Consider the following 60948-nt stretch of genomic DNA (forward strand, 5'->3'; position numbering starts at 1 on the left):
AAATCCCAGTGACCATTGATGACGAAATTGTGGAAAGTCAAATTTGGGATAACTTGTGCTTGTAGGAACAACGCACCACTTCCCAACCAGTTGTCGTACCAAAAGTGACACGACCTGTCCCATAACATTGAGAGCTCCACTTGTCGACTGACGTTGACCATCCTCCGCCAGATTGCCGAGTCCGTTAATTTGAGTTCTACCTGACAAGGATGAAGGCTTTTGCAATACTTTGCTTTCAAGAATATTGCCCACAACGATGATCCTGTTCGGAAATTCCACCAAAGCTTGCATGAAAAAGCTTTGTATACGTCCCATAGTCTCCGAAATCCGACTCCTCCCTCGTCAACCAGATAACACAAATGAGACCATCGTATCCAATGGTACTTCGAGTCCGCGGGTGAGGACCCCCACAGGAAGGCTGAGCAGGCATTTTCTATAGTTTTGAACAACTTACCCGGGAGCACTGCAGCTGATAGCAGATGCATTGGCATTGATGCCAACACATGTTTGATTAGAACTATTTTGCCTCCAAAGGAAAGTAATCTTGATTTCCATGACAAAATCCTCCCTAGAATAGACTGACAAACTCCTCCATAGTATGATGATTTACATCTTCCAAAGTATAGCGGGAACCCTAAATAACGTATCGGAAATGAGTGCCAGGCAAACCTGGTGATACGTTCAATTTGCCTTCTTCTCGCCAATGGCATCGATGGATGTACCAAGTAGTAGCTTTTTTGCACATTTATTAGCTGTCTCGAACACCTTTGATATGCCTTTAACACCTGCATGATAGCCTTCAGAGAAAAGGAAGAGCCATTTGCAAATATGAGAACATCATCCGCGAACGCCAAATGAGTTATAGAAGGACACCCATATGGAACTTTGAATCCCACGAAGCCCGACTGCATGATGAGATTATTTAATCCTCTAGACAACACCTCGGCCCCAATAATGAATAATGCAGGTGATAATGGGTCACCCTGACGAAACCCTCTCGAAGATTTAAAGAAACCGTAGGAGGAGCCATTTATAATGATTGAGAACCAGACATTAGAAAGCAATCGCCATACTAGGTCAATAAATATTTCCCCAAATCCAAACTTCCTCAGAACATTAATAATATGACCCCATGACACCCAGTCATACGCCTTGAACATGTCGAGTTTCATTAAAACATTCCCACCTCTATTCTTTTTTCCCATACTCGATACCACCTCTTGAGCTAGGAGAAAATTTTCCGTTATATTGCGGCCCTTCACAAAACCTGTCTGCTGGGGGGAAATAATTTTTGGCAATAAAACAGCCACTCTGTCCGCCAAAATCCGGGATAATAATTTATTGAAAAAATTACATAGACTGATGGGCCTAAAATGAGAAAATTCCTGAGGATTTGGCTTCTTTGGAATTAGAACAATTGAAGTAGAGGTGATGAAACGGAGCAAATCCGCCCCACAGAAAAAACTGAGTACTGCATTGTAGACATCTTGGCCGATCACCTCCCAAGCAAATGTAAAAAATTTTCCTGTGAAACCATCTGGACCAGCAGCACTTTTTCCATCCATTAACTTGACGACTTCGTATACTTCCTTGATCGTAGGCACTGCTTCCAGCCTCTTATTATCCTCTCCCGAAACCATCGGCGGAATTAGGTGTAGCATATCGGAAGATGACTCCAAAGAACCCGTGAAGAGATTATTGAAATATTCTGTTGCCTCAGTTGATATATCATCATCCGTGTCTACCCAAACGGCGTTGGACTTTTTTATACGGTGTATCATTCCTTGAACGCGTCTCTACCTTACTACCGCATGAAAGTACCTTGAATTTCTATCTCCATGACGAAGCCATTTAACCCTTGCCTTTTGCCTCCAAAATTGCTCTTTAATTGACATTGCATGCCGCAACTCTGCCTGTGCCTTATTGAGCTCAATCTGACACTCTTCTGAATAATCTTGATCCGCAACCTCCTCTGCTCTATGGACCGCCATTTCCGCATAACGAACAGCATAAATATTTAATTACTACACAAATTTTTTAAATTTATAATCATAACTTATACCTTCTTTTATTCTTACTAGGTTAAATATTTTCGAAAACTTGCTTAAATTCAGAGCATTAACATAGAAAACATGTTCTATAAGTTATGCAAAAATTGTGGACAACTATGTGAAGGTCATTTTTCAAAAATAGTGTGTATGCACTGTAATGACGTAGTTGATACTGTTGTTAGGTAATTAATTTCATGTACCTTTAATTTCAACAAATTTTTCTGTATTATATATAACATTTTATTTATCAAACAGGTACAATATTAACATACAAATCAAAGATTCCAGTGGCAACATGCATCTTAATCTACAGAATACACATGGACGATTCGTATTTGGTTGTGATGCTTCTTATCTCAGAGACTTACAAAGAAAGGTAGAATTTCTTGATATATATTTATTTTTTATAATGCTATTTATAAACTATGTAAAAAAAATACACTAATTTTAAATTTCGTACATACTTAATTCTCAGGACAATGGTGATAGGTTGTTCAACCAACGAATCAATTCATGCAAAGATCGTGCATTTTCATTTGTAGTAAGCATTCCACAAAATTCAACAGAATTAATTAAATCACCAATTTTGGTTTTCGTACTAAATGTTGATTGGTGTGAAGAGTGTTCGCACCTTCATGCAAGATTATCAAATTGAATGCATAATATTTGTAAGTATTTTATTTTAACAATATTTAATTACATTCATTTTTATTCATATATCATTCATTTTCTAATATAAATTTTTATTATTTTTTCAGGATCTATCTTCCAAAAAAAGGTAATTTTTGAATAATATATACATTCTGTTATATTTCAAACTATTGGTAGACAGATATTATATTTTAATTGTATTAGCACAATTTTTTAACCTTTTTTAATTCACCCTTTTATTTTCATTTTTTCAATAATGTCAGCACCTGCGTAGCACGGGTATTCACACTAGTATGCTTTGTATGCTAAAGGGGAGCTGACTAATAATGCTCGGCCTTTCATAACTATACTTACAGGGGGATTACTATACTGAGCTCTATTTAAGAACAGTGACGAAAGCAAGGCCAAAACAACCAATTTAAAAGTGCTAAGAACCAAATATCAAACTATTGATTATCTACTTCATTTGCATCAATTTTGTTCAAACTCTTTACAAATGAAATTAACATTCTTTGACCAATACAAAAGCAAGAATTAATATGTTTAATTAAAATGAGTGAACGAAGACTAATAGACAATACTGTAACAAACTAAATATCCTTAATGTTAGGACCGGACCAGGAAATAGACAAACTCAAGTTAGCACAAATTAGGCGGTATAACCGACCATATAATAGATAGGCGGTAGATACCAGCCATATAATAATTAGGCGGTAAAACCGACCATATAAAGACGGATAACAAAGCAAATAAAAGACACAAAAGATTTACGTAGTTCGGTCAAATTGACCTACGTCCACAGGTGAGGGAGGAGCAATATTTCTACTATGAAGAAGAAATACAAAAGCCGTAGGAACGTGGTTCCTAGGCCAATAGGCACTTACAAAAGAGTTTAGAAAATATTCCTAAACTCAAAACAAGAGAGGCTAAAATATTTAACTGAATGGGCTAGATGACTCAAGAAACTAATAGCCCATATAACTCTCTTGAGTGGTGCGAGTTTAAACCTTCATAAGGCTCCTTTATTTATAGGAAACCAAAGAAGACTTTCCTCAAGCCTTTGTCGATGTGGAATGCAAAATTTTGCCACCAATTCAACCGTGGTGGGCGTTGAAAAGTCAACAAATCTCCACCTTGGCATAATTTTGGATTCCACCCAAAAACTACTCCACCTTCTTCACATAAGCCCCAATGGGCTTAAATCACCAACAATGAACACCAACCAAATCCAAGCACTGCTTGAACTTGTAAACTGGAAGAGGTTTCGTAAACATATCGGCTGGATTGTCCTTAGTATTGATTTTCTGAATAAGGACTTTTCCCTCAGCAATGATATCCCGAATGAAGTGATACTTCACATCAATGTGTTTCGTCCTCTCATGATACATCTGATCTTTAGTCAAGTGTATGGCACTTTGACTATCACAGTGAATATCAGTAACACCTTGATATAGACTTAACTCGCTAAATAAACTCTTTAACCACAAGGCTTCTTTGATTGCCTCGGTCACAGCCATATATTCTGCTTCTGTAGTAGACAAAGTTACGACAGATTGTAGAGTAACTTTCCAACTAACAGCACAACCGCCAATGCAAAATACATAGCCTGAAAGTGATCTTCTCCTGTCAAGATCCCCAGCGTAGTCTGAGTCTACAACACCAACCAAAGTATTATTATTTCTTCCAAACTTCAAACATGCATTTGAAGTACCTCGCAAGTATCTGAGAATCCACTTCACAGCTTGCCAATGTGTTTTACCAGGGCAAGACATATATCTGCTAACAACACTGACTGCTTGTGAGATATCTGGACGAGTACAAACCATTGCATACATAATACTGCCGACTGCACTGGAATAAGGAACCCGTGCCATATAATCTTCCTTTTCATCTGATTTTGGTGATTGAGCAGCAGATAGCCGAAAATGGCTAGCAAGAGGAGTAGATACTGGTTTAGCATCTTTCATGCCAAAACGTTCCAAAACTTTTTTCAAGGTAATTTTTCTGGGTCAGAAATAACTTCCCTACTCCTCGATCTCGATTGATATCCATGCCAAGAATTTTCTTAGCTGCTCCCAAATCTTTCATTTCAAATTCACTATTTAACTGCAGTTTCAAGGTGTGAATTTCTGACAAATTCTTGGCAGCAATGAGCATGTCATCAACATAAAGCAGCAAATAAATGAAAGAACCATCATTTAACTTCCGGAAATAAACACAGCTATCATACATGCTCCTCAAATAACCATGACCCAACATAAAGGAATCAAACCTCTTATACCATTGTCTTGGAGACTGTTTCAATCCATATAAGGATTTCTTCAACAAGCAAACATGGTCTTCTTTACCTTCAATCTCAAAGCCCTGGGGTTGTCTCATATAAATTTGTTCTTCAAGTTCGCCATGTAAGAAAGCTGTTTTAACGTTGAGCTGTTCTAACTCCAAATTATACATGGCAACTAAAGCAAGCAAAATAGAGCTATGTTTAACAACAGGTGAGAATATATCATTAAAGTCAACACCTTGTACCTGACTATAGCCCTTTGCAACCAATCGTGCTTTATACCTTGCATCTTCAACCCCTGGAATACCTTCCTTTTTCTTGAAGACCCACTTGCAACCAATAATTTTCTTAGCTGACGGCGGCTTTACAAGAACCCAAGTTTCATTCTGATGAAGAGATTCAATTTCTTCATTCATTGCAATCAACCACTTTGCAGAATCATCACAAGAAACTGCTTCTGAATAGGTGGAAGGCTCACCAGCTGCATCAGTTTCTTCTGCAACAGACAAAGCATATGCAACTAAATTTGCATATCTTTGTGGTGGTCGAATGTCTCTCCTTGCTCTATCTCTGGCTATGGAATACTCTTCTTCTTCTGAACTATCTTCATCAGTAGATTCAAGTGCATCTACTGGCACTTGCTGAATAGAAGATTTTGATTGAGAAGGACCAGAACTGCCAATATCAAGCTCCACCTGCTTCTGTGTACTATCAGTAGTACAAGGACTAGAAGACTTTTTCTTGGAAGATAACATAGACAATTCATCAAAAGTAACATCTCTACTGATTACAAATTTTGGGGATTTGGGATCAGGACACCATAATCTGTATCCTTTCACCCCAGAAGCATACCCAAGAAAAATGCACTTTTTAGCCCTAGGCTCCAATTTTCCATCATTCACGTGCATGTATGCTGGACACCCAAAAACTTTTAAATTTGAGTAATCAGCAGGAGTACCTGACCAAACTTTCTCAGGAGTTTTGAAATCAAGAGATGCAGAAGGAGAACGGTTGACAATATAACAGGCCATATTGATCGCCTCTGCCCAAAAGTCGTTTGTCAACCCTGCATTGGAGATCATACATCTTGCTCTCTCCAAAAGCGTTCTGTTCATACGTTCGACCACACCATTTTGTTGAGGCGCCATCCTGACGGTGTGATGCCGAACAATTCCTTCATTTTTGCAAAATTCATTAAATTCACCTCCACAAAATTTCATGCCATTATCTGTTCTCAACCGCTTAACATGTTTTCCTGTTTGTTTCTCAATCAAAACTTTCCATTGCTTGAAAGTTAGGAAAACATCATTTTTGTGCTTAAGAAAATAGACCCAAACTTTTCTTGAATAATCATCAATGAAAGTCAACATGTACCTGGCACCACCTTTAGAAGGAGCACGAGAAGGACCCCATAGATTTGAATGAATGTAATCAAGAGTACCTTTTGTCTTGTGAATTGCTGGTGAACTGAAACTGACTCTTTTCTGCTTCCCAAAAATACAATGTTCACAGAATTCCAATAGACCGGTACTTTGTCCACAAAGAAGTCCTCTTTTGCTCAGTATGCCTAAGGCTTTTTCGCTCATGTGCCCCAAACGCATATGCCATAATTTGGTGATGTCTGTATTTGACAAAGATGATGTTGAAACAGCAGCAGCACCTGTCACAGTAGATCCCTGCAAAATATACAAAGTACCAGATCTGTGTGCCTTCATAACAACAAGAGCTCCTCGAGTGATTTTGAGAACTCCATCTCCACCTGAATACCTGCACCCGATAGACTCAAGAGTGCCCAAAGAGATGAGATTTTTCTTCAAATCTGGAACATGTCTAACATTTGTGAGCGTCCTCACAATACCATCGTACATTTTAATTCGGATTGTACCTTTGCCAACAACTTTACAAACGGCGTTGTTGCCCATTAAGACAACTCCACCTTCAGTTGATTCATATGTTAAAAACCAGTCCCTATTAGGACACATATGATATGAACAATCCGAATCTAAAATCCACTCATTGTTAGACCTAAAATTATTTTCCGTTGCACAGAAAATGGTTCCATCATTCTCATCAGCTGCTATACTAGTTTCAGCGGATTCAGTATTTCTCTCAACAAATTTCCCCTTTTGCTTTTCTTTATTTTTCAATTTAAAGCAATCAGAGATAACATGGCCCTTCTTTTTACAATAATTGCACACCACATTTTTATGTCTGGACTTGGATCTACTTCTATTTTCTGTGTTTCTCTTTTCAGATCTACCCCGAACAAACAAGCCATCGGCTTGACTCCCACTAGTTTCCCCAGTAATATCCCTATCTATCTGCTCTTTAAATTTTAATGCAGATTTAATTTTCCGATACGAAATTGTTTCCTTTCCATATATCATAGTATCACGGAAATGTTTAAAGGACTGGGGAAGGGAGCATAAAAGTAATAGGGCCTGATCTTCATCATCAATTTTCGAATCTATATTCTCCAAATCCATAATAATGGAATCAAATTTATCAAGATGGGAGAGTATAGATGTACCTTCAAACATCCGAAGCATGTACAAACTCTGCTTCAAATATAGTCGATTCTCGACTGTCTTCTTCATATACAAGGCTTTTAATTTATCCCACATAGCCTTGGCCGAAGTTTCCGTTGCTACCTCACGCAATACCTCATCGGAGAGATTTAGGATAATACTGGATCTTGCCTTCTTATCCATCTCAGCAAAATTTGCATCTGTCACATCTTCTGGCTTTTTCTCAATTCCTTGAATTGCCAAATCAACTCCGTCTTGAACAAGAATGGCCTTCATCTTGAGCTGCCACATGCCGAAGTTGACATTCCTGTCGAATTTCTCGACAACCGTCTTTGTTATCGTCATTGTTGCCACAAAATCTGTAACCTGAAGTTTGTCTCAAAAACTGGTCAAACAAATATGCAAGTCTCGTGAGCGGGCCCCACAGGGTGAGCGGGCCCCACGAGATAAGCGGCCCCCACAGGGATGAACGGACCCCACAAGGTGAGTGGGCCCCACAAATAAACGGACCCCACAGGATGAATGGGCCCCACAGGATGGACGGGCCCCACCAGATGAACCTGTCTTGCAAAATATAACAACCAACTCTGATACCAGTTTGTTAGGACCGGGCCAGGAAATAGACAAACTCAAGTTAGCACAAATTAGGCGGTATAACCGACCATATAATAGATAGGCGGTAGATACCAGCCATATAATAATTAGGCGGTAAAATCGACCATATAAAGACGGATAACAAAGCAAATAAAAGACACAAAAGATTTACGTGGTTCGGTCAAATTGACCTACGTCCACAGGTGAGGGAGGAGCAATATTTCTACTATGAAAAAGAAATATAAAAGCCGTAGGAAAGTGGTTCCTAGGCCAATAGGCACTTACAAAAGAGTTTAGAAAATATTTCTAAACTCAAAACAAGAGAGCCTAAAATATTTAACTGAATGGGCTAGATGACTCAAGAAGCTAATAGCCCATATAACTCTCTTGAGTGGTGCGAGTTTAAACCTTCATAAGGCTCCTTTATTTATAGGAAACCAAAGAAGACTTTCCTCAAGCCTTTGTCGATGTGGGATGCAAAATTTTGCCACCAATTCAACCGTGGTGGGCGTTGAAAAGTCAACACTTAATTCACAAGACTCTAATGAACAATTAACCTAAGTGCAAATTTAGAAATAAACAAATCTTAATCAAACTAAATTAAGGCAAATCCAAGCTGTAAATCCCACCTAAATGCCCACAGGTGCACTGCCATTCCTTGTCTACGTTCATTCTTCTGCACAACCTTAGTCCATTGAGTGATCAATGCAAAGTTGTAACTTGTATTACCATTTTTTTTGTACACATCTCCCAATGTCCCAGGATCATTCTGCCTTCATCAAGGAATGGATCAACAAAATGGCATCACTTTCAAGCTTTAGGATCGTGAAAACAAGCCTGCTCTTCGTCAGTCAGAAACCCATTCATGATCTGCTCAAATGGCACCAGCAGCCTGCTGAAATGCGTGTTCACATCAGTCTGTGTTAACACCTTCTGAAACACAAATTCAATGCTTTCCTCTGACCTCCCAACTTCCAAAATTCTGTTCTTCAGTTTCTCTGGAATAGTATTGATAATTGATGTTGATGGTCCATCAGGATATCTAGGCTTTCTTTTTGCTTTCTTGGAACGTGGCATCTCTTTTTCTTGATGATCAGTGCAATTTTCTTCAATCAAACCTTGGGGGAGGGGGGCGGGGGAGGCCGCATTGCTGAAGGAAGTTCCTTGGACAATAATGTGTGGTTCGAGCCAGTCTTCTTTCTCAATGATATTTTCCCTTTTGTGAAATTGACATCAATTTTTGTTAAAATTTTTTCAAAATTTGATCATTTGCATGATGGGGCCGATCTTAAAATCTGACATAAGATCCATCATTGACTGATACTTATAATGATCAGAAGTTGTTCAAGTTTATTTAGCATCTTTTCATATTTGACAATTAATTGTTAACCAAATGGAGTCTAAACATTCAAAAATTGTTTGCACACTTGCATTGATGTTGAGGAGCATTTTTATCCAACATAATTCAAGGAAAGTCAGACATTAGTGGAGAAAGGTTGCAACTCTTGATCATTCTCAATATCAACTCTATAAAGGTCGAATGGGGATGAATTGCTGCAGAAGATTATTTTCTTACTATTAGAATTTTCTCAAAAACACAACATAGTTCAAGTTGATTTGTCTAACTTTGTGCAAGAGTTAAAGGCCAATACCCTTCAAATGATCCTAAAGGATATTTGTCCAAAATCTTTGAGCACTAAATTCTAGATAAATAAATGCCAAATGAAAGTGATATTGATTCACAATTTGAAGTCTTTTCACGTCATTTGCTTTGTAATTTTTTAGCCATTTTCTTTTATATTATCCCCAACAATTTTATCAGAAAGAAGCTGCAATCCAATGACCCCAGTTGAATCATTCTCGATCAATGATGCCTTTCTTTTCTTTTCACAAAGAAGCTTCAAGAAAGCAGAAATATATCACCTGAGTTTCCTTTCTTTTTCCTCCTCCTCCAGCCTCATCCTCTCTACTTCTGCAACTGCAACTTAGATAACAAATTTATCCCAGTTGGTATTGTCAAAAGTCATTACTGACTTCGTTGGCAAAGAGCCATACTAGGCCATAGGCATTTATTATTGATAGGGTGCGTAATTGTTAATAATTTGTAAATATTGTTCTTGATATTTGCCAAACATTACATTATTAGGTAGATTCTACTTATATTTGGTTATTAATGTTAATTGTAGAAAAGTGAAGCAAAAAGTAGTTGAAGGGGCAATTTCCAGCAGATCATGAACCAATTTGATGTGGGCGCATTTAGAACCTACTATCAAATACAAAAGGCTCGGGAATTTTTTCTTTTTCTAATTAGAAAATATGCTTTATTATTAGTAGTAGCTATAAAGTAGGAGAAAATAGAGGAATTGGAGTCGGCTGGCTTCCTGCTTGATTAGTTCTTCCGGAGCAAGAAACAATTCCTGGAGGGTCGTGACTCTTTACTTGGAAAAGGAGAAAAACCACGGATTTTTGTTTTTTGCTTTTCTCGGTAGTGGCGTGACTATTGAAATTGTTCAAACTTTTGCATGGGATTTTCTCAACGATGAGCAACTAATTTTCTATTCTAGTCAAGAGATAACGGGGGTTTGATTCAGTTATAACTATGAGATCTAATAGTTTTTATTTAAATCTTTTATTCATTATTATTTGTACGTTTTCTGATTTAAATTTTTATGGTTGTTTTCTTATTTGAATATCAAGAATCTAATGCTAGTTAGGACAGTTAAATCCGTAATTATTTAATTGTCTTAAATTAATGGTGACCAACATGATTGATATCATATTAGAGAAATATATTATCTAAATTCAATAAATCTCAGTAGCGTGTTTGTTGATCAGAATAAAACTTTTGTAGTTTCTAATTCAAGAAATTAAATTTTATGGACATACTTAGGGTTATTTCTTGATTAGGGAAGTAGTTAACGGACGTACCTAAACTATTGACACAGTAAGGAAAAGCAGATTGCCAACGCTTATTTGGTAATTATAACCTATTTATTAGCGAATAGAAGAAATTATTATTGTATCAATGAACAGTTTTATGAACCACTTTCCAAGTTTTTCCTTGGCTAGAGTTTGCACATTATTGAATTAATTTAAATTTCTTTCATTTAACTGATTTTCTTAAATTGGTATTTTGTTTATGTTGATTTTCCAAAACCCCTACTTAATTCTCACTTAAAAAAAATGAATATCCCCTAATCCCTATGAAGACGACTCTACTTACAATTATACTCTATCATATATTTTGTGGATAGGAATTTATTATTACACAAGATCCAAACCTATCAATTATGCCTACTAGAAGCTTGTGAAATGCAAAGTCCAATTTTGTAGTAGGATGTCGAAATTGAGTGCGGCAAATCATGCTTGTTTTTTAAGCCAGATTTGGTCCTGTACTTCACTGGATTTTCTGGCAATTGGACATTAAATGAGAAGAGGAAATTTGCATCTTCTTGTTGGATGTTCACAAGTATAAATAGGGAGTTCTGATAAGTGAATAATTTACGTAATAATTGTATGACATTTTATATTATTTTTAGTCACTTTGGTTATATTATTGGAAGAAAAAGAATGATTTTGGCTATAAATGGTGAAAAATACTTATAAGTGATTAAATGAGGTTTTTACCACTTTTTATTTGGATTTTGTGTATTTTGACAGTTTTGACACATTTTCGTATTTCGACTATAACTTGAGCTACAGTGATCGGATTAAGATGATTCTTGAACCAATTTGAAGATAAGAGATAGATCTACAACTTTGGTGAAAACATCTGAATCCAGTTTGAAGGTTTTCCAGGTCAAAAAGCCGAATTACAGTAGCTAATTTCCATTGGTCGAAGCTGAAACAGGGCAATGAGCAGTCAAGGGTATTTCGGCCATTTATCAACCTACACAGATCCAAATGAGGTGATTCTTGATGCATTGGAAAGCTAACTCAAAGGGCTACAAGTTTCATGTTTTGGTCAAGAGCTAAATCAGCTTGTATCATCAAGAAAAGTTCAGTTGAAATTGATGCAAAATCGGAGCAGAGCTGGAAATTGAACAAAAGTGCACCAAAATGTCACTGTAGCAATCCGGCCGGAACTTAGCCGGATTTCTGGCTGGATTGTGGTCAGTAAAGGCTGCTCTTTACGCGGAAAACTCAATTTCACCTTCACTAAATCATATGTAATGCTAGACATGTGAGAAACATCACCAGCTGTAAAAGGGAAGTGAAAGGCCTCATTTCTTGACTTCTTTCATCTTTATATAGCCAAAACTTGCAAGATTGAAGAAGAATAGAGGAACATACGGGAGAGAACTTGGACTGCAAAATGTAGCTCTTCCATTTTTCTTAGTGTAGGATAGTTTTAGTTTTAGACAGTTTATCCTTTCTTGTATGTTAGCTACATGAAGAGGAAGATAAAGGATGAAGAAGGCAAGGAAATGAACTCATGTGACAAGGGTTACATTCCTTCCAAACTCTTTATCTTTTGTACTTGATTCTATTGTTTGGTTAATATACAAGTCTAGATTTTATGTTATTTATGTGTCTCTAAAGTTTATGCCTTAGGTTTGGTTGAACTTTCTACGATTGTTAGTGTTTATTATTTGGTTATTTGATTGCTATGATTTGAGCAAGTTATTTAGCACTTTGGCTCTTTAAATCATGATTAATCTGATACCATTGATTGTGATTATCTAAGGTATTGTTTCTGCAATGAAAATTGAGATTTAACACTAGTTCAAGAAGTGCTAAACATAGGGAGTACACTCACGAAAGTAGAGGTGCACCTATGTGGTTTTTAGTGATTCATTTCATGTAATTTCACTGAAGAAATGAACTTGTAGTTAATTTTATAACCATGAGAATAGGTATGGATTAGTTATAAGTATAATTGATTCACTACGAAAGTAGGATTCAAATGCATAAGGAAATTACACCATAACTAGCCTAGATAGTAGTACTCAATGATCCAAATATAACACTTGCATGAGTAGTTAGGGATACCACAACCTAAGGAGCTTTCATTTGTTATTTTCTTGCATAAGTTCAGTAGGTTTTACTTGTTATAATTCATTGATAATCTAAATAATAGAGAAGCTTTAGTAGTGCTGGTAATTGCAATCTTCCTTGTGGGATCGACCCTTAATACCCTATACTCGCTCACGATTCGTATACTTGTGATAAATCGCGTGGGGGGTATTTAGGAGTTTATAAATGTAAAACTTGATTAGGATGAGCTTAATGTTATATGTATACCCCGCGCTCGTCAAAATCAATCAAGTATGGGAATATTTTAGAAAACAAAAAAAAAATGTGTTAATAGTGAAAAATGTGGAAGTGTTTGAATGAATTGTTAGCCCGATGATCCATGAATTTTAATGTTGAGATTTTGCTTAATAGTTGAACCATTTGCTGATATGCTGACTGAATATTTTATATTCTTAGATTAGCTAGTCATAAATTGAAAGAGTCTTTGATGTTGAAAGCTAATTAGAGAGATATTTTTTGAAAATTGCCACTAATACTCGGCAATATGTTTTAATTGTATCTTGGCAATAGATGATTCGAGTAATAGCCATTGTTTGAATTTGATTGCTTGATTTGTGTTCTCATGCTTGAGGACAAGCATGGTTTAGGTGTGGGGAAAATTGATAGGTCATAATTTGTTGCAAAATTTATAATTATTTTCTCCTTGATTTTAGCCAAATATTATTTTAATTGTCGGATTCTACTTATATTTGGTGTTTTATGTTAATTGTAGGGCATTGGAGTAAAAAGTATTAAAAATGAGTGATTTTCTTGGAGTTGATTGTCAAGCGCAAGTTTTCCAAATCAAGATGGAGTCTACGGAGAGTATTGGTTGAAGATTAGGAAACTATCACTTTTTATTAGATGTCTTATTAGGAAACAATTGGCATTATTCTTAGAGTTACCTTAGTCAATTAAAATTCTGGTCTCGATTGACCAAGGAAGAAACCAAATTGGTAGTACTTATAGTAGGGGAAGCCGGCATCCCGCATGATTGATACCTAGAAGGGAGCCGCAGGGCTCTTTCTTTTAATCTTTTGTTTCTCTAGTATTTCTCTTATGAAAGACTTATGTGGCTGGCTTTGGAAAACTGCTGTGAATTGTTTCAATTGTCCATGCGCAACTAAGTTTCTTTTCTAGTCCAGGAACACCGAGAATTTGGTTCAGCTATCACTGTGAGATCTAATTGATTTTATTTATCTCCTCTATTCTTTGATATTTGTACGTTTTCTGCTTTATAGAGTATGATTAGTGTGTGTGATTGAATAGGTGTGCAATATTTAATTATACACGTAATCTATTTGCTAATTGAAATAGTTGAATCCGTAATTGTTTGACTGTTCTAATCCTGGTAGCAACTAGCATAGTTGGGTTTGTATTGGGGAAACGTACAATCTAATTTAAATAAATTCTCGTAGCGTGTTTATTGATTAGAACAAGGTTTCTCTAGTTTCTAATGCAATTGAGGAATTAAAATCCTATGGTCGTACCTAGAATTATTCCTAAATTAGGAAAATAGTCAATGGTCGTACCTTGATTATCGAAACAGTAAGGAGAAACTGACTGTCAAATCGTATCGACAGTTAAAAACCTGTTTATTAATGAATATTGGAATTATAATTGCATCAAGGATCAATTACTTGAACCATCTCTGAAGTGTAACCTTGGCTAGAGTTTTCCCCATTAATTGTCTTTCTCAATCTCTTTTGCATGTTTTATTATCTCTGTGATTTTTTACTAGTCGTTAAATCTTGAAAATCCCCCCACTCCGCTTTAACTTGAAAAAGAGCAAATTTTCCTCAGTCCCTGTGTAATTGACCCTGCTTACTGCAGTATGTAAATCTATATTTTCATTGAGTAGGCCTTTATTATTGCACAGGCTCGACACCTATCAAAATACATGAAAAATAGAAATAAAACATGATCAATAGTCAATATACCTTCAAATGCTCTCAATTTGCTTGTACTAAGATTTATCCACTCCCTTTATTCATAGTGACTAGGATTTGAACAGAAAAATATTTTTCAAATCCAAATAGAAGGAAACAAATTGATTTGTCTTATAAGTAACATAAGAAGTTATAAGAAAGAAGAAAATAGAGCAAGAAATGATGGTAGTCAGTTCAAGTAGAGTTTCAACTAGTGGGGTGTACAGAATGCATGCATTGTCATTGAAATTATCCATGTATGCTTAATAAAAAAAAAAACAATGAGTCAGTATTTAGGTGTCAATGTTTCGCCCCCTCAACTTAAAATTGCAGGTTGCGTCCCTGCACATTTCCTCAAATTTCTCCAGGCATCACCAGGGGAATTGGTACCATAGATTAAACTATAATGTACTATAAAGATCCGCTAAAAAAAAAAAAAAAATCACTAGTAGACTGTGGCTTACAATTTCACAAGAAGTTTTTAACTAAAACAAGAAGTAAATTAAGTATTAAAAAGGATGGTTGAAATATAGAAAAGAGTAGCTTGTTCAAAGCTAACTCTTAGACTTAATCAAGGGCGGGATGGCTTCGGTGATATGGGAGACGAAGTGTAAGTGAGAGATTACGAATTTGAGACCTCTCACTTACACTAAAAAAAAGTCTAAGAAAAAACTCTTAGTCTTGATCGGAATAGAAGTATTTATACTAGTGCTTAGAGCACACCCAATGTGTGTGCAGATTAGAAATAATTATTAATTTTTATGAATATATTAATATTATTTTTTACAAAATTAAATTTTATATAAATTCTTCATTGAAAAATTTACAATTTATTAGTAATTTTTTCTTTAATCCAATTATAGCTAATTTGATAGTTGCAATATTTAAGGGAGTTATGGGAGATTATATTAGCAATGTGATTAGGTGGTTAGGATAAAAATCAAATTTTTAAGAAAAAAATTGGAAGTTAAAAAAATGACACAACATATGTATTCCAATTGCTACCTCCCTCCCTTTATTATTGTATAGATATCAAAAAACAGAATACATGATTTTGGTGGGCAATGTTCGGGAGCACAAGAAGGTTAATATACAAAGGTAAAAAAAAAAAGGATCAAAGGATAAAAGAAGTACTCCCTCCATCCTATTGATAGTGTCATACTTTTTTTTTATCTGTCCAAAAATGATTGTCACTTACTAAAATTGGCAATGAAAACTTTCGCACATTTCCGCTCCATACCCTTCAATGTGACAGCCTTTTCTTATCTTTTAGTGGGTCCAATGTGACACATTTCTTCTCACCTACCAAGTACCAACATGCACTTAATAGTTCGTGACTCCCACGTGAAATACAAATAACACTCGTGCATGACACTTTCCTCTAAAGTAGTGTGGAAACATTTCATTCTTTTGGGTCCCACATGTTTTATCCCAACTTGTGGCCCTTTTATCATTTAACCACATATGAATACATTGAAAGTCAAGCGGATATTGCGGGAACTTAAATGCAAATCATTTAAAAGTCTTGCACTGTTGATAATAATTGCAAGTTCTGAAAGCGACACACTTTCTAGGATGGAGGGAGTATTTGCTAGAAGGTTGCTGATGTATTTGTGTCTTAGAGTAATTCCCTATTAACTTGCCGTGACAAAAAATAGACAGAATAACCGTTTTAAAAGAAATAATAACTTAGTTTGAGCTGGTCCTGTCAAATTGAGTAGAGAACAAGAAAAAACTAGATTTTAGCAAAAACCTAAAATTATGCGAGGATGTTTAGCCAAATCTCAAGATGAACAAATATAACCAACCTCTACTACAGGAAAACAAAAATAATCATTTAATGGAACATAAAATATTATGGTGGTGAGTCCAGTCGGTTAAACCTTCAAGGAAATACACCTAAATTTCCTCAAATATGACAGATGTCCACAAAAGCCAATGCATCAGCATGTAACATGTCACCACAAAATCCTCTCTAAATTGACACATGTCCAACTCCAATCTCATCACCCCAAAAACCCATCAATATTCAAAAGAAGGTGGCAGAACCGCCCTCCCTCTTTCCCCAATTACACAAAGTCACACACTACAAGTTATAGACCATATAATCAAATCCCAACTTCAGATTTTACAAAGTTCCCAACTTTGTGTTTGTGAAAAACAAGAAGAATAAAGAATGAGGTTCAAAAATGGCAGGAGATGAAGATTGGAGGAACAATGCAGACACCCAGAAAATGAGCTCAGAAGATGTGAGAAAAGCAGGAGCAGACAACTCAAAAAGGCCACCAGGCCATAACCCTGGTGGTGTTTTGCATCAAAGGAGAAATTTGCCGTATAGTCCTACTACTATGGCTCTGATTGGCTTTACTATTGCTGGTTCGATCTTTTACTTCACTTTGTATGCTAAGAAAAAGCCTGAAGCAAGTGCTAGGGATGTTGCTAGGGTCAGTACTAATACTGCTGACCCTCATGATACTGGTCCACGGAAATAGAGACAATTTCTCTGTTGTTGTTGTTATGGGTTTGTAGAATCTTTTGTAGTACTACATATGTTTTGTTTGAATCGTATATAGTTGTTTGTTTTTGTTTTGAATTGAGTCTTAGTTCGTTATAGGATCTAACAATGAGAGAAGTGATTCATAACTGAATTAAATTTGTTGCCCACTTCTGTCCAAGTTGATCATTGTTGGAGAATGCATGGTAATCAACAAGCATTCGACCACTAGACCTATAAAAAGTCAATCAAGAATTTGGCACGGCTATGGAGATGAAAATTTTGGACCAAAATCTGCTGTTAGTGTTATAGGTTTGTATAATCTTTTGCAATACTAGCTACGTGTTTTGTTTGAATTATATATAGTTGTTTGCTTTTTGTTTTTTAAGTGAATCTTGATTCGCAATGGGAAAACATTGAGAGAAGCAATTTAATAACTGAATTAAATTTGTTGCACACCTCTATCCAAATTGGTTTTTGGGCAGAATGGTAATTAACAAACACATACAAGTTAGTTTGTTTGGACTTATTTACTAGCTCAACTTTCAATAATCACCAACTATTATTTCTTTAAACCAAAATTTCACTTGATCATCAAGTGATTTTCCTTTTTCTTGTTCTAGTTTTTCCATATCAGACCATTTTCGACCTTTGGAAGATCCCAAGCGTCCGAAGCTCAAATTTGTTATCTAGTTTTGCAAGAATTGGTTTGTTGGAACTTCTTTTCTTTCTAAGTGTCACTAAATTGTAGTATTTTATAAAGATTTTTATTTTTATTTTTTGTTGAACATTTAAAGCTCTTTGTGAGATATATTTCGTTAATTCAAGAATTTTCTAATTTCATGAGCTTGGTTGATGTGGCATGACGATATAATATGGCGTAAATATGTTATGTTAGTGGCATGGCAATGTGGTGGCCTGCTATTTGGGAGTGGAAATGTTGAAGTTGTGGTTTTTAATTCCTGATTTATGTGAAAAAATGGTTCCATGATAACAGCAAATTGAGTTGCAATGGGACGTGTGTACGTAAATTGGCTAGACATCTTTACAGACAAAAAAAGAAAAAAAAGAAAGAATGAAATTACCCAGTTATAGAAGATTCACTACTAGAAAAAGTTGAGAAAAAGTTGTTTTTGTGATCCATCAATGATAGTCATAAAAAGGTTTAGATAGTCACAAAAACTTTTTGTGACCACATTGTGACATGTATACGAGAGTCACGTAGTCACAAACTTTTTTGTGACTTGTACATGAAGGTCATTCTAAAATTCTGACTTGTAAGAATACTTGTTATGACTTGTATTTGGAATGTAATAAAAAGTCAAAAAACTAGAATTTACTTGTGACATGCAAACAATAGTCACAAAAATCTTTCATATCATGTTTTATTGATCACAAGTTTTATTGGAACTCACTAATTAACCATTAAAAATGACACCCAAAAGTCTTGTGACTAACGAGATTGCAAGTCACAAAAACATCTTCTTTTGTTTTTTTTTTGTTTTTCTCTTTTCAACCTATTTTTATTTTTTTTAAGCCCAAAACTAGAAAGAATAAAGAATAAAGGCAGCGAAATTCAGGATTCTTGTATTCTGTTTATTGGAGCCACAGGCAAAATTTAGTAAATCACTATAGCCATCAAAAGCTCTTAATCTTTCCGTTTAAAAAAGAAAAGCACTTTAAGCTAAACATCTATGGTGTATAATATGAATCATTTGCACACAAACCATCAATTACTACACAAATGTTTCTAGTCCATGGAAGATTTACTTAATAAATAAATATTAACAGAGCTTTTCCACTTGCCAATCTACAAATGAAAAAGGAAACACAGTTTCCCATCACATTAAACTAGATAGTAAAAGCTCATTTACCATTTTATAACAAAAATTGAACTCCTTTCTTCCTAACTATTATACAAGAGAGATGAAAGATGCAGGGAAATATGCAGCTGAAAGGGGAAAAAAAATCAAAGCTAAAGGAAAGAGAGTGAAGGACAGAGAGATGAAAGAAATTATTGATTAGAAGAGTAAACAGGTACTACTGATTAAAACCAAAAACAGAATTCTACTCAATTTTTCCAAATTAATTTTATAATTCTGATTACAGAAATCATGAACAACCCCAGAACAAAGGCAGAACTAGCCGATGAGACCCTCCTAATAACACTTGACTTACCAGAATACAAGTAATATGTCTAAATACTTCCTATCACACTTTATTTCCCTGCATATTGGATAAAGGAAGACTTTAGCTTTTCAGTCAAAGTTGTCATAAAAAAAGGACAGTGCAAAACTAGTGAACTCAAATGCTAATTGATAACCAAACATATTTCTCCTATCAAAAACTCCAGAACAATACCGCCGCATGGAAAACCTGAATATCTCATTCCTTCTAAAGCAGTCTAGAAACCTGATTCTAAAGACTAACAAGTCAGTTAACTATAACAATTACTTCCTTAGAACTTATAGATAACTATAATGGTTATCTGCTTAAACATCAGATTGTCTTTGTTTGACGATTCTCGTGATATTAGATATATACTGCAATTCAACATGTAATCCAAAAATCAGCAACAAGAACATTTTCAAAATTTCCAAGCAAGTTCGCAGCAGCATTCATTGCAACAGTGCGGATTCGATCAGAGTAAAGAAATCATTGTTTGTGCACATATATATGGATAACAAACATAAAAGTTTGAGATTTTTTCGTCTAAAGACCAAGAAAAATTGAATCTTGAAGATTGCTATCAGATTATGACATGAAGCCCTTAAAACCAAAGATCATAATCAAGATTTTCTTTTTTGTATTCACCTTAATAAACACAACATCTGTGCACATTTTCTATGGATTAAAAGCAGAAAATTCTTCTTTATATTCACTATAAAGAAATCAACATCTATTGACTGATAAAAATGGATTCTTGAAAAATCTCAGAGCTCCTTGTCGATTAATCACCCCAAGCGTAACGAGCAAAGGTTGCAATCAGACGCGCCTGAATGGAGTTATCCTTTAAGTGTAACGTAGCAGCAACTTTGTCCTTGGCTTCTCCCAAGAATATTACCCATCCCCTTCCCCTCATATGATTGATCAATTTTCTCACAGGGGATGGATCAGAGAAAGCGTTACTGATCAGGTGGGCCAGGCCTTCTGTGCAGTTGAAATGCGGCCTGGGTTTTGAAGACGTTCTAGCAAGTACCGCACTCATTCTTCAGGTACTTGGTGTGACAGCGTTTATTGTGTTCTTTGAGGCCATTTTCAGTATGATTCTTTAAAGGACAGAGAAGGCAGTAGCCAACCTCAAAATCAGGGTGTTTCTTGGGAACCGTTTTCTTGGGTATCGGTGCCGGTAGTTCTTGATTGGGCGGTGGTGCATGCTCTTCATTGATTTCTTCATGGTCCATAAGGCGGTGTAAGGTGATTGTGGTTCAGGGTGGAAGCAATGAAGATCAGGCAGTACAGAAGTGGAAGGGGAGGGAAAAGGAGCTCTCGGTTAGAGGTTTTGTTCGGTAGAATAATATATGAGAAATGGTTTATAAAGAGGGCATAAGCTCTAAAACGTGTTCTTGTTGCAGAAGGTAATTGTGCAGAATTTTCTTCCGGGGCAGCATTTCTACACTTGGGTTAAATTTCTTCTTATGTCGTCACGTACATCACTTAAATGATCATCCATGTCCAGATTGCCAAGCTTATCAAAACGGCCTATTACATCCTATTTTCCAAGAATATTATTGCTTATTAAAATTTTCATAAAAATTTGGTAAAATCAATTTTTAGCCATTGTGGCTTCCCATTATATTACTCAATTCCATTACGGTTCAAAAGTGTCCCCTAATAATTAACATATCTAGTCTATTGGGGAATGCCCTTGTTTTCAATTGGGCTTCAATTGCTGACGTGGCTCGCTTTCATTGGTTGATTGGTGGTCGTCCGGCCCGTGGAAATTCTCAATTGATGGTCGTCCAGCCCGTTTGCCAATTGGATGTCTGCCTTTTTGTTTGCTTGGACTAGTAAACCGACGGCAGCTTCTCTTCTTTCTTCTTTCTCTGTCTTTCAAAACATAGCAGCATCAATCGATGTCAAGAGCTTTTCTTTGCTTTTGTCCTCTGGACAAAACTCCATTTTTTTTATGAGACCCAGAGGTCTCCCCTCAATTTCTGGCATTTGATTGTACTTGGAAGAGATTGTAATCTCAATTGAAGGGTCCGGATTTTTCCTTCTGCAGAGTGGTTGCTTAGGATTTGATGGACGATGGGCTCGAGACAGAAAAGGGCTGGTAATCTTCTTCCCCTTCCACTCCCGGTTTCTCCCAGTTCTCCCTCTTGTTCTTCTTCATCTTCCTCCCTCCCTCGAGTAGTTAGGGCTAATTTTTTCTGTTTTCCTATCATTTTCCTGATATTTCTATTTCATTGGCTAAAAGCAGCAAATCTTTTTTTTTCTCATCTCTGTCGTGTCCTTTTGTGAAACAGTAAGGACGGGGAAGGTCAATATTTCATCTCCACTATCTGATGTCAATTTCTAGAATGCAGATATATGGTACTTTTCTTCCCCTTTCTTTCCATGATTAATGTCTCTGTTTCATTTCTGTTTTATCATTGATTTTTTATTTTTAATCAGAAAAAAACTTTTAATATGGTCTGAGATGATGAATAATTGATGATTAGCTAGCTTTTAGATATTTATTAACTTTCTTTTTTGTATCTATTTGGTGATTTATTGTTCCATTTTTCGTTTTTATCTTGGATTTCTTCTGGAGTTCGGAGGAAAAATGGCCACTTGTGAAAAACAACTGGTGAGTGAAAATGTAAGTTTGCTGCATCAATCTGATTTAATTTTTCCCTCTTCCACGCCTGGTTTAGGATTTGATGGATGATTTTTTTTCCTTTTTTTTTTTGTTCTTTTGGTGCTACTTTTCCAAGTATATTAGTGGTTGTTGTTACAGGAAGGAATATGAAAACTTGAAGTTGACTTCTCTAAGAAGTAGTTAAAGCTGGTAATATTTATTTGTGTTCTACTATTTATACTATAAACCATAGTCTTTTTCTATAAATGGTTTCTCTCACCTAATTTAGCCTATTTTTGTTTATTGAAGTTGTTGTCAGAGAAAGGATAAAGGTAAAAGTGATTGGAAGAATGAGCAAATTTCTTCCAGTGTTTTGTGTTTTGGGTTTTATTGTGTCTGTCAAAGTAAATTAGATACAAGTATCTTTTTCTTCTGTATCTTCTTTTTTTCCCTTGGCTGGGAAACATAATGAATCTGTTATATAAACTACTTGGTATTCTTCATAATGTCAAGATTTGGGAAGCTGTATGATGAAATCTTTATTTCATAGTCGATTTTTCTGGTTTTGTGGTTTTAACGTGCAAAATGAAATCATTATTATGACTAACTTCCTCGAAGATGTTTTGATCAGTTCATGATTCATGAGATACATAGTTATACGAATTACATAAATGGAGTTTCAAAAGCAAAATCCATTTAATCTACTATGAAGATACCATCTTTCCTCTTTTAAATTACTAAAAAAACTTGGCTCGATCTTTGACTGGAAAAATTATGTTCAGAAAATAGTATTCCTGTGCGTCATACAATTGACATTTGATGTTGGACCCAATATTGCATTTTTTTTTAAAAAAAGAAAAATTAGAAAATAATGCATAGGAACTTCTCTAGAATTTGCTTCCACGTGTATGTACAATGTTTTGTTCCCTTTGGGGAAATTTCATCAGTGACATTATTTTTATTGATTAATTTCTGTTGGTAAAACTAGCTTTTATACTCTCTCAATAGATTTCTTCTCTTGTTTCTGTTATCGCCTTTTTTTTTTGTGGATTCTTCTTTCTTCTAAGCAACTTTAAAGGTTCTTTTTTTTTATATGAATATGTTATTATTGGGGTACATCTAATCCTAATCCTACTTCTGTAGCAGGAAATGACCATACATTGGGTTTTGTTACTGGTGGGTCTGCTCATGTGCAAATGCAACTTAGCACCAAAGAGTGTGAGAGTCTGGGATTAACTGATCTGGCTCTCTGCTTAGACTGCAACACCTTTGCTGAGTATGTCAAGGACCAAGGTTGTACCTTTATTATATGAATTTTGTTGATCCTCAGATATTTATGGTTTTTGGTGGATTTTACTTCTGGGATTTTGATGGGTTTTTTGAATTGATTACTTGCTGGTAAGTACATGGGTTGTAAAATGGTAATATTTGGGATTCTTGTTTCTGTACTATAGCTGATTGGTTGTCAAAATTAACGAATAGTGGGAGATTGATGCAATTCTTATAGCTTTTAGTTGATTTAGGTCTGGGTTTTTTTTTGTTTGGATTTATAAATTGCTTATTTATATGTGAGATGTCAATGGTGATAATTTGGAAGGAGAACTTGAAAAAGGTTATGTTTTTATACAAATCAGATCGAGAGACTATGCTTATAACAGTAAATAAGTGTATTTTTATTTTTGTTGTTTTCGCTATAATCTTTTGTGATTAAGTTTTGTCAAAATATGGATGGGTAAATAGTATTTTGGAAGATTTCTCTTTTTTCTTTTTGTGCCTCAGATAGCTTAAGGATAATCGCAGAAATCGAAATAAGATCCTCATTGGGATTCTTAAATTATCTCATGCAATTAGTGGCGTTAAATTGTAATCTGTAGAATTCTAAGTAACTAGCCTGGATTATGGTAATGGTTCAGTTTTGTTGCTCTTGAGGATGTTTTGCACCTGAGCTGATGATGATCAAGACATGCAAGATCAATAGTTCTATGATCATGATTTCCTAAGTTACGACTTGTAGTTCATTATATTTGATGATTAGGACCATACGCATTAAATTGGAATATTCTATTGGCATCCTTTATTGTACCAAATGAAGTACTATCAAGACAAATTCTGAATGGAAATATGCCATTTTTTGAAACCTATACCAAAGAACCCTTATTCTTCAACCCTTTTACATCCATTCTGGTGAATTTGAGAAATTTAAATAGCTGAAACTTGTGTAACAGAATTCATCAATTATATAATGACTTAGATTTGTTAAAGAATTTTGGATTGTAAGATTACAATAAACTTTTTGAACATTCTGCAATAATTTACTTAAGAGGAAGAAAATTGCTCATGTCGTCAAGAAATCCTGGATGTTTGACAAGATCTGCATTTAACATATCCAGTTTAGATGGCAACTTATATAGATTTCTGTATAATATTGGAATGATCTTTTTGAGCATTCCGCAAATAATATTCTCAAGTAGAATATGATAATCTAGAAAACCCGATGTTTGAAAAGACTCCGGATGCAGTTTAGATTTGTCAGTGCCTCTCAGAAATCTGCCCCTTGGCTTTACCTTAGGCTTAGAGATGGCTTGCTGGATTGGTCTTTTTTTATCTATTGATTTTCATTGTGAATTTTTGTGTCCAAAGCTTGGTTTTGACTTTCTTGGTTTTGCATCTGCATTACCGCATGAAGCTGCAGCCGGGGAAAACTTCATTGACAGAGTTTTCATTATGGGTCTATAGAGACTGCATTTTGGAGATCTCTTTTGTATGTGTATAGGATTATATGTTATTTTAAAGTTTCTTTTATGTAAAAAAAAAAAAGAAAAAGAAAAAGGAAAAAGGATGTTAAATTTGTTGTATGTTGTTGACGTAAAACATATCTTGCATCTGAAATATTTTCATTGTGTAATTATTTGATTTGGTTTTTCAAAACTTATTCATTGTCGTAATAAGATTTTAGACACGAGATAATCGCTTGTTTCTCTTATCAGTTATATATAGATCTTTAGTCTATATTGTGTTGAATCTTGTATCTCTTGCTATTATGTAGTCATCTTTATCGTGTTGAATCCTATTTCTCTTGCTATTATGTGGTCATTTCTATATTTTACAATTAAATAGGCTTCTTATCCGACATATTTGAGTATTGCTCTCAAAACGTTGAGCTTCCTCTTGAATTTGTTCATGAATGACACATTTTTTATGCACATCAAATCATGGCAAATACAGTTAGTCGATGCAAGATGACGTTACATGGTATATATTACTTTGAAATTTATGACATTGCCAATCCTATTCAATTAGTAGGTAAAGCAAAAAATGACTTTTCGTAACTTAGTCACTAAGTTAAAATTGTGGCTTATTTTCGCTGCTTAATAAATTTACAAAAACCTAATCCTAAAGATTTTGGTGCACCTTTATATAACTTTTCATGCTTATTATCTAAATTTGAATAATTGGATATTTCTGGGCAAGTCTAAAAGTTACACCGCGCATCGCGCTGTGTTATCCTCCTAGTTTTATGTAATGTGATTAGAGTCTTGTAGTGTCTAATTCATGGATGAGACTTCAAGAATTAAAGGATCTGAAATCAAATCAGCTCCTTTCCCCCATTTTTTAAATTCCACTCCTCCTTTATTAATTTTTTTTTTAAGATTGGAACCTCATAGTGATCAGTATTAGACAACGATATAATTGAAATTTTTAACTAAAGCTGCTACTAGAGGGCTTTCCATCAATTTCAATTTTATGTACAAAATCGTAGGGTGTTAAGTTAATATTTTTTAAATTATAAGAGGATTATGTGATAGATAAAATCAAGGGGATGATCTAATTAGCAATTCATGCCTAAATTTCCCTCTCGAATTTGTCACTTTATTTCATCCGTGGATAAAGGCAGTGGAAAAGAAGTGGAAATGCAATTTAATTATAATCATAAAAAAAATTCAGGAAAATAAGCAAATTTTGTCGATACTTCATTGGCTATAATTTCAGTGAAAAATTAGTGTTTCATCCCTCTTTATTTTTGCGTATTACCAAATAGTCTCTATTATTCAAGAATATCTATTTAACCACTTGTGGATTTACACAAAGTGGAAAATAGACTAAAATCACCTCCAGTGACAAGGTTAATTAAAAAATTTTTCACATACTAGACACAAGAAGTGCCTAACCACTTTATATAAAGCTACAGGGAAATTATATGGTCAATTCAAAAACCATAGTAGGGATAAAGTGATATTATAATCTTACCACGGAGCTATGAACAAGCCAATCCGAGCCACATATCTGGCTTTTAAGCTCAGACTCATTTAATTAATAAACCAATATCAAGCCTGACTGATTTCTTAACCAAGCTTAAATCATTTCTCTTAAAATAAAAAAGAAAAAAGACGTGTTGGAATGAGCTCAAGCTTGGTTCCTATGTCATATTGCAACCCAACAAATTAACATACTTGATCCATAAATGCATAAAATGAATTCAAACAAGCTTTTCATGACCTGAGCTCGAATCAGTTGGTTCAAATAAATGAGTTTAATTTTGTGGTCAGGCCCGACTAATCTAGTTAAACAAATGAGGCGACCTTGAACTTATATAAGCAGAGCTTGCAAATAGCTCAGTTCATTTAATAGCCCTACTTGTTATATTCCATATTTCATGCGGTCAATTACTGTAAATGGACGTGCTTTCTTCTGCGTTCATTGTCATAAAAATATAGATGGCTTATGCGAATAAATTGACTAATATGGAAAGAGCATGGTAAAAACAGGGAGGTAACTAATATTTTACTCTTGCTTTAGGAAGTTTAAAACGAGCATGATTGATTTCGAATTCTCACATTTCACTTGGATTGGCCTTGAACTTGTGCAACTAATGACAAGTTTTGAAAGATACTAGAACTAAAGTTAGATTAGAACCTAGACATAGGAGGTATTTGGTAAGTGGATTTGAAGACAAGGAATGGATTTCAATTTTAACCATACCCATACACGATACTCCCTCCGTCCCGAAATAATTGTCGCACTTCGGGTGTTGTGCTTATTTTCAACAGTGTCAAGATTTCAAATGATTTTGATGTAACTTTCAGTAATACCCCTGTTCGGTTTCTATGGAGTACTCACTTTTTGACTAGCAGAAAGATATTCCCGTGCCTCAAGAAAGTCTCAGCCGTTTTTTGGGAAAGTTCCTTGCACGATTATTGTTTGCATTTGCTGTGGAACTCATGCATATCAAGTGCAATTCTTGTAATTTTTTGGGGCCCATCAAAAGCTTAAAAGAATCTGGTATATTTAAGGGCATGAGATGGAAATGGGAGAAAGTTTTTATTGCCAATTATGGTAAGTGACATTAATTTTGGGACAAACCAAAAAGGAAAGTATGACACTTTCAATGGGACGAAGGGAGTATTTGTTTTATATCAAACATACTAGAGGATGAAAATCTGTGCAACGCGCAGGTGTTGGGTGCCTCTATTTAAAATTTTTTACATAATTCTTAAGAAAAATACAATAAAATTGAGAAAATAGAAAGTATTGCAGATATAAGTTATTAAAAAAAGCATGTATATAAAGTAAGTCTCATATCAGTTGAAGTAGAATTACCCATCAACAAATCCTTTCACATCCTACACAAAAATAAAGTTAATTTTTAAATGCACATAGTATTTCTTCTACATTTGTTGATCAAGAGCATAGAAGGAAATGTCAAAAAAGGCTAATTGAATAACATAAAAAGAAAACATCCAAAGTTGAATTTATAATATATTACTTTTTATTATTGAACATCAACATAACAAATGAGAGCAAAAAATTTTGTTTAAATGTCAAATAGATAATTCTCATCCTTATACTACAGCTCATTACAAGATTAGAAAAGTTTAACACTTAGCTTTATTCTTAGTTAGTTTTATCTCATCCACACCAATTTTGACAAACCTGACACTCGAAAAAAAAGAGTCAACCTTATAAATATATTATGGAAAGCTTAAAAGCATCACACAAATAATTTGGAAGTATCAGACAATCCATCTTAACTATGATTGAGGAAGTCCCTAAGTTTTTGTGCACATAGAATCCAAAATCCAAACAAGTTGATGCCTAATATATTTTTGGTCTCATCAAGCAATCCGTCAAGCAGGATGTGGCTTGGAGCATAGAATTTATAATTGTTCTAATCAATAGGAAAACAAAACATAACATGATCCAAAAGCAGGATTTTTAGAAGAAAATAAATTTATAGGTTCATATTGATGGAAATCTATTGAGAACTAATAAATTGAAGTTAAGAATTGGCTTGTAGAACTTATTGAGGATAATTTTTGCTCTTTTGCGTCTCCTAAAGCAATCAATAATGTGGGCACCAAATTTGTTGCATTGGACAAACAAACATGAGTAATACTTCTTTGGGAGCTCAAGGTGTCTATTTCATAAAGCATTCTTGAAAGGAATAAGTGACCCATTGTCACAATTTAACCATAAAGAGAATGCCCTTCACACTCCCTTGAAAGATACACACTATAGGACAAGTGAAAATTTGTTTCTTCTTTGATAGTACATCTCAATCATAATGGTGAAATATAATAGAAAAACACCCTCATGTGAAAAGAGTTTGTTTGGGAGAACAAACCCATCATGAAGCCAAAATGAGAAGAAATTGCACACATGAATTGGAGTTGGAAGCCATAAGTAGAAAGTGGTTAATGATATTTCTCAATATTTGCTTGCAAATGTGGTATTTTCACTACTAACCCTGCAATGATGATCAAACATTCACTATATGTTTCAAAAATTCCATATGAATATAAAAAATTCCACTACTAACTTCTCCTCAGAGGATTTTTTCTTACTCTCCTAGTGGTACTTTTGGATCTTTGATCTTTCTCTTGATCATTAAAAATCCTCCATTTCGCGTGATCATCCACTGTGACTTTGAGGCAGCTCACCAGCTTGTCACGTATAGCTTTGATGTCCATAGTTGCGGAATAAGACATCAAATCAATAACCCATTTCCAGTTCTTTTTCCTATTAGAACAACAACAGACTCTGCCATTCCCTCGTGACATCCACTTGATTTTTCTTCAAAATTTTGAAGCTTGTCTTCCCTTCATCTTTCTTTATTTATCTTAAAGATTTTCTAATTGGTTGTTGGTACAATTTGGGAGTTCTTACCTGTCCAAACTCATTGAACCGTATAGACTTAAGTTTTGACTTGTTTATGTTTGTTAATATGCCTCAATAAGAAAAATAATGTGCTTTTGGTCCTATAACCTTTTGGCTTTTCCACGTATGTTAAGGACAACACCCAAACCTTTTCTCCTACTTCATTCATCACTTGCTTTTCCTTTCTTTACCTCCAACCCATCAAAGGCATAGAAGATCAGTACAGAAGCTTCATCTTCAACTTATGGACTGATCACTTTGTGAACCCGATCGTTGCAACCTCTATGGCTGCCATGGTTGCCCAGCCACCTCCGGATGGTGGGCAACCTCCTTCTACGTCACCTGGGTTTCGCAAGAAAACATTCTCTAAGCTATTCTCCTCCGTTTCAGCGCCTTTCCCCAACCTTCAGGTTAAGGCAACCTCTATGACCCATCGTGGAGAGCCGGCCATATCTTTTTCTACAGCAGCTATGGAGTCCATAGCGACTCCCTTTCGATTTTCACTGGTCGGAAAGTTTTCCAGACAGCGGCCAGCAATGGAGGCTGTGCGCAAATTCTTTACGTCACTCGACTTGCATGACTCGTTTTCCATTGGGCTGCTTGACGCTTGGCATGTCCTGATCAGGTTGATCGAACAACGAGGTAGATTTCTTACGAGTTTGGACAAGGAGTATTTGGTATGTGGCTAGGTGTCTTCAAATGGTCTAAAAGTTTTCATGTTGGTAGGGAATCTTCACTCGCTCCAGTTTGGTTCAATCTGGCCAAGCTTCCAGTCCACCTATTTGATAAACAATGTTTGTTTCAGATTGTTTCATGTTTGGGGCGACCTCTTTTCGTCGATTCTGCAACGGCTAATCTCACCCGTCCTAGTGTAGCGAGAGTATGTGTTGAGGTTGACTTGTTAAAGGAATTACCATCCCGTATATGGCTACAACTAGGTGAGGGCTTGGGTTTTTGGCAGCCATTGTTACACGAGCACATGCCAAGCTATTGCTCCCACTGCTATCGCCAGGGGCATGAAGAGGCCGAATGCCACATTAAAAAGCCAGAGCTCCGGTCCAAGGGGTTATCAAAATCTGACCCACACATACAATGGAAGGAGATGGCTAAGCAAACCGGCTCGGCTCTTGCTGCTAAGGATATTGCACCTTCTTCAGTAAAACCCGTGGTGACCTCTTCTATAGAGGATCAGTGTAGAGTGGTCTCGTTGCCTCCTGTGATGACGACGGAGCCTACTGGGCAGCTACAAGAAGACGAGGAGATGTTAGTAGAATCGTCATCCGCTACTGCTTCAGCGGCTGTGGAGCTGCCTGTTGCGAAAAGCCCCGATCAGACGCATGACTTGGTACTCCCTCACTTAGGCACGGTTCAGGTGCGAACTGGGGATGCTACGTCTCCTACCCCAACTATAGGTGACATCCTCTTACATAAAGAGGTAGAGCTGCCGCTGCCATCAGAACCTGTAGGCTCTGCTGCAGCTCCCGTTCTTGCTGCTGAACAGGTCGCTAGTTGGGAGGCTGTCCTTCTGTTTCCATTTTCCCTACCCTCTATGGTTGATGATGTGTTGAAGGCGGCGGCTACTACTATCATCTATGACATGGTTGATCGAGTAGTGGAGAAGACTCTCAAGCAACGGAGGATAGCGATGACGACTCCGAAGGAACAGACGATTCTTCGCCTGAAGAACCCATTAGCACGGGCTGTTTGTCTCCTCGATTGCCAAGGCCACAAGGTACTGTACCAGAGTGTTCTCATTCTGTGACCGATCACCTGAATGTAGACCAGTTATCGGCACTAGAGCAGGGGCGTCAAATAGCTCGAGGTCATGGCATACGGGCCAATTTTCCTTCTGATAGAGAGCTCAGGTCGGTGAAACACAACTCTCAAAATTCTTTTCATGCTTTATCTAATGATTAGTGCACTTTTTTGGAATATTCGGGGGATTTCTGGATCTCCAAATTTACGAAGACTCAAAAAATTAATTTTGTTACACAAGTTGTCGGTGATTGGGATCTATGAGCCTAAACTATCGACAAGAGACATGGAATCAATTCATGTGCGTTTGAATTTTGATCATGTGATCTCTAACCCATCAGGGGATTTTTGGGTTTTCTTTAAATTTCCTTTTACCTACATGGTTGTTGGGGAGTCTGACCAACACTTGTCCATCTCATTTTGTCATCCCCATCAATCCTGTCCTTTTATTGTTTTCTTTGTTCATGCTAAATGTACTGCTGCGGAAAGGAGGAGGCTATGGCCTGCTTTGCTTCGCGACAAGCCTTGTCACGAGCCATGGTATATTGTGGGGGATTTTAACCTTATTTTATCTCCGAATGAGAAGAAGAGAGGTCGGCCGTTTCAGCCATCTCAGGGCTTGGAGCTTTTCCAATTCATGGGAGAAGCTAGTGTGCTTGATGCAGGGTTCTCCGGGTTCAGCTTCACTTGGTGTAATAATAGACATGGGCGAGCAAGAATCTAGAAGTGCCTAGATCGGGTATTACTTAACAATGCGTGTTTAAATGATTCGACCTCGATGGTTGTCTCCCACTGGGTGCGAGAGCCCTCTGACCATGGCCCACTTCTCCTTTCCTTCTCTACCAGGTTGGACAATAAGTCTCGCACTTTTAGATTCCTTAACGTGTGGACATCTAAGGATAGTCTGTTGGATGTAGTGAAGATGGCTTGGCAAGGTGATGTCAGTGGCTCTCCGTTTTATCGCGTATGGGCCAAACTGAAGAGAGTCTCTCATGCTATTCAGCAATGGAATAAGGAGACGTTTGGAGATGTTTTTCTCAACGTGAAGAGGGCCGAGGCAGCGGTGGCCCGGGCTGAGCTTCAAATCGAGGTGGATAGCTCGGAGGAGAATTTTGTTGAGTTGAAACGGGTACAAGCTAAGTTACGGAGGGTCCTGACTATAGAGGAACAATTCTGGAAACAAAAAGCCAGGGTTAAATGGCTCCAGCATGGGGATAATAATTCTAGATTTTTTCGTTCAGTGGTGAAACAGCGAAGATATCGGGCAGCAATTCACAGCATTCAAGACTCCCAGGGCACTTGGATTACTGATGATGGCACAATGGGATGGAAGCCGTGAAGTTTTTTGATGATTTATTATCTGCGGAGTCTTCTTCAGACATTAGACTGGTCCATGTTATTCCCAACTAGAGTTCCGAAATTGATAATAGCTGTCTGGAAGAGGCCCCTTCTTTCGACGAGATTACGAGGGTGGTCTTCTCTATGGATGGTGATAGTGCAGCAGGCCCAGATGGCTTCACTGGAAAGTTCTTTACCTTTGCTTGGGAGGTGGTCGGTCCTGATATCTTTTAAGCGATTCTCTGTTTCTTTTGTGGAGTTGAACTTCCTCGATTTGTCACAGCTACCTCAATTATTCTCATTCCAAAGGTCCTAAATCCGCATTCCTTCTTTCAATTTCATCCTATCAGTGTATGTAACTTTTTGAATAAAGTTATCTCTCGAGTTTTGGTCAGCCGATTAACTCCGATTTTGCCTCGAATTATTTCTCCTCAGCAAAGTGGTTTTGTTCAGGGTCGGACTCTGTTGGACAACTTTCTCCTGACTCAAGAGTTGATTATAGATATTGGAAAAAAAATTTAGGGGACGGAATGTAGTGCTTAAACTAGACATGGCGAAGGCGTATGATAGGATGTCATGGGTGTTTATTATTAGAGTGTTGCGCTGCTTTGGATTTGGGGAAAGGTTCATCGATATGGTGTGGCGGTTGCTGTCAAATGTCTTGTTCTCAATGCTTGTTAATGGAGTTCCGTATGGCTTATTCAAGTCTAGCCGGGGCCTTCGACAGGGCGATCCCCTGTCGCCGGTCTTATTTATTATTGGAGCTGAGGTTTTGTCCAGAGGGTTGAATTTATTATATTCCCAATCGAATTTTGTGGGTTATAAAGTGCCAAGATACTGTCCTACTATCTCTCATTTGGCCTTTGCGGATGACATAATAATCTTTGCCAATGGGTCGACCTCTTCGTTAAAGAAAATTATGCGAGTGTTAGAGCTATATCAAAAGGCATCAGGTCAATTGGTGAACACTAGTAAGAGTGGGTTCCTACTTCATCCAAGTGTCCTAATGGCTCGTTAGGGTATCATCGAACGAGTTACTAAATTTTTGAGAAGAGGTTCCCCATTCGGTATTTGGGACTTCCATTGTATACCGGCAGGTGCAAGGGATCTTATTTTGCGGATCTGAGCCAGCAAATGGTTGATAAAGTCCTCTCCTAGAAGACTCGGCTCTTGTCATCGGGTGGGAAGATCATTTTGATTAAGCACGTGCTTTCGAGTGTCCCCATCCACCTCTTGGCTGCAGGGGTCATGCCAAAAAGTATATTTCATATGATTGAGCGGGTATGTGCAAATTTCTTGTGGGGGACGACTGAAGAGTCTAGGAGGTTTCATTGGGTGCGGTGGAGAGACTTATGCTTCCCACCAGAGGAGGGTGGCGTTGGATTTTGGTCGATTGATGACACTTATAGAGTTTTTTCCTGCAAGTTGTGGAAGACCTTTAGGCAGAATCTCTCACTGTGGGCTATGTTCATGCGAGCCAAAGATAGTCATGATACTCACCCTTGTCAGGTTGCCCTGAGATCTCCTAGTTCAGCAACATGGCGTCGCATGTTGGACGTTAGAGGATTTGCGGAGTTATTTATACTTTGGAGACCTTATAGTGGTTTTTGCCACTTCTGGTATGACAACTGGACGGGGTCAGGTGAATTATATCTTCGAGCGGATGTGCAGGATCATTTGTCCTTCCATGACTTTATTGTGTGCGAGACATGGGATAGCCGCTTGTTGTCTCATGTCTTTCCGCCTAATTTAGTCCAGGCTATGGTGGGCATGCCGATCCCCTGTATTTCTTCGGTGCATAGGATGGTATGGACGGCGTCATCTTCTGGGAGTTTCTCATTATCCTCGGCCCTCCAAGAGGTGCGACAGGCTAAACCCTCATCCTTCATGTTCAGTCAGGTTTGGCATCCGCACATCCCTCTAAAAATTTTCTTCTTCATGATGCATTTGTTGCGGGGACGGTTGCCTTTGAATGATATTTTAACCCGGTATTGTGTTCACTTACCGTCTAAATACTTTTGCTGTTTGGAGCCTAGTGTTAAAACGCTACAGCACGTATTCATGTCGGGTGATGTCGCAAAGGCAGTTTGGAAGTTTTTTGAGCCTATCGATCTCTCTCTGGTCTTAACTTGGCACAGGAGCATTTAACCGTACAATTGGTGAATTGGTGGTACAAGCCTACTAAGTCCGCAAGGACAAAATTTGTCTTTCGGCTCCTACCCATATTTGTGTGTTGGAATTTGTGGAAGACGAGGAATTCAGCAGTGTTTGAAGGGGTTATCAAGGATGTCCGATCTATTTGTCGAGCTATTTTTCAAAAATTGAAAGACGTATACTGGATGAAATTTGGGGAATTACAACAGGTCGCATCTTAGCCCCAATTCTTGGGTTTGGTGGAGCAATGCCCTGATATGGTTAAGTTTCGTCTGGTTCATTGGCAGGCTTCACGGCTATTAATGTTTAAACTTAATATAGATGGGTGCTCCAAAGGAAACCCAGGGTTGAGTGGTGGTGGGGGGATTCTTAGGGATGGCTCAGGGAAGTTCATCTTTGCTTTCGCTAGTTGCTTTGATGTTACTACTAGCTTGCAAGGCGAGGCCAAAGCGTTAGCTCTTGGGCTGAGTTTTTGTGCCCAGAGGAATTTTTTACAGCAGTTGGTGGTTGAGTCGGATTCGCTAGTGCTACTAAAGATTCTGAGGAACGATTACCAATGCCTATGGACGATTAGTTATGAGATCGAGTAGTGTTCTCTCAGGGGAGTATACAGTTCAAGCATTGCTATTGTGAGGCCAATAAGGTTGCGGATGTTCTAGCCAATGTGGGGTGTGCCTTGGTTGAATCGGTATGTATTTATGAACATTTCAGGGACTTACTAGGTGTAGCTAGGGGCGAATATCGGTTGGATAAACTATCCTACCCGTCTATTCGGCGACATCGAGTTAAGTAAGTAGATGTCTTGTATCGTTGAGGTCAGGCTTCTGTCCCCCTCAAGAACTATTCTGAGGCAATAAAATCCAAGCATCTTGGTTTTAAAAAAAAAAAAAAACCTAGTAAATCATCTCCATAGTTATCTTTCCTTGAGTATCATGTATGATAAAAACTATTACATCCTTTTCTAATGAATAATTTCTAAATTTTTCCATTTTCTTTAAAAAAATAATAAATTATGCTAGTGGAAAACAATCATACATAGAGTTTTGTGAAAGCAAGCAAATGAAATTTTGGCGGAACAGAAATACCTCTTTGTAAGATTATACTAAACTAAAGTGAATAGTTAGATTCGCAAAATTCTAATTTATAAGCTTCACAACTTTGATACAATTAAATCAAAAATAAAGAGGAAGAATTGGAACAAGTTGGCCGTGATTGTGATGATGATGATCCAACATAAGTTTCATAATAATTTGCATTCATTTTACCTTTACATCTCTCTTCCCAATTGGCTTTTTCACCCTTGTAAGAAACACAAAGAAATATATGACTTTAGAACAAAATTGGAAAGGCAGGAAACTAATCTTAGTTTTATAAAGTAATAGAAATAAAAAAAAGTTTTATAGAGTGGTATACATAACTGGCACAATTTAATATTAGGAAGAAGAAAGATCTTATATTCGTAAATGTTGGGGAAAAATGGAAGAGCAAGATGCAAATGGATGAATGTGTGAATATTTAGAAATAGTTGTTACTTAGACAATAATTAATTCAATTGATTGTAGGTTATAGGAGACCAAAAGAAAGAATTTTGATTAGTTGAGGTTTATTGATTAGGTCCGAGGTAGTGGAGGTTATATTATAAGGAATTAATTGCACAACAAAAACCATAATTCAATTAAATGTGTTTATAACACCATTGCAGTAATTATACCAACACATAAACTTATATGAGCTATACTCGAGGCAAAAAGATTGTAAATAATTCCATATTTCAGACATACCTAAATATCTCCATAAATAAAAGTTTTAAATGTACAAAAATGAGAACATTTCCGTAAACATACCCAAAAATATGCTGCCATCAGTTGTACCAAAAGTTTTTTTAAAAAAAAACTACACATCATTTCACATTCCCAAAATGCCCCTATTCATGCGGTTGAAATTTAAAACCACAACTCATTTTTATATAGTATAAGGAAAGGAATCAGTTGACGGGTTTCATAAGCCCTTTTTATGAGCTTCATGATTAATTATTAATGAGTGGCATTTTTACTTATCTATTGTTTTCTATTACTAAAATCCATTGCTATAAAGTTACCAAACACTCCATAGATCTTTATCAAGTCGATTGTTATTCTCATATTTATCATACCATAGTGATAGTGATTATGAAAATTGAACCAAATGGTCTTTAATATTCAAATGCTCTCTCAATCATGCAGTGGAAAGATTTCTCATTTTTCACTTCAATTTTCAAAACTCCAACCTCTCTCAAACTCCCAATTGGATCATTTTCTCTATCCACAAGTAAAAGCTTAACCCTAGCCCCATTGCTTGCATTTCTATCTTGATTACTCTTGTCTCTCTACCGCTCTTCTTCGCCGTCACTCCAAGTTTTTTGAGTCTCTATCAGGTTCTCAAATAAAAAATGATGTGGTAGCCTAGTGTGATGCAGCGAACAGTGAATGTCTCGCACTCGAGGTTCAGGAATCGTGATGAATGAAGAACACAATTCGAGAATCAGAAGGAATTGTATTGATGAAGAATGAAGAGTTACAGAAGATGAATGAATCAAGATACAGAATTCACAACTGACCCTTTCTCTACTCCTTTTCTGCTAACTCCAGCCAGATTAGCAGACTAATTCCCTGCTGACATCACTCCAATTAATCCAGCAACTAACTCTTCCTATACTGAACTGAAATTCAATTTGGAATCCGGATATTACAAGAGTTTTTCCGAGAAACTAATACGCAAAATGATGAATTCCCATTGTATCAACTGCCCCTCCCTTACAAAGTCCTTGTCCTCAAGGACTAAAAGATGAATATCTCTGCTGCGGACCATTCCAATATTCCCGGATAGCAATGTTTAAGGGACTACAACCAATGATCGACATAACTGCAACCAAAGACCCAAAGTAGTAATGAAGTAGAAAACTCCAAATTCAAGGTCCAATGTTAAATTCTGGACTATTAATGGCAATGATTATTACAAGGTAATTCATAAAGTGTAGAATTAACATGCGCTGAATAATATTAATTCCCAACAAGAGCAATAAAAAGCTTTTTTATATTAGAAAAACAAACAGTTATCAGTAGAACTTCTGCACAAGGTCCTGAACTAGGAAAGATATGGAGAGCAGTAAATCTACGAGGGAGAAAATACATCCTTCGAGATTCACATGAACAGATCACAGGGTAATGATACAAATGTTAAAAATTTGGTGTAATCCAAAGAGATGGGCAGGTTCAGCTAAGCCGCAAGGGGGCATCATACAAGGGCGCAGTTACTCCTTTTTCCAAGTTGTAGACTCCCATGTCCTTGCCGCCGCCTTCAGGAATTGCAACATATGCTGCCCATGCATCGTCCGTGAAATATATATGACCGGGTTTGATTCCGGGGGCCAATTTGTTGTTTTGCAGGCACATTGAAGAACTATGGCCAAGAAAAATTGATCTGCTTCCCAAATTCTTGATTTCTTCCCAACGGGAAGTAATCTCTTTTTCTCGTCCTGCTGTAGAAACCAATTCAAACACCTGGAACTCGGTTGTGCCATAGATCGGTTTATCCAATTCAAAGCCTTGTTCGTCCTCATAATTGGGGATGTTGTCTCGTGTGACAACCAGAAAAGGTTCATCATCTGTAGATGAAGATTTTACTAAGTATAACTCTTTTTTGTCCCATAATTCGGGGCTAAACCGAGCAATTATTCTAGCCTGATCATTAGGGTTTGCCTCGAAAACGTCACAAACCACTACATTGCCCATATGATCAATTGCGTAGAACTGGCCATTGGTATATATGACATCCGCATAGGGAGAGTTTCTGGTCTCGATCCTATTCCACCTAAGATCCTTTGGCCTCCAGAAAGCCAAGGATCCAACCCCTCCACAGATGATCATCACCACAAAGTCATCGTCCTCTGGGGACTCGCGACTTGGTCTCGATGACAAAACCATCCTACGTACAAAGATATCAGGATCCATCTCATATAAATCATATTCAGGAAAAGTATTTTGATTTGGTAACTCAATTTCAACACCAGAGAAGGGATTCAACAGGCTCATCTCCCATTGTTGTCCTATAGTCAACAACCATCCTTGAGATTCATAACACTTCTTGCCTTTAAGTTGAGGCAAGCTCACCTTAGCAACGACTTGATTCTTCATCAAACTATAAAACTCCCGATTGAAATCATCCTTCGCAGAAAGCATAAGGCAGGGAATCTGTTGCCATAGTCGCAGGCCCTTGAAATTTTTCTCAGTGGCGGCTGCTCGCCATGACTTGCAAACTGCTCCAAAAGCCACATAATCTTCAATCTTGTCGAGGTGTTGGGCTATCAATCCCAACATATCATGTTGGAGATCGGACCAGTTTGCCATTGGATGAGTTTGACTTAGTTTGCAGAGGTTCGGCAGCTGGGATGATGAGTTAAGTTGTAGGGCAATTTTAAGGTTAAAGGCTTGGCAATATGCCTAAATATCAACTATATATACACATGGCTATTGGTATTGGATTGGCGAATTTCCATATCCTAATCGGATCTGAAAGTTGGGTGGATGTGTTGTCGAATGTCGGGAAATCCTGTCCGATTACGAATAGAACTTGGAGAAAAGTTGGATGTATACACGTTTCTTCAACCCACTTTTAGTGCCACTTAGCCATCCGGCTATTAAAGTTTCATTTGGTTCATTGAAGGATTGGATCCATGATTGATGGTATTAGTCAGGGATGACTAAAAAATGTGATGATAAAATTTTAGACCAATTTATCTTAAAAATGATACAAATTTATACTCTCATTATTATTTAATCCAATACTAAAAAGATAATATAATATGAATGGACTCATTTGTCCTTGCAAATGATATAAATTTATATCCACTATTATACAACCATACTCTCACATAGTAATACGATAAAAATATGGATTAATTTGCCACTATTAATCATGTACATGTACATGTGTCATGTGGAGGTATACATATTGTTGTTCTGTGTGTACGAATTTGCCACTATAATTGGTCACGCGGAATGTAGTAATTTGCACTATTGATTAAAAGAAAGAATTGCACGATTGGGAGGAAAAATGGACTCACAGTTTGACATTTTAGCCGATTCAAAAATTTTTGCATCCTCAGTATTTTGCGAATAATTACTTTGCCAACCAAATTTTCAATTTCATCATACATTAAAACAAAATTACAAATGAAACTGCTCATAGAAGTGGATATTAAAAGAAAAAAGAAAAATAAAAAAGGTCTAACACAACAGTTAAAAAATTGAAGTTCATTAATGCGATTAACTCTTGGAAGAAGATTCTTACAGTCAGGAAGCTGTGTCTACATGAACAGAGCATGAATACAACCTGAGAAACCCTGAAACGCCTAAGGATTGAAAGCTGTGTCTACAAGAATGCCTAAAATTTTCAGATACTGATTTTTTTTTTATCAGAATGATTACTGAATACAGTCAAGAAATCCCACCAACAATACCAAATTTGAAAGATGAAAACAGCAATCTTGAGGCCTAAAACAACATGGATATACGAATTCGTGTTGCTTCCTCTCATTGAAATGTAACCCATGCAAATCCAGGCTCTGAACGATAGTTTCCAATGTCTAAACCAGCCCTTTCATTTGCAGGCCTAAACGTCCACAAGCGCACTTTCTTTCCCACTTTGAGCCTGTGTTTCTTCACAAATTTGCTCCAGTCACCACCATGTAGGGAATACATAAGGCCCCGATGCTTCAAATTGACCCTAAATTCTTCATCGGCTGATGATCCAATCAAAACCGCCTCAATCGTTGCTCTGCTGTACAGGACTCTGAAAGGTGCCTGTTCTTCTTCCTTCAAGAGTTCGTTCTTCCTTCCTCTCAACGGTATTGAAAATAGATGCTCCGTATCAGTCTTGAACAATTTCTTTTCCACCACAAAAAGTGGTTCTGAACCTCCAATGGAACTGATGCGATGCTTGATGCCATCGGGAAGAACTTCTTGAGCCTTCGTCTGATATTGAATCTGTTGGAAAAAAAAATAGTGCAAAAATTAGGAATACTAATCAACAAGAAGTAGCTAGCTAGGATTCCATTAATTAGTGCAAAATGATACCAAGATCAAGACTAGCGATTCACATATTCAATCCAACCTCTTGACTGTCATCTTCAAGTAGCATTATAAATCCAAGCTGTATCTTCTTGAAAGACCATAATTGCATCTTGGTTGCTGTAGTCAGAATCAGCCTGTGAGTCTCGACAAGGTCTTTCCAACCACTCAATGCGTAGTTGAAATTGTCATGTTTTGAGATGCTTATCTCGGATTAGCCATTGCTGGTTGGATACAAATTGCACCCACTTCCGCATCTCCGTTTTCAAGAGAATTCCTCTGGGCTTCTATAAAGATTGGGTGCTTATTGATTTGATGAATTGATATCAAGAAATAGTCATCATTCATTCTGTCCGCAATGTCCGATGAAGTCAATTCCGCCAATAACACTGGCTCTGAACCTCCCAAGTTTGTGATGGCCGTTTTGAAGTTCGGAGGGATTTGTACCGGTGCGGGTGGTGCACTGGTGCTGGTGCATTGGGATCAAGATTCAAGAATTCTGTCGCCAGCTCCAGGATCATTCACTTTTCTCTTTCTACCCCTTGCATCCATCTCTATCTCTGTTGTTCCTCTCTTTTTTCTGCTCAAATTCTTCAAGGTCTTCTTGAAGATCAATCACCAATTCTACTGACTACAGGGGATTCCTGAACTGTTGATATCCAAAGAAAAAATGAAAAGACTAGAACATCTTGGAAGTGAAAAAAAAATGGTTCAGCAATTGTACTATAAAGTCTCTATGATGAATTATTGCGACGGTATGTATATAATTTTTGATAGTGAAAGGAAAAAAATGAACAAACAAAAGCTAATGGAATCGAAAGGGAACGAAGAGGTGGATTTTATACTAGTATGGGTTGTGTGAGGCGGTTAATATTGGGCAAAACGTAATTTGGATAATAGAAATCATTTGCAGTCTCGAGTGTTTTATGCTAGCATCTTACGGGGAAAAAGTGGATTCTACCTAACTTTACTGCAAAATAAAGACAGTTAAAATAATGTTGAGAAATAATCCTAAACTCGTATAACTCTGTTATGGCCATACTCCGCAGGGTGTTCAATATTCCATGCAACACGGTCTCCTTTGATGCCCATAAAATTGTTCTTTTAATTTGAATTTTATAAATAAGATCTTTCGGGTAATTCTTTCATGTTATCTTTGAAAATTCCAAAAGAAACCATTTTCAATGGTGTTATCATGTGTATTGAATAAGGATCAAACGGGACTTTTATTAGGTATTTTTGTTGGTAAATTTTACTTTATCTCCTTGATTAATCTAGCACTTTTTCAAATAGGCCTCATATAGTTTCAAAAGTTATCTGGAGAAAAAAAAAAGACCGTAGTATGGATTAAAGTGTTAAAATGATGTAGATCACTTTTCGTAACGAAGCCAGATGAAATGTTTTAGTGTGCTCCAATGTCTTGATGAAAATAATATTTAGTAAGCTAAATTAATGTGTTTCCCTTATGGTTTTTTTTTTATTGCCGCACTACCCCGGTATAGTTTTGTTTTTATGGGGTAATTTTACTTGTAAATTCTACTTTTTCCAAACAAGTCTATCACTCTTTCATATAAAGATCATAAAGTTTTAAAGGTGAAAAGTAATCATGTACACCTCACTAAAGTTAAGAGGTCTAGAGTACCCAAGTTAGGATGGAAATGAATAAACTTGCAAAAGTGTCAGGAGGAGCCAGAGTGAATATAAGATGCAACACTTTTGCATCTTATGCCTGCATACATTGTAGCCACAAACAAATCTCATGCTACTCAGCAATTAAGTGCAGATGGCAAAAAAAAAAAACCCAAAATATGTTTGAACTTCATTCTAGCATCAAAATTAGTCCATGCAGTGCATATGTTGTACGTTCACTAAATGTAAATTGTGTTATATCCAAGATTTAAAAAATTATAGAATTACTAATCGTATGTCAAAGCAAGTCCTCGACATGTTATTAGTGAACTAATTGTGATTTGTGGCGACACTATAAGCTGACACAGTGTAGTTATTAGTAGATCACTCAATATAATGGTGGCTGCTTTTTCAACTACATATTTTTTGTGCAATTTCTAGAATTAACTTTACCCTTCTATTGTATTCTTTTTAATCCATGTCACCCCTTTCGTACTTTTCCTACCCCCAACTATCACGTCCAAGATTCAAATTTGCATTTAGCAATGAATGAGGACTCTAAGGGGCCCTTCCTTCTTTTTTGTATTTTATTTTGTCTTCCTATTTGGAAATGGTTTATTTGATTTGGATGGAGTTGGATACTGGTTTTGTTTAAGTTCCTCATTTCATAGCCAAGCAATTTAATTTTCAAGCGGAAAATGCTCGCAGTTTTGCAGTTTCACATGAGTGGAACAAAGTACGCATAATTATTGTTGAGGCAATTGTACAAGGGGTTGAGGAAGGACCAATAGGTAGTTGAAATGTAGTTGGGATGTTCTGTGCTATTATCCGATGCCAAATTCTATTTATCATGTGAGGATAAAGAAAACTTAAATAAGCAGTTCATGACAACTTAAATAATAAAACACTTGGTATAAATATAGAAATTGGTATTGAATTGCGACTGGAAAGTAGCACTGAGGATCTCATGTGAGTTGAAATGAGAATTAATCCCATGTTTTAGGTAAACATTTGAACTTCATAACCACTAGGCGGTTTATAATTTGAACGCAACGGATCTTCTGTCCCACACTCTATGCCATTCTCTGTCCCACTTTTTATTATATTGCGATTTCTTTTTCATAAACATCATGTTTTAGTTCTTTTTTGTTTCCTTATGATTTAATAACTATTAGTTCAGTAAAAAATAAATACAACAGTTTCAAAAAAGCAATATATAATAGAAAATTAAAAAATATAGCAGAAAATGCATAAAAGATCTCATTTTTATGCATTTTGATTTTTTGAGTTTGTTAAATTTTATACAACAGTTTCAAAAAAACAATATATAATAGAAAATTAAAAAATATAGCAGAAAATGCATAAAAGATCTCATTTTTATGCATTTTGATTTTTTGAGTTTGTTAAATTTTGTGTATTACTGAATTAATAGTTATTGGATCTTAAGAAAATAAAAAAACTAAAACATGATATTTATGAAGGAAAAATCGCAATATAATGAAAAGTGAGACAGAGAATGGCACAGAGTGTGGGACAGAAGACTCGTTGCGTAATTTGAATTATAGAGTTCAAATAAAAGTTTTATCTGCACTCTTGTGCCAATAGAATAACTCAATGTTGCTGTGTCAATTCAGATGAAAGCAGAACCCCAACATGGGAAACAATTTTTTACTTTATAACTTAAATAATTTGGCCTAAAATAAACTTAAAATCTTCTAGGCTTAAAATGAAAAAGTATTTTAATGCACCTAAATTGCTCTTCTTCTTCTTTTTTTTTTTTTTTTCTAAAACTGGTATAGAAGCACAGGTCAGTATGTGTATATTTGGCACGTAACCCCATATGGCAAAAGATAATTTCAAAAACCTCCTTTGAAGTTTTTAAGATTTCGCAGAGCGCTCTTGACATCTTTTTTTGCCTTTGAAGAAGATCCTTGGTACACAAATTTAGCTGCATCAAACAAAAAGAGAAACCAGTAATATTACAGGCAATATTAGTTATTCTAAGGCCTAAATCTGTTTCTGTTTCTCATTGCCTGCGGCAAACCAACAGGCCTGCAATCATGCTATGGGTCTATTGTTGACTGAAAGCATCCATAGGATTATAATCGATGCCACTATTTAGTGTCAAATTCAGTAACAATCTCACTTATTACGTAAGAGTAGAAAAAGCTTAAATAAATACTACATGACAAGTTAAATGAACAGGACACTGGCAGAATTTTTTTTTTAAGAGTACTAACAGATTAGGATTCCTTTTTTGAAATTTAGTTGAAATAGATCTACCCTTGTATTTTAAAGAAGGTTTTGGTTTTTATCCCCTCTATCTACCATTTCTTGTTTAATCAATGGAACTTAGAGCTAACTCCCTCTTCTTTTGCTGGGGCAAAAATTTTTAATAGAAATTGCAATATAAAGGCTGACAAAATAAATAGAAGATTGAGCAACCGTTAAAAGAATTATTCTAAACATGTTAAATGATAGGAGATTGTAGAAAGCAAGACAAAAAAAAATAAAAGAATAAAAGTAGGAGTATATGCTTTGTATGCTAATGGGGAGCTGACCAATAATGCTCGACCTTTAATCTTGGGGGCAAAGGGCAACATAACAATACTTACAGGGGGATTACTATACTGAGCTCTATTTAAGAACAGTGACGAAAGCAAGGCCAAAACAACCAATTAAAAGTGCTAAGAACCAAATATCAAACTATTGATTATATACTTCACTTGCATCAATTTTGTTCAAACTCTTGACAAATGAAATTAACATTCTTTGACCCATACAAAAGCAAGAATTAATATGTTTAATTAAAATGAGTGAACGAAGACTAATAGACAATACTTTAACAAACTAAATATCCTTAATTCACAAGACTCTAATGAACAATTAGCCTAAGTGCAAATTTAGAAATAAACAAATCTTAATCAATCTAAAATTAAGGCAAATCCAAGCTGTAAATCCCTCCTAAATGCCCACAGGTGAACTGCCAGTGAGTGTCTAAGTTTGTGACTTATATTACCGTTTTTTTTTTTACCCATCTCCCATTGTCCCAGGTTCATTCTGCCTTCATCAAGGGATGGATCAACAAAAATGGCATCAATTTCAAACTTTAGGATCGTGAAAACAAGCCTTCTCCTCATCAGTCAGAAACCCATTCATGATCTGCTCAAATGGCACCAGCAGCCTGCTCAAATGCGTGTTCACATCAATCTGTGTTAACACCTTCTGAAACACAAACACAATGCTTTCCTCTGACCCCCAACTTCCAAAATTCTGTTCTTCAGTTTCTCTGGAATAGTATTGATAATTGATGTTGATGGTCCATCAGGATATCTAGGCTTTGAACGTGGCATCTCTTTTTCTTGATGATCAGTACTATTTTCTTCATTGGGTGACCTCAGTCTCTTCAACTGGGGTTTCTTGATTATATCCCCAAATGAAAACAGAACGTGATTTCCATCATCTTCTTGACGTTTGCCTTCAAAGTCAAACCTTGGGGGGTGGGGGGGCGCATTGCTGAAGGCAATTCCCTGGACAATAATGCGTGGTTGGAGCCAGTCTTCTTTCTCTACGATCTTTTCGTTTTTGTGAAATTGACATCAATTTTTGTTAAAATTTTTTTAAAATTTGATCATTTGCATGATGGGAGCCCATCTTAAGATCTGACATAAGATCCATCATTGGCTGATACCTATAATGATCAGAAGTTGTTCAAGTTTATCTAGCATATTTTCATATTTTTGACAATTAATTGCCATCCAAATGGTGTCTAAACATTCAAAAATTGTTTGAACACTTGCATTGATGTTGAGGAGCATTTTTGTCCAACATAATTCAAGGAAAGTCATAAATTAGTGGAGAAAGATTGCAACTCTTGATCATTTTCAATCTCAACTCTATAAAGGTCTAGTAGGGATTATTACCACAGAAGATTATTTTCTTACTATTAGAATTTTCTCCAAAAATACATCATAGTTCAAGTTGGTTTGTCTAACTTTGTACAAGAGTTAAAAGCCAATACCCTTCAAATGATCTTAAAGGATATTTGTTCAAAATCTTTGTGCACCAAATTCTAGGCAAATAAAGGCTAAATGAAAGTGATATTGAGTCACGATTTGAATTTTTTTCGCATCATTTGCTTTGTAATTTTTTTAGCCATTTTCTTTTATATTTTCCCCAACAATTTTATTAGAAAGAAGCTGCAATCCAGTGACTCGAGTTGAATCATTCTCGATGATAAGTGTATATTTTGAATGTTTTAAGTGTGTTTTATTAATTATTTTTGGTGTGTTTTAATTTGTTTTATAGCTTATGAACTAAGTTTCTAGTGAAAGTTTGCATTTTATGGTTTAAGGGGTAAAAATTGTATTTCAATGGATTTTAATAGTGAAAACTTCACGTTTTGTAGGTTTAAGGATTCAATCATCAAATGAAGTTAATTGATAAGATAACTAAATGATTGATGATGGTTTGAAGTGATAAAAAGAGAATATGAAGTGCAAGAAATGAAATGCAATTAAGGGAGTTTTCCAACTTTGACATCTGTTGGTATTTCGACTATATCTTGAGGTACAAGTATTGGATTGATGTGATTTTTATGCCATTTTGAAACTAAGAGATAGCTCTATATTTCTTATAGACTCGAAGTCCAATTCAGTTGTTTTCCTTGTCAAAATGTCGAAATACCGAAGGGCATTTTTATTGTCAGAAGCTGAAATAGGGGATTGACCAATCAAGAGTATTTTGGTCATTTCTCGCTCTGTAAAGTTCCAAATTGGATGATTCTTCATGCATTGGAAAGCTAACTCAAGGGCTACAATTCTATGGTTTGTACAAGAGTTACTTCAACTTCTATCATGAAGAAAATATCAATAGAAATTGGTACAAAAACAGAGCAAGAATAAAATCTACTCAGAATGAGCAAACTTGCAAAAGAGCAAAATAATGTGGGGTACAAAACACGAGCTAGGTTGCATTTTGGCCCCACGTGTTCATGTTTTGCGGCTGCAACTTGCTCTGCAACTTGTGCTCTATTCACTCAACCTTTTTGACCCCTTTTTCTACAAAGATTCCTGCTAGAAATAAGTAGATGAGCATGGAAATTTTCAGAACCAACCTTCGAAAATTTCAAAGAGTAATTTTGTCAACTAGAAACAACTCATCTTGAGCTTGGATCTCTCTATAAAAACAGGCCAAGGAAAACATTTTCACAACTTTGAAAGGCTAGAAAAACTCCACAAAAGTGTAATCTTCACTAAAGTTCCCTTAGTTCATTAGTTAGATTAGTATAGTATAGTTAGAATAGATTATTCTTCTTGTATTTGTAGTTAGATTTGGATGAAGATTAAGGCAACATGAAGAGGTTGATCTCATGTGACAAGGGTGATATCTCTTCTACTATTTTCTCTCTTGTATTTGATTTTATGCTTAGTTATACTACAAGTTTGGATCTTTTTATCATGTTTTGCTAAAGTTTATGCTTAGAGTATGGATGAACTTTCTATATATTGTTAGTGATATTAACTTGGTTATTTGATAATATTATTTTGAGTAAGTTATTTATCACTTTTGCTTTTCTAATCATGATTAACTGGCCATTAGTTGTGATAATCTTAACATGTTAAGTTTACAATGAGAATTAGAATTTAACACTAGTTCAAGGAAGTGATAAACTTAGGAAGTACACTCATGAGAGTAGATGCGCACCTATGTGGCTCTAGTAACTTGTTTCATGTAATTTCATAGAAGAAATGAGTTTGTAGTTAATTTCATAACCACGAGAGTAGGTATGACTTAGCTACAAGTATAGTTGATTCACTATGAGAGTGTGTTTCATATACACTAGGAAATTACATTATAACTAGCCAAGATAATAGCATTCATTTAACTGATAATTTTATTTGCAAGAGTAGTGAGAAATTCCATATCTCTAGGAGTTTTCTATTGTTATTTTTATTACTTTTATCTCATGCTTATAGTGTAAATTTAATTTCTTACACTTGTGATAGTCTAAATAATAAAGGAGTTCGAAAACTATCAATAATTGACAATTTTTTTCTGTGGATGCAACCCTTAATACTCTATACTCAATTACGACTCGTATACTTGCGAAAAATCGTGTGTGGGCTATTTAGGAATTTATAAATATAAAATTTAATTGTAAATGAGCTAATTGTTATATGTATATCCCGTGCTCATCACTCGATTAATGATTCCTTTGTTTTCTTTTCACAAAGAAGCTTCAAGAAAGTAGAAATATATCACCTGAGTGTCCTTTCTTTTTCCTCCTCCTCCAACCTAATCCTCTCTACTTCTGCAATTGCAACCTAGATAACAAATCTATGCCAGTTGGTATTGTCAAAAGTCATCACCGACTTTGTTGGCAAAGAGCCATACTGGGTCATATGCATTTATTATTGACAGGGTGTGTAATTGCTAATAATTTGTAAATTATTAGAGCCTTGATGTTTGCCAAACATTGCATTATTGGACAGATTCTACTTATATTTGGTTATTAATGTTAACTGTAGAAAAATAGAGCAAAAAGTAGTTGAAGGGGCAATTTTCCAGCATATTATGAACCAATTTGGTGTGGGCGCAATCAGAACCTACTGTCAAATACAGAAGGCTAGGAAATTTTATGCACACAGACGTTTCCTAGTTCGAGTCAAACTTCGAACAAACCTTGGCTGAAGATTTGGAAGTTTATCTTTATGGTAAAATACCAAAAACTCCCCTGTGATTTTTCAAATGTACACTTTACCTCCCTATGATTTGGAAACCTACAATTTAACTCCCTACCATTTCAACTAATCTGAAATCTAACAGAAAACATCTAAACTAATGTTTGAACAAAAAATGCCAAAATTGCCCCTCTATAAGTCAATTCCTCCGAAGAATGTTTCTTGCATTTGAGAATGGGTAAAATACCAAAAACCCACCTGTGATTTACCAAATATACACTTTACCTCCCTATGATTTGGAAACATACGAGAGTATCTTGGCAAGTGAAAATATTATCGCAACCACAACTCTCAGCAGAAGCACGTGGCACTCAAATACCGTTATTGTAGATGTTTTCTGCCAGATTTCACTTTAGTTGAAACAACAGGGAATTAAATTGTAGGTTTCCAAATCATAAGGAGGTAAAGTGTACATTTGATAAACCACAGAGGGGTTTTTGGTATTTTACCCTTATCTTTATTAATTATGGTATTTGATTAGGAAACATGGAATATTGTCTTTTGTAGTTTCTTTTTCTAATTAGGAAATATGCTTTATTATTAGTAGTAGCTATAAAGTAGGAGAAAATAGAGGAATCGGAGACGGCTGGCTTCCTACTTGATTAGTTCTTCCGAAGCAAGAAACAATTCCTGGAGGGTCGTGAGTCTCGTGACACTTTACTTGAAAAAGGAGAAAAATGACGGATTTGTGTTTTTTGCTTTTCTCGGTGGTGGCATGACTATTGAAATTGTTCAAACTTTTGCATGGGATTTTTCTCAACGATGATCAACTAATTTTCTATTTTAGTCAAGGGATAACGAGGGTTTGGTTCAGTTATAACTGTAAAAGCTAATTGTTATTATCTATTTCTTTTATTCGTTATTATTTGTATGTTTTCTAATTAAATTTCTCATGGTTGTTTTATTATTTAAATAGCAAGGGTGCCTGATATTTAATTCAACATAACAATCTAATGCTAGTTAGGATAGTTAAATCTATACTTGTTTAATTGTGTTAAATTAGTGACGACTAGTATAATTAATTTCATATTAAAAAAACATACGGTCTAATTTAAATAAACTCCGGTAGTGTATTTGTTGATTAGAATAAAACTTTTATAATTTCTAATGCAATCAAAAAATTAAATTTTACAAGCATATTTAGGGTTATTTCTTAATTAGGAAAGTAGTTAACGGGCGTACCTTAACTATTGACACAGTAAGGAAAAGCTAATTGCCAATGCTTATTTGGCAATTATAACCTATTTATTAACGAATAGAAGAAATTATTATTGTATCAATAGGCAGTATTATGAACCACTTTCGAAGTTTTTCCTTGGCTAGAGTTTGCATATTATTGAATTGATTTAAATTTTCTTTCGTTTGACTAATTTTCTTAAACTGGTATTTTTATTTATTTTGATTTTGCAATACCCCCAGTTAATTCTCACTTGGAAGAAACGAATTTGCCTTTATTCCTGCAGAGACGACCCTACTTACTATTATACTCTATCATACATTTTTGTGGATATGAATTTATTATTACACAAGCTCGAAACCTATCAATTATGCCTACTAGAAGCTTGTGAAATGCAAAGTCCAATTTTGCAGCAGAATGTTGGAATTGTGTACAGCAAATCATGCTTGTTTTTTAAGCCAGATTTGGTCGTGTACTTCACTGGATTTTCTGGCAATTGGACATTAAATGAGAAGAGGAAAATTACATCTTCTTGTTGGATGTTCACAAGTATAAATAGGGAGTTCATTTACCATTTTTGTCACCCCATCATCAGACAAGAATACAAGTGCTCAAATAGAGTTAGAGCTTAAAGAGTGGCTTGATATTTAGAGTGCAAATTTGTGTGAGTGTTTTAAGTAGATATCTCAAAAGTGAGGCCTAATAAAATTAGAGCAGATATTCTCAAAAGTGAGACTCAATTTAGTAGTGTTTAGTATAAGTTAATTTTGTGAGTGTTTTTATTGTTTGCACTTTAAGTGTAATAAAATTATTGTTTGTCTCCTTTATTAGTGGATTCAATCTATTAATTTGATAGTGGACCCTACCACAATTCAAGCATTTGGTATCAGAGCGAGTCTATCTTGAACTCACTCTTGATAAAATTTTATTTGGCAATAAGAGAGAAGATTCTCCAAAAACATGGTGAAATACTATGAAAGTTTTTGATGTCACTCAATTATTAAAATGTGAGTGATAAAATTAATTATGGTAGAGATTGCTATCTCAGTTGGAAATATTGATGAATTAAGTATCAATTCCAACAATTATGACTCTTGGAGTACTTGTATGAAATTCTACCTATTGGGAGAAGACTTGTGGGCTATTGCTAGTGAAGATGACACAACATGCCATCGGAGGCAGAGCCACTTAAAAAGTGGAAAGTTAAAATTGGCAAAATTGCGTATGCTTTGACAATGGTTGTAAAAGATGATTTACTACACCGGATCAAAGGCGCTAAGACACCAAAAGAGGCATGGGACTCACTCACAACACTCTTTGCAAAGCCCAATAACGCAAAACTCCAGATGCTTAAAAATGAATTATTATTTATTTCTCAGCAAAATATGATAGTAGGTCAATATTTCTCCATGGTAAAATCAATTTGTGATGAAATATCCAAATTGGATTCCTAGAATGCAATCATAGAGACTAGAATGCGGAGAATTATTGTCCATGGTTTATGGCTAGAATACACGGGTCTTATTACTAGGTGTGGCAATCGGGTCAAAAACGGGTTGGCGGGTCGGATTGAGATTCGGGTACAACAAATAATCTACTGACCCAAACACGACCCACCTCCTGATCCGAACTCAAAAATTTCGGGTTGGCGGGTCAACCCAAACGACTTGAAACATAATTTCAATTTACTAATTTACCACTATAGTTTCTAATGGAACCAATTTCGCACAAGACTAATTACAAGTAATAAAAATCTCAATAAAATAATTCCAAACCGGATCTGAAATAAATTAAAACACCGTAAAAGTGTTTTATCCCAAACCAGATCCAAAATAAATTAAGATACTATAAAAATAGAAAATAAGGTAATATATCATTTGTCCAAACATAATAATTCTAACTTTACACAAGTTAAACAAATTCATTTAGGATTAAGTGGTTAATGCCTTTGGGGAAAAAAGAATAACTTAGTTTAGTTAGATAAAATATTTTTATATTTATTAGATTATTTTTAATTCATAAACGGGTTATCGGGTCAACCCGTGATTAATTTGAATTTGACTTTTTTTTTTTTGAGTTCATTGGGTTCAACTCGATTCTGACCCGAACCCACAAAACCTCAACCCAAATCCATTAATTTCATGTTAGATTCGTGTCGTGTTTTCAAGTCGTGCCAAATATTGCCATCCCTACTTATTACTGCCACTTGTGGTTGGTCCAAGGAGCCAACCTTAAATGAGTTGGAAAGTTTACTTGCGAATGAGGAACCGTTAGACAGTTCTATGTCTAAAGTATTTATCGAAGAAGAAGAAAAAGCTTTCTTTGCCAAAAAAGAGGATCTTAAACCGAAGATAGGAGACTAGTGGATAACCAAAATAATTCAAATGGCAAATGGAGCCCATGGCAGCAAAAGAAGTAGAAGAACAACAATCAAGGGGAAGCTGGCCAAAGTCAAGGAGCAATTGGCTAAAATAGATGGCGTCAATGGTCGTAAGGCAACAAAAAATGGTGAAATGATGAATGCAACAACTGTGGTAAGAATGGGCATCATGCAAAATTTTGTAGATCCCCACCAGCATAAGGTAATGTTGCTACATTCCCCAAAAAGGAATGAGGATGATGAAAATTGGGATGTCCAGGTATCCTTTGCAATAGAAGGTTTCACATTTTGCTGTATTATTAGACTAAAAGAAAAGCTCTCTCTTATAGCTGTGAGTACCAAACCTGTCAATTACATTGATGATTGGATTATTGATTCTGCATGTCCTAACCATATGACTAGAGACAAAAAAAAAAAAAAGCTAAAAGATTTGACAGAGTACAAAGACAGTCGAGTGGTGATGACAACTGATAATTCTAGGTTACCAATTTTTCACATTGGTAATATGATGATACTACCTCGATACAAGTCTCAGCAGGTGGAGTTGCAACATGTCTATCATGTACCTGGAATGAAGAAGAATTCATTATTAATTTCTCAACTGACATCATCTAGCAACTACGTATTGTTTGGACCTGATGATGTCATGATCTATACTAGTAAAATAGTTTCAAACAAAATTAAACATTAAAATAAACTGTAATTTATACACATTAAAATATCTGTAATTTATACACATTTTGCAACTACTACTTTGTGTTTTCTCTGTAATGAATTTTTTAACTATTGAGAACTTAAGTTTTGTCTTGCAAATCTATACTAGTACAATAGTTTTAAACAAAATTAAACATTAAAATAAATGTTTGAAAAAGAACAAAAGTACATTTATCACTTGCAGTAATGTAACAAAATTTTCTCAACCATTATCAATATTTTCACAAAAGTATTAAAAACTAGCAATTGACAATATTAAAAACTAGCAATTTAATTAGTGACGACTTTTCTTGTCATTATAATCTTGAATAAATTAGTGATAACATTATGTCATCACTAAATTTTCTTTGATTTTGACTTAACAATAATGTCTTATTAATAGCATTTGATTATTTTTAATGAAAGTCTGTTATAACCATAGAATTTGACTTTCGTTATTTTCAATTAATGATGTACTTTAGTGCTGCAATTATAAAAAATTGCAGGGCTAAAATATTTGCAAATTATAAAAGTATATTTTCACTTATATGTAATTGACAAATTTTGCCACCTATATTGATGAAAATTTGTGTTTTTGTACTAAAAAATAAAGAATAATACTATAGCAATAAAATCTATACTTCAAAACCAAATTAAAAATAAAAAAAAAGCATGATGATTGGTCTCAAATGTTGGGAAAATGATTATTTTTATTGAAACTATGTTATAACCATATAATTTGAGTTTAATTATTTTCAATTACATGATGTTCTTTAGTGCTGCAATTATAAGAAATTAGTATAAAATATTAGCAAATTATAAAAGTACATTTTCAATTATATGAAATTAACAAATTTTGCCACCTATGTTGATGAAAATTTTTATTTTTTGCTAAAAAATAAAGAATAATACTATAGCATTAAAATCTATGGTTCAAACCATATTACAAATCCAGAAAAAAAAAACATGATTTTTGGTATCAAATGGAGTGAAAATGAGTGAAGTCAAAATTTTGATCAAATCATAGTGAAAGTGCCGCGCAACAAAAACAATATCCAAAGCAAAGCAAAGACCAAAGCAGCGGAACACATTCTGAAAACAAAAGCAACGGAACACTTGGTCTGAGTTAAAGCAACGGAACACTTAAGCAACACAAACTTTCACCGAGCTGAAACAAACAAGCTTTTGCACTGAGCACAAAATAGAGCTTCCGCACGGCACCTGATACTTTCACCCACACAACAAATCCGTTCTCTGGCTTCTCACTAGCATCACCATGGCTGTCCAGCATTAAAGGGCAAGGTTTTCATTGGAAAGGTTCGTTTTTCTCTCTCCTATACATTTTCCCCAATTTTTCCAAATCCCTAATATTCTACAATATTTTTTGCAAATTTCTGCCCAAAATCTTTTAGCAGCTCTTGATTATTAGATGCTATCATAGCTATGTTGTTATTTACTTGATCATTTTCTCCAATTGCTTTATGGCCCTAATTTTGATAATAGCTTTTGGCATATCCTCTAGTTTTCTTCGTCAACCATATTATCACATCACTAAATGACTTTTTGATCTTAGCCAATGACCACAATTTCATTTAGCTATGGTTTGTTTTTCAATTTACTTGACCGAGCTCAGGTAGGACATTAGGAACTATGATGAGTCAATTTCAGGCTAATTGTAAAGCGCATAGCCATCAGTGGAAGCTTTAAGGACTTTCACTAACCTGGAATTGGATGTTCTCATATTTAGTTCAAAGTCACGTATTCCTTAAAAGATATGAGCAATTTGAAAACCTGCCTTTCTTGTTAGTAAACTGATTATGCTCAAAGTCCCCTTTTTCCTCAAGATACTCCAGATTCTAAGTTTGTTAAAAGGAGATGCTAAATTTATCTTTAATGGATGTTAAAGAGGCTGGTGGAGAAGGTCTATGCCTTGTATTCCAGTCCTTACAGATGCATGCCTTTTTTCCTTTTTGCCCCCTCTTCTCTTTTTGCAAGACTTTTCTGCTGCCAATAGAGTGGTGCACAGAAGCTAGAAGTACCTGTTCAGTGGTATGCAGTTGTCATTGTGCATTGCCCTTGCTTCTGTTTTTCATTTTTTTCCCTCCCCTGTAACGTTTTCTTTGACTTTGAATCTATGTATTCTATGCATTACTGAACACTTACAATCTTCATGGTCAAAATTTGTATATGTTACGAGGTTTGATTGTACAAAAATAAAGCATATGAGTTTTGCCTGCATGCTCTTTTTTTGCCGTGCAAAAAAGATTGATCTTATATGGCTCTGTAAGTATAATGGGAGTAGATTGGTCAGTATGTGAGGAACTAAAGCAGAGAATTAGATAAGGAAGAACTGGCCCTGAGCATTTGAACATGTGAATAAATTTCTGCTGCGAATCAGTTTCCTAGCCTTAAATGAACCGACACATGAGATAGATGAAAATATCTTCTAGAAATTATTATTGCTTCAATCAAACTCACATACTTTAATCTCTCGCTCTCCCTCTCTCTCTCTCTCTCTCTAGAATTAAATCTGAAGACTTAATTCCTACCACTAATTATACAAGACATTAGTGGCTTACCATATAATTGGGGATATTCTTGATAAACAGGGTTGGTGACAAAAGCATTGGACGTTTTTTCCCAGTTGCATTTCAGACCAGATATAAGGAGGTTCTTGTAAAGGCACCTACTGCTGCATCTGGAGCGGTGCTAAGATTGCAAATAACTCCTGTTCTTGGTAGGAAAAGGAAACCAATTGAGTGGTCTGAGTTTCAGGTACTGTTCCTTCTTACCATTATTCAGGCTTGAAATTTATATTTGTGCATTACTCTTCTATTATTTCTGCGTTGGGCATCTTCCCTTTACAAATATATGATGCCTGATCCTATGTTTTTTGAACATGTAGTGTGCTGTTAGCTAGCAAAATCAGCCTATGAAATTGATTATTCATGTTATGGCTTTATCTTTTGTTTGCCAAACTTTTGCATGTATACTGTGGCTACTGATTCTATTTAGTTTGTTGCCTTACTAATGCATTTGTACTTGAGATGGTTGATTTTTGCTAAAAATGTGTTTTACACCTTGGATCCCATTGCTGGTATTTGAGGAGTTTAAATTTAGTTCATATTACATTGCATTTGTTTTCTATATAATGTGGCGGTCATTTTATGGTAGGATAAAGGGCTGCAACAATATGGATAGGAGTTGGATGTCTATTAAGAAATTAGATGGAGTTGATGAATTTATTAAGTTTGCTTTTCTAGGCAAGGATCCTAATTGTAAACTACCATGTCCTTGCAAAGTATGCAATAATTTTGAGGATCAAACTAAGGAAGTCATGGCCAATCACTTGTGTCGAGGAATTGTTGATAGTTATACTAGGTGGATATATCATGGCGAAGGGTTTGAATCTGATGATGAGAATGATGACATAGAAATAAATGACAACGATAATGACTTTGACAGTATGGAGGAGCTGTTAAATGATGTAGGAGTTGCTAACTTTGGTGAGAGTTGGAGACATTCACCGGAACTTGATACGGGTGCTTGTACCGAGAAAGAAGGAGAAACAAGTAGGTTTCTCAGATTATTATCGGAGGTTGAAAAATCTCTATACCCGGGCTGTGAAAAGTATTCAAAACTCTCGTTTATTGTCCATATCCTCCACTTGAAAACAATGAATCGGTGGACTTGTACATCTACTGATATGTTGCTGAAGTTCTTGCATCAAGTATTTCCTACAGCTTTGATTCCCAGTTCATATTATGAGGCAAAAAATTTCATCCGTGAGTTGGGGCTGAAGTGTGAAAAGATCCACGCCTGTGAAAATGATTGCGCACTTTTTTGGAATGAAAATAAAGGCCTTGATCATTGTCCAAATGAAAAATGTAAAGCACCGCGGTATAAATCTCCAAATTCCAAAATACCTAGAAAGGTGTTGCGTTATTTTCCAATAAAACCAAGGCTGCAAAGACTGTTTGTGAACAAAGAGATTGCTCGGGATATGAGGTGGCATAAGGAGAGACGTGTAGATAATGAGAACATGATGCGACACCCTGCTGATTCATTAGCTTGGACGGATTTTGATAGAAATCACAAGTCATTCGCTGAAGATCCTAGAAATGTGAGGCTAGGACTTGCTAGCGATGGCTTTAATCCCTTTGGAACCATGAGCAATTCATACAGTATATGGCCTGTTATCCTTGTTCCTTACAATCTAGCTCCTTGGAAATGCTTAAAAGATCCATTTTTTTCCTATCAATGATTATTCCGGGTCCCAAAGCACCTGGAAATGACATTGACATATTCTTTAGACCACTAGTTGATGAGTTAAAAGAGTTATTTGCCACTGGTGTGGAGACATATGATGCCTTCAGGAAGGAGAAGTTCATGTTACGTGCAGCACTTTTGTGGACAATAAACGATTTTCCAGCATATGGCTATTTGTCGGGATGGAGTACAAAAGGGTACCAGGCATGTCCTGTGTGCTTAGATGAGACGACTAGTCTATATCTTAATAATGGTCACAAATGTTGTTACATGGGCCATCGTTGAATTGGAAGTTCAAGTCCAATCTCAACAGCAGCTGATGCAAAGGCTTGAGAATCAATAAGCTGAAATGCAAAACCAGCAGCTTGAAATGCAGGAACTCCTTAAGGCTTTACGAGCAGAATTGCAGTCCAAGAACCAAGGCAATGGAAATGCATCTGGTAGTAATAGCTGGTAATGCATCCTTCTCATACGAATAATTGAATTACAATACTAATGTGAACTGTTGCTATTCTGATCCTTTAACTTATTGATTTTGGGGCTGATGTTATGCATCATTGTGGACTGTTTTTGATAATAGCATTTTTTGGGGCTGATGTGACCTGTTTTTGGGTAACTTGTGGTCACTATGGACTGTTTTTTGGTAATAACTGGTAATAGCATTTTTTGGGGCTGATGTTATGCATTATTGTGGACTATTTTTTGTTATAGTTGTGTAGTTTATGGTTATGGTTATGGCTGATCTGTAGTTTTTGGTAACTTGTGGTCACTGTGGACTGTTTTTTGGTAATAGCTGGTAATAGCATTTTTTGGGGCTGATGTTATGCATCATTGTGGATTATTTTTTGTTATGGTTGTGTAGTTTATGGTTATGGATATGGCTGGTGTGTAGTTTTTGGTAACTTGTGGTCATTGTGGACTGTTTTTTGGTAATAGCTGGTAATAACATTTTTTGGGGTTGATGTTATCCATCATTATGGACTATTTTTTGTTATGATTGTGTAGTTTATGGTTATGGTTATGGGGCTGATGGTTGTGTAATACATTTTTTGGGGCTGATGTTATGCATCATTGTTATCTGAACTTATTCTTTGGGAAATATCTAGGTATCATGTATATAGTCCTGTTAGTTTATCAATAGAGAGGTAAAAATCTGATTGTTCATCTGCAATAGTATATTATTTCCAAGTACAAGCGACAGACCATGCATGGATAGCAATCTTCTTTTTGCCTATGTAGTGACTTGAAAGAAATGAATATAATGCAAAGGGGGCGTTTGTGAACTTTGATTGGTTTCACCTGTTTAGATGGTCTTCACTTTCACATTGTGAGGCAAATAGCTCATTCTCTTTGCACATTTTAATCCTACAGAGGCATCGTTTCCTTCATAATTTACGAAGCATAAACTCCTAAAATCAAAGAGGGCTAGTACCTCCTGTATTCACACCTCGTACAATAAGTTGCTTTCCATGTTTTAATATATAAACAACCAAATGTATAAAGATTAAACAATAATTACTGTGGGAGTCCAATTTAATTGTTCCATAAGTTGAGCTATTTAAAGAAGAAGAAAGAAAATAAAAAAAAAACTGTTTTAGAGAGCTCTTTAGTTGAGTTTATGCAGTGTTGTATTTGTATAGATTGGACTGTGATTTCTAACTTCTTGCTGGTATTGTAATATGTGGGCCCAAATTATATGAGGTTCTTAATGAATTGTAATTTTTGTCTTAATAATCTAAGTCTCATTACTTGTTCTTTATTATTGTACTCCTCCCCTTACCTACTTCTTTTACTCTTTTATGACAGATGAATGCTATTCATACTAGCTTTTGGAAGATATCTATGGTTATGGTTGAAGAATGTTGAAGACAAAATTGCCTTTTGCTCATGGAGTGGTTCATTTAGATGTTCTTCAATTTCTTAAACTGTGATTGCTTTTGTAAATCTACCTTATGTACAAGTGATATTTTGGACAAATGTTATTTTTGTAGGCATTAGTTGAGTAATGTACACTTGAATTTGGCATTTGAGAATGCTATATTATTACCATGTAATCTAATGCAAATACTTTTGGTTATCAATCGTTCATGTTTATTTGTATGGTTTGTTTAAAATCAATGATTTAGCAATGGTTACAGGCCAAATTATGACTATTAAGCTATTGAGAAATTATCTAATGACAAAAAAAAATTGTCACAAAATAGAAAATAAACTTGAAGATTATGATGTCGAAACAAGTCTCAGCTAATTTGTTAAACCTATCTCTTGCAAATGGGTCTACAATTAAGGCTCATCTAAATGGCTCAGTTGAGAGGTATAGGGCATGCCTCATTGCTCTTGGATTGTCTCAGAAATATAGATTAGACTATGATAAAACGTTTACCCCAATGGCAAAGTTAACCATAGTTTGAGTTCTATCTACAGTTGCAACTAGCAAGTCATAGAAGCTTTGGTAGATGGATGTCAAAAATACTTTCCTTCGTTGAGAGATAGATCAGGAGATCTATATGGGTCAACCACATGGGTTTGGAGACACAGTCTGACTAGGTCCTATAAGCAAATTGAAAAAAAACTTTTTGTGAATTAAAACAAGAACCAAACCAAGGGCATGATATGGAAAGATAGCAGAGTTCTTACTTTAAAGTGGATATTCTGTAGCACCTGCAGATTCCAGTTTATTTGTGAAAGTGAGCAGTGGAAGGTTAGCTATTGTTCTTGTATATGCTAATGACCTAATCATTACATGTGATGATGATGACGAAATTCAACGAATTAAAGAAAACCTGTATGTACGTTTCCAAATGAAAAGTTTGGGGAGCTAAAGTATTTTCTTGGTTTTGAGGTTGATAGGACCAATGAAGGTTTATTCTCGTGTCAAATGAAGTATGCTAAAGACTTGTTGAAGAAATTTGGGATGCTTGAGTGTAAGCCTATCTCAACTCCAATGGAAGTCAATAGCAGATATTGCTCGACTGAGGACAAAAGTATTAACAATGCTACCATGTATAGACAGTTGGTAGGTAGGTTAATATATCTTACTTTGACTAGACCTGACATATTATATGCAGTTGGGGTTGTGAGCAAATTCATGTAAAATCCAAAGAAGACACGTTTAGAAGCTGTGCATCAAATTTGGAGATACATCAAAGGGACCATTGACTATGGTCTATTGTACAAGAAAGGAGAAGCTTGTAAAATGACTGGATTTTGTGATGCAAA

The 60948-nt window shown here is 35.7% G+C and overlaps 6 protein-coding genes and 1 long non-coding RNA gene across 7 annotated transcripts in view; 5 read left to right on the top strand and 2 right to left on the bottom strand.

Annotated features, from left to right (window-relative positions):
• LOC140013496 (uncharacterized) overlaps nt 1-1781 on the bottom strand; it is an 8182-nt gene extending 6401 nt beyond the window's left edge. Inside the window, exon 1 of the mRNA XM_072062795.1 lies at nt 1-1781. This exon is cut by the window's left edge and continues 564 nt beyond it. Within this exon, the coding sequence (XP_071918896.1) occupies nt 1-1781 (1781 nt within the window).
• A 15273-nt stretch (nt 1782-17054) lies between these two features.
• On the top strand, nt 17055-17645 carry LOC113706415 (uncharacterized). Its single transcript, XM_027228318.2, has one exon. It carries the CDS (start codon nt 17242-17244, stop codon nt 17542-17544), a length of 303 nt encoding a protein of 100 aa, XP_027084119.1. The 5' UTR covers nt 17055-17241; the 3' UTR covers nt 17545-17645.
• Nucleotides 17646-21198: 3553 nt separating this feature from the next.
• On the top strand, nt 21199-23800 carry LOC140013233 (uncharacterized). Its single transcript, XR_011820303.1, has 4 exons — nt 21199-21822; nt 22016-22082; nt 22303-22350; nt 23476-23800. It is a non-coding gene; the product is annotated as an uncharacterized lncRNA (long non-coding RNA).
• Nucleotides 23801-31618: 7818 nt separating this feature from the next.
• On the top strand, nt 31619-32811 carry LOC140013497 (uncharacterized). Its single transcript, XM_072062796.1, has 3 exons — nt 31619-31914; nt 32086-32574; nt 32670-32811. The coding sequence occupies exons 1-3, from the start codon at nt 31619-31621 to the stop codon at nt 32809-32811; spliced, it is 927 nt and encodes a 308-aa protein (XP_071918897.1).
• Nucleotides 32812-33127: 316 nt separating this feature from the next.
• On the top strand, nt 33128-35321 carry LOC140013498 (uncharacterized). Its single transcript, XM_072062797.1, has 3 exons — nt 33128-33530; nt 33821-34476; nt 35019-35321. The coding sequence occupies exons 1-3, from the start codon at nt 33128-33130 to the stop codon at nt 35319-35321; spliced, it is 1362 nt and encodes a 453-aa protein (XP_071918898.1).
• Nucleotides 35322-37982: 2661 nt separating this feature from the next.
• Nucleotides 37983-39116, bottom strand: LOC113705901 (putative F-box protein At5g55150). Its single transcript, XM_027227805.1, has one exon. It carries the CDS (start codon nt 39114-39116, stop codon nt 37983-37985), a length of 1134 nt encoding a protein of 377 aa, XP_027083606.1.
• Nucleotides 39117-56527: 17411 nt separating this feature from the next.
• Nucleotides 56528-57724, top strand: LOC140013499 (uncharacterized). Its single transcript, XM_072062798.1, has one exon. The coding sequence runs from the start codon at nt 56528-56530 to the stop codon at nt 57722-57724; it is 1197 nt and encodes a 398-aa protein (XP_071918899.1).
• The last annotated feature ends 3224 nt before the right edge of the window (nt 57725-60948 follow it).

Source organism: Coffea arabica, chromosome 8c (assembly GCF_036785885.1).
Source record: "Coffea arabica cultivar ET-39 chromosome 8c, Coffea Arabica ET-39 HiFi, whole genome shotgun sequence".
In the NCBI taxonomy this organism is placed as follows: domain Eukaryota; kingdom Viridiplantae; phylum Streptophyta; class Magnoliopsida; order Gentianales; family Rubiaceae; genus Coffea; species Coffea arabica.

What these genes read in the sequence shown, in the direction of transcription:
- LOC140013497 (XM_072062796.1), top strand. Translation starts at nt 31,619, where the DNA reads ATGGTTGTTGGGGAGTCTGACCAACACTTGTCCATCTCATTTTGTCAT. An exon ending in CTTGATGCAGGGTTCTCCGG is followed by an intron (nt 31,915 to 32,085) that starts GTTCAGCTTCAC and finishes CTTCTCTACCAG; the next exon opens with GTTGGACAATAAGTCTCGCA. An exon ending in GGCACAATGGGATGGAAGCC is followed by an intron (nt 32,575 to 32,669) that starts GTGAAGTTTTTT and finishes AATTGATAATAG; the next exon opens with CTGTCTGGAAGAGGCCCCTT.
- LOC113706415 (XM_027228318.2), top strand. Translation starts at nt 17,242, where the DNA reads ATGGCAGGAGATGAAGATTGGAGGAACAATGCAGACACCCAGAAAATG.
- LOC113705901 (XM_027227805.1), bottom strand. Translation starts at nt 39,116, where the DNA reads ATGGCAAACTGGTCCGATCTCCAACATGATATGTTGGGATTGATAGCC.
- LOC140013499 (XM_072062798.1), top strand. Translation starts at nt 56,528, where the DNA reads ATGTGTTTTACACCTTGGATCCCATTGCTGGTATTTGAGGAGTTTAAA.
- LOC140013498 (XM_072062797.1), top strand. Translation starts at nt 33,128, where the DNA reads ATGGCGAAGGCGTATGATAGGATGTCATGGGTGTTTATTATTAGAGTG. An exon ending in GCTATATCAAAAGGCATCAG is followed by an intron (nt 33,531 to 33,820) that starts GTCAATTGGTGA and finishes TCTTGGCTGCAG; the next exon opens with GGGTCATGCCAAAAAGTATA. An exon ending in CATCCTTCATGTTCAGTCAG is followed by an intron (nt 34,477 to 35,018) that starts GTTTGGCATCCG and finishes GTTCATTGGCAG; the next exon opens with GCTTCACGGCTATTAATGTT.